The sequence below is a fragment of the Pristiophorus japonicus genome, chromosome 9 (genome assembly GCF_044704955.1).
Source record: "Pristiophorus japonicus isolate sPriJap1 chromosome 9, sPriJap1.hap1, whole genome shotgun sequence".
Taxonomy (NCBI): domain Eukaryota; kingdom Metazoa; phylum Chordata; class Chondrichthyes; family Pristiophoridae; genus Pristiophorus; species Pristiophorus japonicus.
The window spans coordinates 98,952,984-99,025,072 of NC_091985.1; positions in this window are offsets into that span (position 1 = coordinate 98,952,984).

Sequence of the window (72,089 nt, forward strand, 5' to 3'; positions counted from 1 at the left end):
CATCGCTGCATTAGACAGGTCACGGAGGTTCTGTACGCGCGTAGGATGGACTTTATCAGCTTCCCCATGACCACGGAGGCTCAGACTGACAGGGCTGGAGCATTCTACTGCATTGCTATGTTCCCCAAGATACAGGGAGCAATACAGTGTACTCACATCGCCATGCAGGCAACTTCTCAGGACACAGAGCTTTTTTGTAACAGAAAAGGATTTCACTCCCTGAAGGTCCAACTAGTTGTTGACCACAACAAGATAATTACGGCAGTGAATGCCGAATGTCTGGGCAGCTTCGATGAGGCTCACATCCTGCGTGAGAGAGCGCTCTCTGACATGTTTAAGAGTCAGCCACAAGGACAATGCTGGATGCTTGGTGACAAACGATATGGCCTAGCCACCTGGCTGATGACCCCCCTGCATGACACCCACACCGAGACCGAGAAGTGATACAACCAGAGCCACAGAACCACACGCAATGTGGTCCAGAAAACAATAACTATGCTTCAGCAGCGCTTCAGATGCCTGAAACACTCAGGAGGGGAGTTACAATACAACCCTGAGCAAGTAGCTCAATTCGTGGTCGTGTGCTCCATGCTGCACAACCTGGCTATCAGGAGGGGACAAGAATTACCACAAGGGACTGATGGTACACCTCAGGAGAGAGAGAAATAGGAGGATGAGGGGCTGGACACTGACCTAGGGCTAGACAATCATCTTGCAACCATGCCCATGCCCCCCCCTCCAGACCGCAGGAAAGGGCCCGTGGTGGCTACATAGCTGCAAGACTCTTACATCAGGAGCTCATAAATGAGCGATTTGCCTGAAAGAACGTTGCTGTAATTGACAAAGCTGACACATTGCTGTGTGTGTGCAGCTCACACATCAATGGTGGGCATCATCTTGGTGCCAGTTAAAGTTTAAGTTGATTCAAATTAAGTTTTATTTAACCCTTTCAAGGAATCACCAGTGTATAACGGTCCAGCTACCTGAGACAATGCGCAACAAAGTTATGTTGAATAAAAAACATTTAATACGACTATTGGTCTGAAATCATAAGTAACACAGGGAAAAACACCCCACCCCCACCCCACATTTTTGACCATTGACATCAATCAAATGGTCAACATGTCCCAGCAACACCGACTACAAATGCAAAGCAGGAGGGTGGCCCCTCCCCACATACATTACAACAAATTGCATACACCAAGATGGAGATATAACAGAGCCATCATCTGTGGACATGCACCTCACTTTCCTTTCCCCCTACTCTTCTTCTCACCACCTCTACCCCTTCCCCTCCTCACTCCATGCCGCCTGGCCGAAGAGCTCCTCAGATGGTGCCTCATGAAGGCAGAACCAGTGGTTGCACAGATACGGGAGCGGGGGGTGCCGAGGTGGGAACATTCTCTGAGCCAGAAGCAGGATCTTGGGCCTGCCTCTCATGTGTCGTTGGCACTGGCGATGCGGAATTTAGGGGTGGAGTGCCATGCTCCGGGACCACTGGGAGGCCTGTGCCAGCAGTGTTCCTGGCTATCGCCTCCAGGGCCTCCGCCATCCGTGGAACATACCCAATCAAGGTGCTGAAGATGGTGGCCAGCTGTCGGGATATGCCCCCCAATGCATTGAGGATCTGGTCACCAATGTCTACAGTTCTCCTGGACAATTTAACCATCTCTCCAATATCATCTGGCGTCGTGGACCAGACCTGGTTCAGGAAACCTCTGCGGGGTCAGTGCTGGCCTGGGGACAAATTGGGTGCTCTGTAGCGAGGTGCTTGGGCCCGGTACCACAAAAGTGGAGACGGGAATGGCCAGAGGTGCACTAGATGGCCTTGGGGTGGAATGCCTTCTAGAGCCTGGCGATGCAGGTTCCTCGAAGTCTGCGCTCTCATCCATAGAGAACAGACCCAGCGGATTGACGGGCGAGAATCGGAGCTCCTCAGCACCAGATGTAGGATCGTCCACCGAGTTCGGCCCCGCGCCCCCACCTTCTGGCCTCTGTGGTCTTGCCTGGGGCCGCGCTACTGGCTGATCTGCAAAACACAAATGAGGTTCTGTAAGGGGTTTTCACAGGGTTGTTGTGCCTTGGGTGTCTCTCTCTGGGCTTCTGTCCTCACAGCTTATGCCTGGCGTGTGAGGTACCCTGAGTGCTGCAAGAGCACTCCTGGAGAGACTGTGTCCACAGCTTATGAAGGGGGTTTTGAGACTCGTGCGTCCCCACAGCTTATGCCTAGCCTGTGAGGCACCTGTGAGTGTCAAACACTCCTAACCCCTTCTTCCCTAGCCTGTGACACACAGTTGAGCGTTTTCGAGGCGCTCCTAGCTTCCCTTACACGGTTCTGACATAAGACTCACGATCAGGAGATGTAATACAATAGAACTGAGACAAGGTGATTCCAAGAGGAACTTTAGGCTTCCAATTTATTTGACAAGGTGTAACTCAACAAACAGCAATACACCAACAAAACAATCCCCCTAAATCCCACTAAAACGGACCCAACGAAAATCTTTACACCAGTTTAGCAGTACAATGCCCAACCTCCCACCTTTCCTGGCCTAACTGAGTTGGGAGTTCTGGGGACCAGAGGTTATACTCACTACTGTGCCTTCCACAGTCTGGTGGTTTGTTTCTTCTATCTTCGGTGTCTTCGGACACTGGTTTTCCTTCAGTGTCGAGAGGCTTGTGGTTGTGGTTGTTGAATCATGAGGGCAGGGAAAATCAACACTTCTTTCTTCACTACGTCAGAAACCCTTTTTTTATAGCAAGATTATCCAGTCCGCCTCTCCTGCTGAAGTCGATTCTTCTCATTGGTGGACTTTTTGATTTTGAAAAATGCAGCAGTTTTAGGTTTTTAGGTTTTTTTTCCACTGATCTTAACCTACTCAAGGTTTGAGTGGGTGTTGATTGCATTGGCCTCCTGTAGCCATTGTGCTAGTCTGGCCTGAGCCAGATATTTCTATGCCTGATGAAAAAGGTGTTGGAATATGTATGTGGCATTGTTTAAATGCTAATGTTTTCAAGGGGCAAGTTTCGAGGGTATACAGTTCCCAGACAATTTGATTAGTTCCAATGTCCAAACTGGCCCTTTTGATATTGACTCCACCCCTTTTCTTGCAGACCCAATATACATCTTTTAAAAAATCCCAAATTCGATTAAAGTTCGTAGTTTCTTCCATGTGCACTTTAGGATTTCAAACTTTCTGGTAGATAGTTCCAAATTAAATTCCCTTTCCTATGAGTCCAAACACTGGGGGGGGGGGGGTCTCCATGAATGCACCCCCTTTTATCCCCTGCAGGCCTTGTCTGCTCTTTTAAAATTCATTTGTGTCCCAAAGTTTTCCTTCCATCGGTTTCAATTCACAGCACAGACTGATCCCACAGCCCTTTTCCTTCTGGGTAAAATGAGGGGGTTTTCGTCCTCCCCTACATAATCCCCCATCTGACACAGTCAGACACCACTCAAGTGTGTCAAAGTTCAGGGTGGTGAGAAAACCCGAGGTCTCCCAAATTGCCCAACTTTCCCCAGTTTAACTCTAAACTGATCCCGTCGATATATATCGTAATTCCTAAACACAGAAATCCAACACGTTACAATACACGACAGCAACATACATATATGTACTTAAGGTTACATAAGTAATTGTACATTGAGTCTCATTTCAGTCTCAAACGTAAAACAAAGAAACCTGCCCTGCAAACTCCCCAGGAGCCATGTATGAAAAACGCAGTCATCTCTGGAAATAACAAAACCGCCTAAGTGTCACGGTCAAGCTTTGTTTACACACCTTGAGTGTTTAGCAACGGCTCTCCTGGCTGTGTAGTAGAATGAGGAACTGCGTTCTTTTTCTTTTTCTCCTGAGCTTACAGCTTGTAACTAGCAGATAAGCTACAATCAGGAGTTGGCCGATTACTAAGGCATGCGATCCCACCCGGATCCATGCAGCTATGTCTGCCCGTATTCCCAAATCCCACCATGCTGGGGGTTTAATCTGGGCAATCTCCCCTGCTAGAATTTCAGTTTTCTGCTCCATGGTGTAAAAATGTTTTTGTGACAAATCCACTGCCTGGAGGAGGGCTGTAAGTTTCTCAGGTAGTGGGGCAATGGGATAGCCAAACTGGGCAACATATTGTTGTAGATGGCTGAGGTTGTTTTGTACCATGAGGTGAATCGTGGAAGGTTCAGGGATGGGTGTGATTCTGGTGTGTGCCACTTGAACCTCTGCCCTGGGTTTAAAGCAAAAGCTGCTGTACAGTATTGGACACCACCTTCCCGGTCCGTGTTCATACCGTTGGGCACTTGTGGTGACACAATATGTCCCACCGCCTACATATGCTACCTGTGGAGGCATGTGGTTAGGGGCCATTACCTCCATTGTGCAATTGATAGGCTCTGCCCCAGCAGTGTTGAACCCGCAATGTGGCCTTGCAAAAGCTTTCAAGTGCTGGGGGCACAGGATTACCTGTGCTCCCCTGCTCCAACAACCCGAGAGGTCTGTACCTGTCACAGTGTGCTCCCACATTGTGACATAAGGTGGGACCTCTTGGAATCGAACATGCACCCCTCCACGAATGACTCCCACATTCTCCACTCGGTACAGGGGTGCTGGTCGTGGGGACGCCCCCATCACGGGCATCCTGACCACCACACCCATGATGGTATGGTTTGACTTTCCACAGTCCACCGGTACCGGGTAGGCTTCCGACGCTACACGAAGTTGGCAAGGACTCAAAACATTATCGTAAGGGTGCAGTGCTGCTAAGTGCTGGTTGCTGATCCAGGAGGGGACCTGTCCCTGTCTCAGATCCTCGCGGTTACTCCGTCCCTCTCCCAGCAACCAGGCCCCATAGAGCACGCACACCTCATTTTGGGCAGCTTGATCGGAGGAGTTTCTATCGTCCCGAATCAAGGCGTTTACAGTCCTGGCCTGCGCCTCCAATTGAGAGATAATCTCCTTTAAGTGAACTGTCATTGCCACCTCTTCGTGGAGCGCGGATCCCACGACGGTATTCTCGTCCCCCAGGACTTTGCGCAGTTGACTCTTTAACCCATTTATCTGGAGGGCCAGCTGCATGTTATCCAAACTGTTTATGGCGGACGCCCCGGTGTTAAACCCCATAAGAATGTCATTTAAAGTGCCACGCTTCTGCCTGCCCGGTTCGGCCCTATCCCAATGTTTATACAAGTCTGTCACTTTGACATCCCCGAAGTCCAGTTCATAGAACTTCTGGAACATCTCCCGCAGCAGAGCCTGGTATAACAGCTCGGTTTCCCGGGGACACCATGTCGGTAGGCGGATTTCTGTCAGATTTAGCACCACTGATGCCACTGCATAGTGTACCCCCTGATAAAATAGTTTCTCGGTAGGGACCAACACTAAACCATTCCCCGGCCCCCTGGTTGTTGTCGGGCACTCGTGTGAGATGGTGGGCTTGGCCGTGGGTGGGGGTTTTCTTTCCCGAACTACAAGTTCGGTGGCATTTACTGGTACCCGGGGATTGGGGATCACACACGCCTCCCCGCTGCGATCCCATACCACCCCATCCCCAACATCCTGCCACCATCTATAAAAAGCAATGGAGACCCCCTCTAAACACACGCGAGTGGATCCCCACATACACAAATAAATTCCTTGGTCGTACGCCCACCATTTCTCCCAGCACACCGTTACCCCGCCAGATGACCCCATGATGGTTCGGTAGGTATCATTATCCAGACGTTCCCAGTCCGAGTGTCGGTCTCCCATGTCCCTCTTGAGCTTTCTGAGCCACCACCACCGTCCCAGAGGTATGTCCCCTTGGCAAGTTAGGCATACCTTCCTGCCTTATGTCACTCTCACTCTGGAAGTGGCCACAGTGATCTCCGGGCAGGGGATGGAGGCCTCTCCGTAGGTAAAGTCCTTATGGTTGGAGTACTTGGTGGAGTTCGATCCCAACCACCCAGGCCATCTCCCCTCGGGGGAGTAGGTGACCCTGCCATCCGCCGCCGGAGTCCCTTCTCCTGTGGTCACTGTCGGCGCTCTGCCCCCGGAACATCCGAAAACTAGGGAGTCCTCGGTGTCCCCTCGGTGCCCGGTGCAGATCCTTAGCGATACCAGCATCACTAACGTCCAGTAGGGAGGTGTTGACATCTGAAAGGCAAGAAGAACATGGCCTTGCCTTGAGAGACCTCTCCAGGCTCGGCCCACTTAACATGTTCCAAACACACAAAATGCTGTACCCAACCGTCACTGCCTTACCTAAACACATATACACACAACACAAAGTAACAAAACAGGAAGGGAAAATATACACACCGCCACCCGTCCCCGGGTGGCCAGGCTATATCCTGTCACTGTACAGGTGTCGTCGACCACTCGGCTGACCGTATCCTGGGGACCAGGATGCCCTCCGCTGAGGGGCTCGTATGGTCCCCCTTAATGAGTCTTGTGCTGCCCTCCAAGGCCCTCTCGAGCCCCGGATAATCGGTGGAAGACCCTTGCTAGTGCAACAGAGCACCCTCCCTGTTGTCTTTCGCCGTGTCGGTCTGGGGCGGGAGGCTAAGTCAACAGGGGACCACGGCGCCCTGGGCTGTGGCACTCTGTTACTCCTCCTTACTGTCAGTGCAGAGTCCCACGTTATGGGCTGCAATGCCATCTCCTCCACCTCTTGGGCTAGCCCCAGCTGATCCACCATGGGAGGTTCAGCTTCCCCTTGAACCTTGCTAATGGTAGAGCCTTTCTCCCTACTTCTGTTAGTGGGCTGGGAACCTCTACCCAGTGGTGGGATAGCCTTACAGGAGCAATGAACCAGCCCCGGCTGTAGAGCTTCGGGGCCCGCTGCCTCCTCCGGAGTCTCCAAATCCACTGGGGCCTGTTCCTCCCCCAGTGCCTGATTCCCTTCCCTTGCTCGTCCCCTCTGTTTTTTACCTCTTTTGGGGTCAAACAATTTACACTGATTAATGTGATACCACTTCACCCGGCGAGGCAGTCGAACCGCATAGACCATAGGGCTAGCCTTGTCGACTATGCTGTATGGTCCCATATATAATGCTTCAAAAACCCCGACCCGAGCATAGTTCCTCACCATGACCTGGTCCCCTATCTCCCATTCATGGTGTTTGCTGGGTTCTAGCAGCAATCGGTTACTCTGATGCTGTCTGCCCATGTTACTAGCAGCCTGCCAGTGAATCTGTTTGAGGTGTTCAAACAGGTTCCTGACAAACCGGTCCCGGTTCACCTCTCGGAGCTGCTCTTCGGTGAGAACCGGCGCCAACACATGCACTGGGGTTCTCATGATCCGGCCCGTCATCAGCTCATGGGGTGAGTACCCTGTGCTCTTTGACTGACTGGCCCGGATTCCCATGAGGACCAACGGTAAGACCTCCACCCACTTGTTTGGTGAGTCTCCCGTCTCCTTGCGCAGCCTTTCCTTTAGGGTCCGGTTCAGGCATTCTACGGGGCCTGAGGACTGAGGATTGTAGGCGACATGCCATTTGGCTCTTATCCCCAGCACCTTTAGGGTGGCCTGCATCACCTGGCCGGTGAAGTGGCTTCCCCGGTCGGACTCCACGATTTGAGGTAGACCCCACCGAGAGAACACCTCCCTCACCAGGATTTTTGCAGTCCCCACCATGGTAGCTGTTCGGCAAGGGAAGGCTTCCACCCACTTGGAAAACACATCCACCAGGACGAGGCAGTATTTATAACCTCCCTGGGCAGCCGGTAGGGGTCCGATGTAGTCGATCTGGATCGACTGCCATGGTCTCTCTACCCGCCTGATGTGTCCCATAGACGCCTTCCTTTTCTGAGGGTCTGGGTTGTTTGCAGCGCAAGCCAGACAGAAGTTGCGGACGTCTTCCCGGAGGTCTGGCAACCACCCTGCCTTTTCTACCCGTTGCCAGGTAGATTCTGGCCCAGGGTGTCCCGCACCTGGACCCTCATGGGCCAGCTGAAGGAATTCCCTCCGGTGTTGTGGCGGCACTACCCATTTGTCCCCTTTAAACAACATACCTTCCCGCACAGCAATATCTACAGCACTGTATGGGCCCTCCGCCTTTTCCCCCCTTTTGATAGCAGCCAAAGCAGCCTTCAGGATCGGATCCTGCATCTGGACTACTTTAAGGTCCGGGGCCGCAGCCGCCCCTACGCTCCCTTGTGTCCCTGGCTTGCTTCTTGCTGCTGCTATCCTGCCTGCCTCGTATGGGTCCCATGGGTGACCTGTGCGAGCACCTTCCCTTGCCAGCAGGTCTGCCTGCTGGTTACCTTCCCCCCGTGGCTCAGTTTTGGAGTGGGCCTTTACCTTATGGATATATACATCCCCGGTTTCTCCCACTGCAGCCATGATCTTTTCTAGCAGGATTTTGGTCACAAGGGGCTTCCCATCCGCAGAGGTGTACCCCCGGTGTGACCAAATCGCCAGATACTCTGTACATGAATTGCAAGTGAACATGCTGTCTGAGCAAATCGTGTATGGGGTAGGGAATTCCTCGGGGTGTGTGACCACATACATCACCGCCGAGAGTTCCGCCTGCTGGGCGCTCAGGGTGCATGGGAGTTTAAGAGCCAAGGCAATCCCTGCCTTGGGATCCCAAACTCCGCAGCACGTGAGTCTTGTACCCGTGGACACCGAACTGGAGCCATCAATGTAGATCTCGCGGCCTGTGGGGTGTATCCCTGCCCGAAATCCAAAGTTAATGTCCCATACTCCCTCCACAGAGCATCGATGCGGCTGCCCTGGATAGATTAAATTTGCTGCGAGCCTGGGCTCGCAGAGGCCCTTGACCTTTAAAGTCATTTTGGAGAGGAGGAGGGTCCAGCGAGTAATTCTAGCACTGCTCATTGTCCCGTCCTTAATCCTCCCGTCCAACAGCATCTGCGTCGGGGTATGATGGGTGAGGAGTGTAATGGGGGATATTCCGGTAAAGATCTGAGCTCTCTTTACTGCCCAGTGGGTGGCAAGCAAGTGCCTCTCACAATTGAAGTATCCCTTTTCTACCTCCGTGAGGACCCTGGAGGAGTACACCACTGGTCTCAGCTGACCGTTTCGCCCCTGGAGCAACACTGCACTTAAGCTGGCTGCCACCTCCAGGAAGAATTCCTCCCCCCCATCAATTGCCCCTAGGGCTGGTGCTACCTGCAGGTCTCTCTTAAGACGGACAAATGCTGCCTCACAGCCATTGTCCCATTCCCACTCGACCACCTTATGTAGGAGTCTGAGCAGAGGGGCGGCAGTGGCTGCATAGTCCTCGATGAAGTCCCTACAGTAGCTAGTGATTCCCAGGAAAGACCTTACCCCCGGCACATCCCTAGGGACAGGGAGTTCCTGCACTGCCTTTCTTCTAGCCTCATCAATGGCCCTTTCTCCTGCCCTTATCGTCAGGCCCAGGAATTTTACCTCTCCTAGACCTATCTGGGCTTTCTTGGGGTTAACTTTAAAACCCCCTTCCTTCAGTAAGGCCAGCAGTTCGGCCAGCAGTGGACCGTGTTCCTCACTGCTGTCTGTGAACAACAACAGGTCGTCCACATACTGGACCAGCTGGTGTGGTTGGCTGAAGCCTTTTAAGCAGTTTGCCATGCATTGGTGAAAGATGCTGGGACTATTATGAAAGCCCTGTGGGAGGCAGCTCCATGTATACTGCTGTTCCCGGAAGGTGAAGGCAAACTTGTACTGGTCTTCCCTCAGTACAGGGATAGATCAGAACCCGTTGGATATGTCCAACACTGTGAACGTGGTTGCGGATGCAGGGATTTCCCCTATCAGATCCGCAACCGCCGCTACTGTGGGGGCACAAGCTGGGATGTTTTTATTGAGCACCCTATAATCCACCATAGCCCTCCAAGAATTATCCGGTTTCCTAACCGGCCAAAGCGGTGAGTTGACATGGGTGGCTATGGGTCTCAAAACACCCTGCTCGACAAGCGAGCTTAAAGCTGTCTCCAAGTCTGCTTCTGCCTCTCGGGGAAAGCCATACTGCTTTTGCGGGCGGGACATGGGATCCCCATCTATTCTAACCTCCACTCCTGTGACTCTCCCACAGTCGTGTTTATGGGTGGCAAATGCTGCAAGATTTGCTTGCACATAGGCCCGGTACTTGGCCGGGGTGTTACCGACCAGAACCTCCAGGTCGTAACCCCCTTTTGGCTTCATTGTACACAGAGTCCCTTTTCCCTGTTTCTTATCAATAACCATGACTTCTCCCTCTGCTCCCGTGCCCACTGTGCCCCATAGACAGTGATTCCTCAAGTCTACTAGGATCTGGCGAGCGATGATGAAATCAGCCCCCAAAATCCCTTTTCCCACCTGCTCCCAGTTCATCAGGATGCACTTCCATTGTGTTTGGAGTGCTCCTAAACGAACTGCGAGCGGGATTGAGAAAAACCCAGCCTTCTCATTTCCTGTGAACCCAACTAGTTGATACGGCACTCCGTTTGATAGAGGTGAGGTTGCGGGGTTCTCCGAATGGACTATCGTGCTGGAAGCACCAGTGTCCAAAAGGTAGGTACCCAATACACCCTCAACCTCCATCTTGACCCAGGGTCGTCCCCAGGGGTCGTATTCTAGTGGGCACAGGTATGCAGGCTGGGTCTGGGCTAGTCACGGCCTCTGTACTGGCAGGGTTGCTGGTGCTTCCCTGCCTGTTGCGGTGGCTACCTTCCCAGTCCCCTCCAGCGCTGTCCTCACTGCAGCTACTATCTGGTCAAGGGATGGTGAGGAGCTCCCTCCACTTCCCCCACTCTGGGCGGCTCCTAAAGAACTTCTCCCCCCATATCTCTTTACTGGGCTCCTGCAATCCCTTTTAAAATGCCCAGCTTTCCCAAACCCTTAGCACACTCCCTCCTTATCAGATGAGCAGCCACCCTCCTTTTGGGAATCGGGTTGGGTTTTACTTCATTTACCCGACCTTTGGAGGTTTTCTCCTCCTCCCCTCCTCCATTCCGTTGGACCAGTGCAAGTTGCCTGACCACTGCTTCCTCGGTGAGGTTGGGTTCCGGGAATCGAACCACAGTTCTGCCCTGGCCTTGAGCCGGGGCAAGCAGTTTGCCACCAGCATCCTCAGCCAGTGGCCAGTCTGTACCGCGGAAAGATTCGCCCGGTCGAGGAGCTCCCCACAAGCTGCGTGGTGTACCACCCACAGCCTGTCCGCAAACGCCTGCGGGGTTTCCCCTGCGAGCTGCCTTGTCCTTTCGACCCGTTCGAAAGGACTGCCGTCATCGAAGCCCATAGCCTCAAGGACGGCCCTCTGGACCTCAGTAAATGTACGCTGTCCCCTCCGGCATTCTGCCGGTAGGGCCTGGTACAATTTGCTGTCCAGAGAGAAGAGCAGCAGCTTGGCTGTCTCTTCCTCGTCGCACCCATTAATTTCCCCTGCCTGCATCACCTCCATGAAGTGGATCGACGGGTCCCCACTGCGAGTGAGTTTGGCCAAATGGGCCACCATGGCCCTGAGTGATTGAACTCCATGGGGAATAATAAAGTCACTCTCCAGCACTCCCCGACCTTGGCCACCTCCCTGTGGAGGACCGTACTTGCGCTGCCTGACCGGGCACATCTGCCCTGGTTCAGGATCTTTCTGCGCTGGTCGCTCTACCTCCGGCTGTCCCACCATACCCGGTGCAGCAGGTAGTGCCTGGTCACCTGATCCAGCCCTTAACTGACCCTCGGCTGGAGCCTCACATCCCTGCTGCCGAGCGGGACAAATTGGTCCTGCCCCCAGCCCTGGGTATGCTACTACCTGCATGCCCCGCCCCTCCTGGTACCCCACCGGACAAACCACCGGTGCCTCAGGAGGTGGTCGGGCGTCTCTTGCCTTTGGATTCTCCTCTACCCCCCAATACTCTCCTTTGTCCCCTGTGGACCCTACGGGTCCTATCAGGGCGACCATCCCCTTTGCCTGGGATAGAGCATGGGTGAGAGTTTTAATCCTCTCCTGGCAGGGACCGTGATCTGCAAACTCACTGCTACTGGCCACTTTATAGGCTGCCTATACGTCTTTTAATTTATTCTCCAGTTCCCAAATTTTCTGGGTGTACCGAGAGTTCTGTTCCCGGAGGGACCCCTCACTACCCTTGGCCTCAGTGACCTGACACTGAAGATAGTCCCGGCTATTTCGGAAGGTCTCCTCCAACTGCCGGTTCCTTTGTTGCTCCTCAGCTAATTCGGCCAGCAGGTTGTCCCCAACCACAGCCCGGATAGCAGAGAGCTCCTCTGATTTCTGAAGACTTTGTTCCAAATCCTTCACCCGCTGGTCGAGCTTTCGGACTTGGCGGGTGAGGCAGATAAGCCAGATGGTCTTTTCCACCTTGTGGTTGTGGTCCTTCCCTGCTGTCCATTGAGCAGCAGCATCCACTGGGCGCTCTGCCCAAGTGAGGGCTTGTACCCAAGGTTTGGTGAGGTTCACCTTGCCAAAAATGTATGAGGAAATTCTCTCCTCCATTTTAGTTTCCTCTCTTATCACCTCATCTGTTATATTAACATCTCCTGTTTGCTTAAGTCCCTTCGTGGTCGCCATGTTCTGTAAGGGGTTTTCACAGGGTTGTTGTGCCTTGGGTGTCTCTCTCTGGGCTTCTGCCCTCACAACTTATGTCTGGCGTGTGAGGTACCCTGAGTGCTGCAAGAGCACCCCTGGAGAGACTGTGTCCACAGCTTATGAAGGGGGTTTTGAGACTCGCGCATCCCCACAGCTTATGCCTAGCCTGTGAGGCACCTGTGAGTGTCAAACACTCCTAACCCCTTCTTCCCTAGCCTGTGACACACAGTTGAGTGTTTTCGAGGCGCTCCTAGCTTCCCTTACACGGTTCTGACATAAGACTCACGATCAGGAGATGTAATACAATAGAACTGAGACAAGGTGATTCCAAGAGGAACTTTAGGCTTCCAATTTATTTGACAAGGTGTTACTCAACAAACAGCAATACACCAACAAAACAATCCCCCTAAATCCCACTAAAACGGACCCAACGAAAATCTTTACACCAGTTTAGCAGTACAATGCCCAACCTCCCACCTTTCCTGGCCTAACTGAGTTGGGAGTTCTGGGGACCAGAGGTTATACTCACTACTGTGCCGTCCACAGTCTGGTGGTTTGTTTCTTCTATCTTCGGTGTCTTCGGACACTGGTTTTCCTTCAGTGTCGAGAGGCTTGTGGTTGTGGTTGTTGAATCATGAGGGCAGGGAAAATCATCACTTCTTTCTTCACTACGTCAGAAACCCTTTTTTTATAGCAAGATTATCCAGTCCTCCTCTCCTGCTGAAGTCGATTCTTCTCATTGGTGGACTTTTTGATTTTGAAAAATGCAGCAGTTTTAGGTTTTTAGGTTTTTTTTCCACTGATCTTAACCTACTCAAGGTTTGAGTGGGTGTTGATTGCATTGGCCTCCTGTAGCCATTGTGCTAGTCTGGCCTGAGCCAGATATTTCTATGCCTGATGAAAAAGGTGTTGGAATATGTATGTGGCATTGTTTAAATGCTAATGTTTTCAAGGGGCAAGTTTCGAGGGTATACAGTTCCCAGACAATTTGATTAGTTCCAATGTCCAAACTGGCCCTTTTGATATTGACTCCACCCCTTTTCTTGCAGACCCAATATACATCTTTTAAAAAATCCCAAATTCGATTAAAGTTCGTAGTTTCTTCCATGTGCACTTTAGGATTTCAAACTTTCTGGTAGATAGTTCCAAATTAAATTCCCTTTCCTATGAGTCCAAACACTGGGGGGGGTCTCCATGAATGCACCCACTTTTATCCCCTGCAGGCCTTGTCTGCTCTTTTAAAATTCATTTGTGTCCCAAAGTTTTCCTTCCATCGGTTTCAATTCACAGCCCAGACTGATCCCACAGCCCTTTTCCTTCTGGGTAAAATAAGGGGGTTTTCGTCCTCCGCTACAGTTATCAGAGGAGAAGGGGGTGCTAGGATCACAAGGTGAGTCCAGCGCTACACACAGCATATGCACGACAAAAGCACCACTGCTATCAAAATCATCACAGACATCACATTTCATGACCATCAACATATTGTGCATTGCAACGATTTTCATTAGGCCAGCATTATTTATAGGACAATTTTAGAACCCATCTATCATATATTACTGTTCGGATATGAGTGGGGGTGGCATCAATTGACCTTACATCACGCAATGGTGTATACTTTACTCACATGGCATCACTTCAGGGTCTGCAGCTGCTTGTGTGACCATCCGGGTGTGCTTCCCCACGAGTGTGTGCACCCACTCCTCGATGTCAGTGATGTCGCTGGGGACTGGTGGCACCCCACCCATTTGCCTCTGCACGGACCTAATCATCAATAGATTCTTCTGTAAAAGGTAACAGGACGACATGGCATGAGATCATTGCGTGATATAATTGCTAGGGACTGTCACAGAGACTGACACAACACACAATCGACAGATGTAATCATGATTATTATGATAATTATCATTCTTTACCTAAAGATGTACACCATGAACTTTGAGTACAACATTCCCGGTAAAAGTGAAAGACCTCACATCTGATGATAGTCACTCATGACTCTTACAAATCAAATTATATAAGTATATAAGTACATGTAAATAAATGTAATACTTACTCTTGCGGATCGCATAAGGTTGTTCCTTCGTTTGCGGCATTGGTTGCCCTCAAGCACTGTTAAGCGAATGGGCTAAGGTTTGGCAGATGGAATACAATGTCGGAAAATGTGAGGTCATCCACCTTGGAAAAAAACACAGTAAAAGGGAATATTATTTGAATGGGGAGAAATTACAACATGCTGCGGTGCAGAGGGACCTGGGGGTCCTTGTGCATGAATCCCAAAAAGTTAGTTTGCAGGTGCAGCAGGTAATCAGGAAGGCGAATGGAATGTTGGCCTTCATTGCGAGAGGGATGGAGTACAAAAGCAGGGAGGTCCTGCTGCAAGTGCATAGGGTATTAGTGAGGCCGCACCTGGAGTACTGCGTGCAGTTTTCGTCACCTTACTTAAGGAAGGATATACTAGCTTTGGAGGGGGTACAGAAACGATTCACTAGGCTGATTCCAGAGATGAGAGGGTTACCTTATGATGATAGATTGAGTAGACTGGGTCTTTACTCATTGGAGTTCAGAAAGATGAGGGGGTGATCTTATAGAAACATTTAAAATAAAGAAAGGGATAGACAATATCGAGGCAGAGAGGTTGTTTCCACTGGTCGGGGAGACTAGAACTAGGGGGCACAGCCTCAAAATACGGGGGAGCCAATTTAAAACCGAATTGAGAAGGAATTTCTTCTCCCAGAGGGTTGTGAATCTGTGGAATTCTCTGCCCAAGGAAGCAGTTGAGGCTAGCTCATTGAATGTATTCAAATCACAGATTGATAGATTTTTAACCAATAAGGGAATTAAGGGTTACGGGGAGCGGGCGGGTAAGTGGAGCTGAGTCCACGGCCAGATCAGCCATGATTTTGTTGAATTGCGGAGCAGGCTCGAGGGGCTAGATGGCCTACTCCTGTTCCTAATTCTTATGTTCTTATGTTCTTATGTGTTGGACGCCAACGAGACCACCTCTGCTATCTCAGCCCATATCTTCTGGTTGGCCTTTGGGGTGGGCTTCCCACGCCCTCCCTGGGTCAAATCACTCCAGCGTAACTCGACCTCCTGCAGGAGGAAGGCATTTGCCTTGACCAAGAACCTCCCCGCTCTTTTGCACCCTCCAATGTGCTCCTCTCCCAGCTCATTGCTCTCGCCAGCATCATTGCCCTTTTATGATCCCACAAATGCTTTGCGAAATCACAGCCTCACTTTCAGAGGTTATTCGAAGCTGCAATCCTGCTTGTGGATGCCACATTGGGGCCTGATGCCGGGACAAACATCACCAGGATGTCATTACACAGCTCTGGGCTAAACATTAGACCGCAGCACCAATTTCTCAGTCCTACCGGCGCCACCATTTTCAGTGGCTGTTAACCCGCCACCGCGATGGCACCGGCAGCTTTCGTGTCACACTCAAATATTTAGGCCAGTGCATTTACCCACTCATCATCATCATCATTGGCAGTCCCTCAGAATCGAGGAAGACTTGCTTCCACTTAGAATGAGTCCTTAGGTAGCTGAACAGTCCAATACGAGTGCCACAGTCCCTGTCACAGGTGGGACAGATAGTCGTTGAGAGTAAGGGAGGGTGGGACAGATTTGCCGCACGTTCCTTGCGCTTGATTTCTGCATGCTCTCGGCGATGAGGCTCAAGGTGCTCAGCGCCCTCCCGAATGCACTTCCTCCACTTAGGGCGGTGTTTAGCCAGGGACTCTCAGGTGTTGGTAGGGATGTTGCACTTTATCAGGGAGGCTTTGAGGGTGTCCTTGTAACGTTTCCTCTGCCTACCTTTGGCTCGTTTGCCGTGAAGGAGTTCCGAGTAGAGCGCTTGTTTTGGGAGTCTCGTGTCTGACATGCGAACAATGTACCCACTGAATCATCAGTGAAGCACTGATAGTAATAATGCAGGTACTTATTCAGTATTTACTTAATTCAGGAAACAATGCATCGTGCACCTGAAGAGCATTTATATTTTGTAGTGGAGTAAGGAACTTATATGAATATTGAATTCTCTTCCAATATCTGTCCAAAAGTAACACTACATTTTCTGCAGTAACACAATGCACAGTCTGTGCAAGGCTGCTTGTGGGAACCATCCCATCAGTGTTTTAGCAAGAAGCCTGTTATACAGAAGCAGCCAAGATTACAGTACCGCTAAATTTGTTAGTGCCACAATATGTGGTGCAAATCTATTCAGCATTTTCCCAAACATGCTTATATTATAATCTCCATGTGAGCAACTGCGCAGGACTTCTGCTCTTTGCTGTTACAGAGAGAAGGAGAAAAAGTAAAATTGCAATCCGTATACAAGTTGTGACATCATGTTGTTACTGCACTGCCAATTTTCTTGTTCTACAGTTCTTGACTTACAAAATCTGTGCCCAGCTCTCAAACCACTTGCAGTTTGAGTTGCTGTCGTCTGTCTTCCATTCCATCCATAGCACCGATTCCTCTCTAATCAACATCAATAACAATATCATAAGAACATAAGAAATAGGAGCAGGAGTAGGCCATATGGCCCCTCGAACCTGCTCCGCCATTTAATAAGATCCTGGCTGATCTGATCATGGACTCAGGTCCACTTCTCCGCCCGCTCCCCATAACCCCTTAATCCCTTATCGGTTAAGAAACTGTCTATTTCTGTCTTAAATTTATTCAATGTCCCAGCTTCCACAGCTGTCTGAGGCAGCGAATTCCACAGATTTACAACTCTCTGAGGGAAGACATTTCTCCTCATCTCTGTTTTAAATGGGCGGCCACTTATTCTAAGATCATGCCCTCTAGTTCTAGTCTCCCCCATCAATGGAAACATACTCTCTGCATCAACCTTGTCAAGCCCTCTCATAATGTTATACGTTTCGATAAGATCACCTCTCATTATTCTGAATTTCAATGAGTAGGGGCCCAACATACTCAACCTTGCCTCATGTCAAACCCTCATCTCTGGAATCAACCTAGTGAACCTTCTCTGAACTGCCTCCAAAGCAAGTATATCCTTTCGTAAATATGGAAACCAAAACTGCACGCAGTATTCCAGGTGTGGCCTCACCAATACCCTGTATAGCTGTAGCAAGACTTCCCTGATTTTATATTCCATCCCCTTTGCAATAAAGGCCAAGATTCCATTGGCCTTCCTGATCAATTGCTGTACCTGCATGCTATCCTTTTGTGTTTCATGCACAAGTACCCCCAGGTCCCGCTGTACTGCAGCACTTTGCAATCTTTCTCCATTTAAATGCTCTTTGATTTTTTCTGCCAAAGTGCATGACCTCACACTTTCCAACATTATACTCCATCTGCCAAATTTTTGCCCACTCACTTAGCCTGTCTATGTCCTTTTGCAGATTTTTTGTGTCCTCCTCACACATTGCTTTTCCTCCCATCTTTGTATCGTAAGCAAACTTGACTACGTTACACTCAGTCCCTTCTTCCAAGTCGTTAATATAGATTGTAAATAGTTGGGTTCCCAGCACTGATCCCTGCGGCACCGCACTAGTTACTGATTGCCAACCAGAGAATGAACCATTTATCCCGACTCTCTGTTTTCTGTTAGTTAGCCAATCCTCTATCTATGCTAATATATTACCCCCAACCCCGTGAACTTTTATCTTGTGCAGTAACCTTTTATGTGGCACCTTGTCAAATGCCTTCTTGAAGTCCAAATACACCACATCCACTGGTTCCCCTTTATCCACCCTGTTCGTTACATCCTCAAAGAATTCCAGCAATTTTGTCAAACATGATTTCCCCTTCATAAATCCATGCTGACTCTGCCTGACCGAATTTTGCTTTTCCAAATGTCCTGCTACTGCTTCTTCAATAATGGACTCCAACATTTTCCCAACCATAGATGTTAGGCTAACTGGTCTATAGTTTCCTTCTTTTTGTCTGCCTCCTTTTTTAAATAGGGGCGTAACATTTGCAGTTTTTCAATCTGCTGGGACCTCCCCAGAATCCAGGGAATTTTGGTAAACTACAACCAATGCATCCACAATCCCTGCCGCTACTTCTCTTGACCCTAGGATGCAAGCCATCAGGTCCAGGGGATTTATCTGCCTTTAGTCCCATTATCTTACTGAGTACCACCTCCTTAGTGATTGTGATTGTGTTAAGTTCCTCCCCCTCTATAGCCCCTTGACTATCCACTGTTGGAATATTGTAAGTGTCCTCTACCCTAAAGACTGATAGAAAATATTTGTTCAGAGTTTCTGCCATCTCCATGATCCCCATTACTAATTCCCCGGTCTCGTCCGCTAAGGGACCAACATTTACTATCTTGCCAATGGATTTGCAGGATCTTGCGGAGGCAACGTTGGTGGTACTTTTCCAATGTTTTGAGCTGCCTGCTGTACATAGTCCATATCTCTGAACATAAGAACATAAGAAATAGGAGCAGGAGTAGGCCATACGGCCCCTTGAGCCTGTGCCGCCATTTAATATGATCATGGCTGAACCGATCATGGACTCAGGTCCACTTTCCTGCCTGCTCCCCATAACCCCTTAATCCCTTATAATTTAAGAAGCTGCCTATCTCTGTCTTAAATTTATTCAATTTTCCGGCTTCCACAGCTCTCTGAGGCAGCAAATTCCACAGATTTACAACCCTCTGAGAGAAGAAATTCTTCCTCATCTCAGTTTTAAATGGGCGGCCCCTTATTCTAAGATTATGCCCCTTAGTTCTAGTCTCCCTTATCAGTGGAAACATCCTCTCTGTATCCACCTTGTCAAGCCCCCTCTTAATTGTCTATAACATTCTAGTAATGACTCCACGAGGCAAGGTATTGTACTTGAACTGTGATGACCTTAGTCCATTTATTACAGTTCCTGAGTGAGGGTACAGCATGGTGAGTTCCCTTTTATACCTGGTTACCTGTCGTGTACAGGTGACCCCTAGGTCTCCACCAGTTGCACCCTCTGGTGGTACAAGCATAGTGTATACAGTGTGAAGGTACGTCCAGTAGTCTTATGTAACTGTACATTGAGTGTACAGGGAGTATACTTATGTTAAACATACACAACAATAATCTTATACGTTTCAATAAGATCACCTCTCATTTTTTTGAACTCCAATGAGTAGAGGACCAACCTCCTCCCGTCATATAGGAGGGCGCGTATCACTACTGCTCTGTAAACCATGAGCTTGGTGCTGGGTGTGAGGTCCTGGTTTTCAAACACTTTCTTCCTCAGGTGACCGAAGGCTCCACTGGCACTCTGAAGGCGGTGTTGGACCTCGTCGTCGATGTCTGCTCTTGTTCACAGTATGGAAAATGGTTCACGTTGTCCAAGGCCTCATCGTGGTTTTTGATAACTGGGGTGCAGTGCTGTGTGGTGGCGGCAGTTTGGTAGACTTTTGTCTTATAGATGTTTAGATGCTCTCGTACACCTCAGTGAAGGTGTTGGTGATTATTTAGAGTTCGGCCTCCGAGTGTGTGCAGACGCAGGAGTCGTCTGCATACTGTAATTTAATGATGGAGAATGGAATGAATGTGGATCTGGCCTGGAGGCGGTGGAGGTTGAACAGATTCTCGTTTGTCCTATAATTTAGCTCCACTCCAGCGGGGAGCTTGCTGAGGGTGAGATGGAGCATCGCAGCAAGGAAGATCAAGAAGAGTGTTGGTGCGATGACACAGTCTTACTTAATCCCGGTCCAAACGTGGAATGAGTCTGTGGTGGATCCATTGGTCAGGATCACAGCTTGCATGTCATCGTGGAGCTGGTAGAGATGGTGACAAACTTTTGAGGGTAGCCGAATCTGAGGAGGATGCTCCATAATCCCTCACGCTTGACAGTGTCGAAGGCTTTTGTGAGGTCAAAGAAGGCCGTGCATAGGGGTTGGTGCTGTTCCCTGCATTTCTCTTGTATCTGCCTCACGGTGAAGATCATGTCCATTGTTCCCCTTAGTGGGTGGAATCCGCATTGCGACTGTGGGAGGAACTCTTCAGCAACAGAAAGAAGGTGATTAAGGAGGATTCTAACGATGGCTTTCCCAGTGGCCGACAGCAGGGAGATTCCTCCCTAGTTACCGCAGTTGGACTTGTCAATTTTCTTGAAGATGGTCATGATTACAGCACTCTCTGAGATCTCCTGGCATGATTTCCTCCTTCCAGATAAGAGAGATGAGGTCATGGATCCGCGGCAGTAATGCTTCCCTGCCATATTTTAGTGCCTCGGTGGGGATTCCATCTGCTCCTAATGACTTGTTGATCTTCAGTTGTCGGATGGCCTTTTTAAACTCGTGCCAGGCTGGGGTTGTGCTGAGATGGTGACGGGTGGCATGCTGTGGGATGGAGTTAAGGACACTCACGTCGAAGACAGTCTTGGTTAAGGAGATCCTCGAAGTGCTCCTACCAACGTGCACTGACTGCCTCTCTCTCCTTGATGAGCACCTCTCCATTCTTGGCCAGCAGTGGGGTAGGGCCTTGGGTGCTTGGGCCGTAGGTCGTCTTGACTGCGCTAAAGAATCCTCGCACGTCGTGGTTGTCGGCTAGCTGCTGGATTTCTTGTGCTTTCTCCACCCACCATCTGTTCTTTAGGTTGCAGATTTTGTTATGTATGTAAACTTTATAATAGTATTAGACTTGCCATCAGGGGGAGCACCTGTTGGAGACCCAAGGGTCACCTGCACACCTCATGCAAGCAAGTATAAAAGATTGTCTGCCATGCTGATTCTTCACTCTGGAGTTTGATTAAAGAGACTAAGGTCACTTAAGTTTGAGCTTACAGCACACAGTCTTGTAGAGTTATTCTGGACATAACAGATTTTCTGTTGGACTTCGGCCTTCAGACGTCAGTAGAGATGCTTTCTTGCCCTTGAGTTGTGTTGCTGTTTCCAGTCCAAGAATGCTTTGCGCTTGCAGCATATTAGTTCTTGGATCTCCTGGTCATTCTCATTGATCCAGTCTTGGTGTTTCCTGATCGAGTGACCAAGCGTCTCTTCGCAGGTGCTAATTATGGTGGTCTTGAGGGCAGTCTAGGCACTGTGGACACTCTGCGTCTCTGGGTCACTGGGAGTCATCAGTGTCATGTATGTAACCACAAGGTAACACCACTGTAGTACTGTATACACTCAACCTAGATGCACACCTTGACCACAAAGGGTGAAGTTGTGGGAGACACTCCTTACCTGATCACACTGGTATAAAAAGGGAGGTCCCATGCAGGGTCATCGTCTTTGGAGTCCTGTGAATAAAGTAAGGACTTTACATTGGCGACGAGAAACGGGAATTCACGACCCACGAGAATGGCCACCAGTAGCACAGAGGAACGGTACTGTGTTGGGGAAGACTGGGACGATTTTGTTGAGAGGCTTCAGCAAAGCTTCGTTACGAAAGAATGGCTGGGGGATGCAGCGGCCGACAAGCGAAGGGCTCATCTTTTGAGCAGCTGCGGACCAAAGACTTACGCGCACATCAAGGACTTACTAGCACCCGAAAAGCCAACGGACAAAACCTTTGAAGAACTTAGCAAATTGATCGGGGAGCACCTTACACCGGTGAGTAGCATACGTATGATCCGACAGAGATTCTACACGCACCGACGTCGTGAAGGACAGAGCACACCAGACTTCGTAGCGGATCTCTGGCATTTGGCCAGCCTTTGTAAGTTCACTGATGCCTGCAGGGGGGAGATGCTAAGGGACTTCTTTATCGAGGGCATCGGTCATGTGGGAATATTCCGCAAATTAATTGAGACCAAGGATTTGACCTTGGAAGCGGCGGCGTTGTTAGCCCAAACTTTCATGGCGGGGGAGGAAGAGACGAAAATAATATACGCGCGCAATTCTGCCTCTAACGCGGCGATGGATCTGGGAGTCAACATCATCAATGCAACTCAGAGCCCCGCAGGCAGGCAGGGGCAGTCCGACACTCCCCAGGCAGCAATAAACCCCAGAGTAGGATGTCAACAGAGACAATGGCAAGTTGAACGGACATTCACGCCATCACAGTGGACAATGTGGCCCGGGATGGGGCCATTGACACCCACTAATAGGGTAATTAAGAGCAGTCAAAGGGACAGTCAACGTGGAATGCCTGGCCATAGTCCCTTTGTTCCCAACAATGGAAACTTTAACTCATGCTAGAGATGTGGGGAAAACACTCAGCTAGATCTTGCAGATTTAAACAGTTTGTCTGCAGGAATTGCAATCTCAGTGGCCACTTAGCGCGAATGTGCAGGAAGTCTGCAACCAGACTAATATATGAGGCGGATGGACCAGAAGAGGGTTCTTTGAGGCAGGATGACTTTTGGGGCAAATCGATGGATGCCGAGGTTCAGCGGGTCCATGTGGCGAATATTCACAGTTCATACACCAAAACGCCACCAATGATGATGGGGGTTTTATTAAATGGTATCCCAGTACGCATGGAGCTGGACACTGGGGCCAGCCAGTCACTCATGGGCGTTCAGCAATTTGAGAAGCTATGGCCACTTAAAGCCAGTAGACCCAAATTAGCACGTATTGAGACACAATTACGGATTTACACTAAAGAAATCATTCCGGTGCTAGGCAGTGCAAAGTTGGCTGTCACACACAATGGGTTAGTGAATCGGCTGTCGCTCTAGATTGTCCTGGGCAATGGTCCCGCACTGTTAGGGAGAAGCTAGTTAGCAGAGATGAACTGGAAATGGGGGGCTGTTCATCTGTGGAGTGAAGTTCATGCTCACAAGTCCTACAACAATTCGATTCACTATTCCAACCTGGCGTCGGGACTTTCAAAGGCACTAAAATAGTGATACACATCACCCCAGACGCCAGGCCAGTGCACCACAAAGCCAGAGTGGTGCCGTATGTGATGCGGGAAAAGATCGAGAGTGAATTGGACCGGCTGCTGAGAGAGAGCAAAATCTCACCTGTTGAATTCAGCGACTGGGCGAGCCCCATCGTTCCCGTACTAAAGGTGGATGGCTCTGTCAGGATCTGTGGCGACTACAAGGCCACCATCAATCGGGTGTCCCTACAAGATCAATACCCGCTCCCGAGAGTGGAGGATCTCTTCACCATGCTGGCAGATGGCAAACTGTTCACCAAGTTGGACCTCACTTCAGCCTATATGACCCAGGAACTGGCCGACGAATCTAAACTACTGACCACCATCACCACGCACAAGGGACTGTTCGTTTATAACAGGTGCCCGTTTGGCATTCGATCAGAAGCCACGATTTTTCAAAGAAACATGGTAAGCCTGCTTAAATCCATTCCTGGAACGATTGTATTCCAGGACGACATCGTCATCACGGGTCGAGACACCGAGGAACACCTCCACAACCTGGAGGAGGTGCTACGCCGACTGGACCGGGTAGGCCTGCGACTCAAGAAGTCTAAATGTGTGTTCTTAGCTCCTGAGGTTGAGTTTCTGGGCAGGAGGGTTGCTGCAGATGGGATTCGGCACACCGAATCCAAAACAGAGGCAATTCGACGAGCACCCAGGCCCAGCAACATATCGGAGTTGCGTTCATTCCTGGGACTGTTGAGCTCCGGCGTTGATTTTGCTGCGGCATTGTTTCTGTTGCCGTTGCTGTTTTGGGGCAATGTTGATGGTGATGACAGAACGAATTAGGCGGCGATCTGTCCAGCAGTCGTCAGCTCCAGTCATGGTGCGGGTGATGCGCACGTCTTTGCGGTCCCTCGCTCGGATGATGACGTAGTCTAGCAGATGCCAGTGCTTGGAGCGAGGGTGCTGCCATGAAGCTTTATATTTGTCCTTCTGATGGAACAGGGTATTGGTTATGATGAGGCCATGTTCTTAGCATTTTGTCAAGAGGAGGGTGCCATTAGAGTTGGCTTTCCCTACCCCCTCTCTGCCGATCACGCCTCCCCAGAGATCAGTGTCCTTTCCAACTCTGGCGTTGAAGTCGCCAGGGAGGATCAGCTTGTCACCCATTTTGACTCGGGACAGGGATTGTTCAAGGCTGGAGTAGAATGCTCCTTTGGTCTCGTCTGTAGCTTCCAGTGTTGCAGTGTATGCGCTGAAGACCATAGCGGACTGGTTCCGGGCTACAGTGAACCGAAGAGTCATGAGGCGTTCGTTTATCCCGCAGCGGGAGTCTCTGAGACGGCCCACTAGCTTGTTTTTTACAGCAAAGCCAACCCCATGGAAGCGGCGTTCTGCTTCTGGTTTGCCTTTCCAGAAGAAGGTGTCGCCACCACCTTGTTCTTTGAGCTGAACTTCCCCTGCCCGTCGGCTCCCGTTTAGAGTGGCGATGTCAATGTCGAAGCACCCGAGTTTCCGGGCAACGATAGCGGTGCGGCATTCCGGTCTGTTGCTGTTAGGGTTTTCCATGAGAGTCCTGACGTTCCAGGTCCCGAACTTCACCTTAAAGTGTGGAAGATGCCTGTGTGTGAATTCTTTCTTATGTGGGGTGGCCGTTGCACACCAACTACCACACGGGCTTGACAGAGCAAGGTATTGGTCCAGTGGCAAGAGGATCCAAGACGACTGGAGATCAAGCTCCGCTGTTTGGGCCTAGTACATACAAACACACATACTCCTACTGCTCTCCTTTCTCCTTCCCGCGGGACCTCTCTCCCTGGGTTTCATAGGACGCAATGGCGACCTCACGAACTCGCTGTTGGCCCGTGCTGCGCTGTTCCTGGGCCACGACCCGCTGCTGGTCCTTGCCGTTTCCGACCACCAGGCCTCGCCAATTGCGAAACCTCCCGCTGTCCTCCGATCTCCGGACCTCCCGCTCTCCTCCGACCTCCGGGCCTCCCGCTGACCTCCGACCTCTGGGCCTCCCGCTGCCCTCCGACCTCCGGGCCTCCCACTGCCTTCCAATCTCCGGGCCTCCTGCTGCTCGCCGACTTCATCTGGGCCCCAACCCCGCCGCTGGGTTCGACCTCACACCAAGAGACATAGAAAACATAGAAACATAGAAAATAGGTGCAGGAGCAGGCCATTCAGCCCTTCTAGCCTGCACCGCCATTCAATGAGTTCATGGCTGAACATGAAACTTCAGTACCCCATTCCTGCTTTCTCGCCATACCCCTTGATTCCCCTAGTAGTAAGGACTTCATCTAACTCCCTTTTGAATATATTTAGTGAATTGGCCTCAACAACTTTCTGTGGTAGAGAATTCCACAGGTTCACCACTCTCTGGGTGAAGAAGTTTCTCCTCATCTCGGTCCTAAATGGCTTACCCCTTATCCTTAGACTGTGACCCCTGGTTCTGGACTTCCCCAACATAGGGAACATTCTTCCTGCATCTAACCTGTCTAAACCCATCAGAATTTTAAACGTTTCTGTGAGATCCCCTCTCATTCTTCTGAACTCCAGTGAATACAAGCCCAGTTGATCCAGTCTTTCTTGATAGGTCAGTCCCACCATCCCGGGAATCAGTCTGGTGAATCTTCGCTGCACTCCCTCAATAGCAAGAACGTCCTTCCTCAAGTTAGGAGACCAGAACTGTACACAATACTCCAGGTGTAGCCTCACCAAGGCCCTATACAACTGTAGCAACAACTCCCTGCCCCTGTACTCAAATCCCCTCGCAATGAAGGCCAACATGCCATTTGCTTTCTTAACCGCCTGCTGTACCTGCATGCCAACCTTCAATGACTGATGTACCATGACACCCAGGTCTCGCTGCACCTTCCTCCTTCCTAATCTGTCACCATTCAGATAATAGTCTGTCTCTCTGTTTTTACCACCAAAGTGGATAATCTCACATTTATCCACATTATACTTCATCTGCCATGCATTTGCCCACTTACCTAACCTATCCAAGTCACTCTGCAGCCTCATAGCATTCTCCTCGCAGCTCACACTGCCACCCAACTTAGTGTCATCCGCAAATTTGGAGATACTACATTTAATCCCCTCATCTAAATCATTAATGTACAATGTAAACAGCTGGGGCCCCAGCACAGAACCTTGCGGTACCCCACTAGTCACTGCCTGCCATTCTGAAAAGTACCCATTTACTCCGACTCTTTGCTTCCTGTCTGACAACCAGTTCTCAATCCACGTCAGCACACTACCCCCAACCCCATGTGCTTTAACTTTGCACATTAATCTCCTGTGTGGGACCTTGTCGAAAGCCTTCTGAAAGTCCAAATATACCACATCAACTGGTTCTCCTTTGTCCACTTTACTGGAAACATCCTCAAAAAATTCCAGAAGATTTGTCAAGCATGATCTCCCTTTTACAAATCCATGCTGACTTGGACCTATCATGTCACCATTTTCCTAATGCGCTGCTATGACATCCTTAATAATTGATTCCATCATTTTACCCACTACTGAGGTCAGGCTGACCGGTCTATAATTCCCTGCTTTCTCTCTCCCTCCTTTTTTAAAAAGTGGGGTTACATTGGCTGCTCTCCACTCGATAGGAACTGATCCAGAGTCAATGGAATGTTGGAAAATGACTGTCAATGCATCCGCTATTTCCAAGGCCACCTCCTTAAGTACTCTGGGATGCAGTCCATCAGGCCCTGGGGATTTATCGGCCTTCAATCCCATCAATTTCCCCAACACAATTTCCCGACTAATAAAGATTTCCCTCAGTTCCTCCTCCTTACTAGACCCTCTGACCCCTTTTATATCCGGAAGGTTGTTTGTGTCCTCCTTAGTGAATACTGAACCAAAGTACTTGTTCAATTGGTCTGCCATTTCTTTGTTCCCCGTTATGACTTCCCCTGATTCTGACTGCAGGGGACCTACATTTGTCTTTACTAACCTTTTTCTCTTTACATACCTATAGAAACTTTTGCAATCCGCCTTAATGTTCCCTGCAAGCTTCTTCTCGTACTCCATTTTCCCTGCCCTAATCAAACCCTTTGTCCTCCTCTGCTGAGTTCTAAATTTCTCCCAGTCCCCAGGTTCGCTGCTATTTCTGGCCAATTTGTATGCCACTTCCTTGGCTTTAATACGATCCCTGATTTCCCTAGATAGCCACGGTTGAGCCACCTTCCCTTTTTTATTTTTATGCCAGACAGGAATGTACAATTGTTGTAATTCATCCATGCGGTCTCTAAATGTCTGCCATTGCCCATCCACAGTCAACCCCTTAAGTATCATTCGCCAATCTATTCTAGCCATATCACGCCTCATACCTTCAAAGTTACCCTTCTTTAAGTTCTGGACCATGGTCTCTGAATTAACTGTTTCATTCACCATCCTAATGCAGAATTACGCCATATAATCAGCTCCCTGGGATGCCATGACGCCCAATTTGTCATCCGCTTTGCCTTTGTCGCCTCTCAGGCTGGATCCTGCTCCTGCAGCGTCTGCCCAGGTCGAGTCTGTAGCTGCAGAAATGTCATGGTGGATGGAGGGCCAAAGGCTGGACAGTTGGGAGTTCATAAGTGCAGTTGTAAGAGAGTCGACAGAGAGTTTTATCCAGGGGCAGACACAAAAGGGGTAGGGTTGGGGGTGGGAAGGGAGTAGCAAGGCCACGAGAGATGGCAAGGTCGCGGGGCTGGCTGTAAATATGGGTTGGGGAGTTCACATGTAGGGAGAGATTAAGGGAGGATAGGAGGGTTGTAAACTCAGAGGAGAGAGAGCATGACGAATTGAGATGGAGGTTGAAATCACCGAGGATGAGAAGTCGTTCGGTGCAGAGGGTGAGGGAGGAGAGCAGTGAAGAAATATTAGTAATAGAATTTTTATGGTATTTGGATGGACGGTGGAGAACGACAATTTTAAAGGTGAGAGATGGAATAAGGTGAGATGCTCAAAGGAGGAGAAAGTGGGGGAGGGGTAGGGGGGCAGGAGTAGGGGGACAGACCAAGATGTGGTGTGCTGATGAGAACCACACTGCCACCACAGCAGTCTGAATGGGGCATGTGCTGGAAGGTATAGCCAGGTGGGGAGGCTTCATTAAAGGATAAGGTGTTATCGCCCCTCAACCAAGTTTCCATCAGGGTCATGATGTCAATGCCATCATCCATGGTAAGCTCATGGATGGCAAAGGTCTTGTTCGTAAGCGAACGGACGTTCTGGAGGGAGATGTGGAGAGGGTCGGTGATGGCTGCCACACTGCCAGTGTCCACTGGGTCAGCTCTGGGGGAATGAGTTGGATGGGGAGGAAATTGGCAAGATTAGCTCCCAGTGGGCGTGCTGGAAGGGAAGGTCAGCAAGAATGTAGGGTGGGACAGTTGGGGTTGCTGCTCGTAAGGAGGCAGCAACGAGTGCCTCAATGGGCCCTTCGGAGGATGCCAAGAGAGGCAAAGAGGGAAGCTGTAGGCTTATCTAGGAGGGAGTCAAGCCTGGGATGTTGGCAGGAGAGTAGGAAGGTCGAACAGTAATGAAGGATTGGAGCAGGGATTTGGAAGGGCTAGTATCCAAGAGAGGAAAGATGAAAGGAGGTTTGACGACAGGAGAGAACAGTCAGGGAGGGATAGATAGAAAAGGAAAGAGGCGAAAAAGTGGGAAAGTATTGAATGCATCGGGCAGCCAAAGTGCGCATGCAAATGGACATGGGAAAACTCAGGTTACATAGACCTGGTTAAATGTAATAGTTAATGGGACATCTCCACAGTGTGTAAAATAACCTCTCACACAAGTACTGTGAAAAAACTCTCCCACAATCAGGTAAGACAGCAGCTGTGAGTACTGAGTACTTACTGGCATTTTTCCTTGGCATGGCTTCAGTCTCCTCAATTGCCACTGTGCTCTCGCCTTGCTCACCCATGTCAATATCACTCGAATGTCCCGAGGGGATTGCTCGCATGCAGCCTGACGCGCTGCAGTGAAATGTGGAAGTCGGCTTCCCGATGCTCGATCGATTTTGCCAGTTTTAACCACCAACCTGCTCCCAAACCCACACGCTCCTGCACATTATAATCCAGCCCTCCATGTTTTATGATAACCTTCATAAAAACCATTTGATTAAAAGTCGTTCTCTATCCCAAACATAGAAACATAGAAAATAGGTGCAGGAGTAGGCCATTCGGCCCTTCGAGCCTGCACTGCCATTCAATAAGATCATGGCTGATCATTCCCTCAGTACCCCTTTCCTGCTTTCTCTCCATACCCCTTGATCCCCTTAACTGTAAGGGCCATATCTAACTCCCTCTTGAATATATCCAATGAACTGGCAACAACAACTCCCTGCAGCAGTGAATTCCACAGGTTAACAATTCTCTGAGTGAAGAAGTTTTTCCTCATCTCAGTCCTAAATGACCTACCCCTCGTCCTAAGACTGTGCCCCTGGTTCTGGACTTCCCCAACATCAGGAACATTCTACCCGCATCTAACCTGTCCAGTCTGGTCAGAATCTTAGATGTTTCTATGAGATCCCCTCTCATCCTTCCAAGCTCCAATGTATAAAGGCCCAGTTGATCCAGTCTCTCCTCATATGTCAGTCCAGCCATCCCGGGTATCAGTCTGGTGAACCTTCGCTGCACTCCCTCAATAGCAAGAACGTCCTTCCTCAGATTAGGAGACCAAAACTGAACACAATATTCCAGGTGAGGCCTCACCAAGGCCCTGGACAACTGCAGTAAGACCTTCCTGCTCCTGTATTCAAATCCCCTAGCTATGAAGGCCAACATACCATTTGCCTTCTTCACCGCCTGCTGCACCTGTATGCCAACTTTCAATGACAGATGAACCATGACACCCAGGTCTCGTTGCACCTCCCCTTTTCCAAATCTGTCGCCATTCAGATAATATTCTGTCTTCGCGTTTTTGCCCCCAAGGTGGATAACCTCACATTTATCCACATTATACTGCATCTGCCATGCATTTGCCCACTCAGCTAACCTGTCCAAGTCACCCTGCAGCCTCTTAGCATCCCCCTCACAGCTCACATCATCATCCAGTTTAGTGTCAGCTGCAAACTTGGAGATATTACACTCAATTCCTTCATCTAAATCATTGATGTACATTGTAAAGAGCTGGGATCCCAGCACTGAGCATTGTGGCACTCCACTAGTCACTGCCTGCCATTCTGAAAAGGACCCGTTTATCCAAACTCTGGGCTTCCTGTCTGCCAACCAGTTCTCTATCCACGTCAGTATATTACCCCCAATACCATGTGCTTTGATTTTACACACCAATCTCTTGTGTGGCACATTGTCAAAAGCCTTTTGAAAGTCCAAATACACCACATCCACTGGTTCTCTCTTGTCCACTCTACAAGTTACATCCTCAAAAAATTCCAGAAGATTTGTCAAGCATGATTTCCCCTTCATAAATCCATGCTGACTTGGACCGATCCTGTCACTGCTTTCCAAATGCGCTATTTCATCCTTAACAATTGATTCCAACATTTTCCCCACCACTGATGTCAGGCTAACCAGTCTATAATTACCCGCTTTCTCTCTCTCTCCCTTTTTAAAAAGTGATGTTACATTAGCTACCCTCCAGTCCATAGGAACTGATCCAGAGTTGATAGACTGTTGGAAAATGATCACCAATGCATCCACTATTTCTAGGGCCATTTCCTTAAGTACTCTGGGATGCAGAATATCAGGCCCCGGGGATTTATCGGCCTTCAATCCCATCAATTTCCCTAACACAATTTCCCGCCTAATAAGGACATCCTTCAGTTCCTCCTTCTCACTAGACCCTCGGTCCCCTAGTACTTCCGCAAGGTTATTTGTGACTTCCTTCGTGAAGACAGAACCAAAGTATTTGTTCAATTGATCTGCCATTTCTTTGTTCCCCATTATAAATTCACCTGAATCCCACTGCAAGGGACCTATGTTTGTCTTCACTAAACTTTTTCTCTTCACATAAGCTTCTTCTCATACTCTATTATCCGCCTCTTCATTAAACCCTTTGTCCTCCTCTGCTGAATTCTAAATTTCTCCCAGTCCTCAGGTTTGCTGCTTTTTCTGACGAATTTATATGCCTCTTCCTTGGATTTAACACCATCCTTAATTTCCCTTGTTAGCCACGGTTGAGCCACCTTCCCCGTTTTATTTTTACTCCAGGCAGGGATGTACAATTGTTGAAGTTCATCCATGTGATCTTTAAATGTTTGCCATTGCCTATCCACCATCAACCCTTTATAAGTATAATTTGCCAGTCTATTCTAGCCAATTCACACCTCAAACCATCGAAGTTACAGTTCCTTAAGTTCAGGACCCTAGCTTCTGAATTAACTGTGTCACTCTCCATCTTAATAAAGAATTCTATCATGTTATGGTCATTCTTCCCCAAGGGGCCTCGCACAACAAGATTGCTAATTAGTCCTTTCTCATTACACATCACCCGATCTAGGATGGCCAACTCCCTAGTTGGTTCCTCAACATATTGGTCGAGAAAACCATTCCTAATACACTCCAGGAAATCCTCCTCCACCGCATTGCTACCAGTTTGGTTAGCCCAATCAATATGTAGATTAATGTCACCCATGATAATTGCTGTACCTTTATTGCACACATCCCTAATTTCTTGTTTGATGTTGTCCCCAACCTTACTACCAATGTTTGGTGGTCTGTACACAACTCCCACTAGCGTTTTCTGCCCTTTGGTATTCCGTAGCTCCACCCATACCGATTCCACATCACGCAAGCTAATGTCCTTTCTTACTATTGCATTAATTTCCTCTTTAACCAGCAATGCCACCCCGCCTCCTTTTCCTTTCTGCCTATCCTTCCTGAATGTTGAATACACCTGGATGTTGAGTTCCCAGCCTTGGTCACCCTGGAGCCATGTCTCCGTGATGCCAATGACATCATAATCGTTAACTGCTATCTGCGCAGTTAATTCGTTCACCTTATTCCGAATACTCCTCGCATTGAGGCACAGAGCCTTCAGGCTTGTCTTTCGAACACACTTTGCGCCTTTAGAATTTTGCTGTAATGTGGCCCTTTTTGCTTTTGCCTTAGGTTTCTCTGCCCTCCACTTTTACTTTTCTTCTTTCTATCTTTTGCTTCTGCCCCCATTCTACTTCCCTCTGTCTCCCTGCATAGGATCCCATCCCTCTGCCATATTAGTTTAACTCCTCCCCAACAGCACTAGCAAACACTCCCCCTAGGACATTGGTTCCGGTCCTGCCCAGGTGCAGACCGTCTGGTTTGTACTGGTCCCACCTCCCCCAGAACTTGAATTCTTCCCTTCTGCACCACTCCTCAAGCCACATATTCATCTGAGCTATCCTGCGATTCTTATTCTGACTAGCATGTGGCACTGGTAGCAATTCTGAGATTACTACTTTTGAGGTCCTACTTTTTAATTTAGCTCCTAGCTCCCTAAATTCATCTTGTAGGACCTCATCCCGTTTTTTACCTATATCGTTGGTACCTATATGCCCCATGACAACTGGCTGTTCACCCTCCCTTTTCATAATGTCCTGTACCCGCTCTGAGGCATCCTTGACCCTTGCACCAGGGAGGCAACATACCATCCTGGAGTCTCGGTTGCGGCCGCAGAAATGTCTATCTATTCCCCTTACAATTGAATTCCCTATCACTATAGCTCTCCCACTCTTCTTCCTGCCCTGCTGTGCAGCAAAGCCACCCACGGTGCCATGAACCTGGCTGCTGCTGCCCTCCCCTGATGAGTCATCCCCTTCAACAGTACTCAAAGTGGTGTATCTGTTTTGCAGGGGGATGACCGCAGGGGACCCCTGCACTACCTTCCTTGCACTGCTCTTCCTGTTCGTCACCCATTCCCTATCTGGCTGTGTACCCTTTACCTGTGGTAAGACCAACTCACTAAACATGCTATTCACATCAACCTCAGCTTCATGGATGCTCCAGAGTGAATCCACCCACAGCTCCAGTGCTACCAGGCGGTCTGTCAGGAGCTGCAGATGGATGCACTTCCCATACATGTAGTCGTCAGGGACACCGGAAGCGTCCCTGACTTCCCACATAGTACAGGAGGAGCATAACACGTGTCCGAGCTCTCCTGCCATGACTTAACCCTTAGATTAACTTAATTTGGCAACAACAATGCTAAAAGGTTACTGACTGATAAAGAAAAGAAAAAGAAAAACTACTCACCAATCACCAGTCAATCACTTATCCCCTTGGCTGTGATGTCACCTTTCCATTTCTTTCTACTTCTTTTTTGCCTTTTCTCCCCGCTGCAGCTGCACCGGTAGGCCTCTCCTCCGAACTCCCACTCCCCGACTGACTGATGGGCCTTTTATAGGCCTCCTCTCCAAACTCCCACTCCCCGACTGACTGATGGGCCTTTTATAGGCCTCCTCTCCGAACTCCCGTGCCTCTCCTCCGAACTCCCACTCCCCGACTGACTGATGGGCCTTTTATAGGCCTCCTCTCTGAACTTCCACTCCCCGACTGACTGATGGGCCTTTTATAGGCCTCCTCTCCGAACTCCCATGCCTCTCCTCAATGCTGCCGCTCCCCGACTGACTGATGGGCCTTTTAAAGGCCTCTTCTCTGAACTCCCAAGTTTTGAACCAGTTGATAACTTGGAGCTCGAGAGAAATGCACTTGAAATGAATAGTATCTTTTTTGTTTGATGATTCACTTGCTTACCAGAAGAATCAAATTTATTCATCTCTTAAAATGGGGATGATTTTGCCCTCTTTATATTACAGAAGTGTTTCTATTGGGACCGGTGCTGTGGTATTCTGGAGCTCCTGATGTTGTGGAATCTGTCCCATTTACTTTTGGTGGATTTCACAGCATTGGTGGCAACAGAGGAATCATTGTGTGGGTACAATCTTGCAAAGAACAGTTTCTGGAAACTTCTGAACCATTACTTGTTATCGTGGACCTTCTCCAGTGTCTGAGTATATAAAATCACATTGCTGGCCTGAATGAATGGGCTGAGGGCATGCACAATAGATGGTGACCAGTGACACTGGTGGCAGTTTGTATATTTGATGCTACCAGTGCTCTGGAGGAGCCCAGGAAAACCACATATATTTTAAAGCCCTTTTCCTTATTCATTGCATCCCAAGGAGCCATGCGTAGACAACTTCTGTGAGTTGCTGCTCCAATTTATAGTGTGATCATTCCTTCAGTAGGGTCACTCTCTCTGTAGGCCTGTTGAAGGCCAATATGTCCGATGGAGACTTGATGTCCCGACACAATTGAGCTCTGAATAATAATATGTCAGGTTTGAGTGGACAGGCCTAGAATCAATGACTGCATCATGACACTATTTCATGCCATGGCACAAGTACCGAGACAGCAGAACATGATCCATGCACATAGGATGTTCCCAATTCAAGCCCAGATTGTAAAACCCACAGAAATGTGAATGCAATGGCATCAGAACTCCAGAGGTTGGATCCTTTATATATTTGCAAATATTGGCGATGGGAGAGGAGGACAAGGATTTTGAAATTGATGCACTAGTGGATGGTGATCCATGGAGATAGACAAGAGCAGGGATAATGAGTGAGCATTATAGGGCATGGGATGTTGAGTTCTAAGTGAATTTGTGTGTGTAAGGTGAACATGGGAAGGCTAGCAAGGGGAGCATTGAAGAAATCAAGCCTTGAGGTGAAGAAATGGATACAAAATCAATGGCAATAGGGATGGTGTGATGTCATAGGTAGACAATGTGACAGATGTGGAAAATGAGCAGTGTTGACAATAGACTAGATTTGTGATATGAAGTTTTGATTTGAACAAGAGACTGAGGTTTTGCCATTGCAGCTTCAGTCTGAGTGAGCATCCAGAAATGGAGGTGGAATCAGCAATTAATGAACAACGTTTTTCTGGGAATTGAAGAAGAGAGCATTTTGGCTCATCCAGGATTTGATGCCCAACAAATGGTCGGACAACATGACAACTGTTGTGGAATTAACGGTGCAGGTGGAAAGGTTAGACTTGGTGTCATCAGTGGATATGTAGAAGCTGACCTCACATTTACAGAAGATGTTGCCAAAGGGTAGCATATTGATAAGAAAGAGGAGGAGAAAGCAGATGGGGCCTTGGAGCACTTCAGAGATGACCATGTGGATATGGGAAGAGAAGCAAATGGAAGTGATGAACTAACTTAATTGAGAGACAATGAAGAATGGAACTAAGAGAGTGCAATGCAAAGTAGGTGGCTCATGGACAAGAGGCAGTGGAGAAGGATGGAATGGTCAACTACATTGAAGGCTGCAGAGAAAATAAGGAGGACAAAGAAGGATAGGACACATTAGTCTAAGTCACCCACTAAGGAGGTGGTACTCAGTAAGATAATGGGACTAAAGGCAGATAAATCTCCTGGATCTGATGGCTTGCATCCTAGGGTCTTAAGAGAAGTAGCGGCAGGGATTGTGGATGCATTGGTTGTAATTTACCAAAATTCTCTGGATTCTGGGGAGGTCCCAGCAGATTGGAAAACTGCAAATTTAACGCTCCTATTTAAAAAAGGAGGCAGACAAAAAGCAGGAAACTATAGACCAGTTAGCCTAACATCTGTGGTTGGGAAAATGTTGGCGTTCATTATTAAAGAAGCAGTAGCAGGACATTTGGAAAAGCAAAATTCGGTCAGGCAGAGTCAGCATGGATTTATAAAAGGGAAATCATGTTTGACAAATTTGCTGGAATTCTTTGAGAATGTGATGAACGGGGTGGATAAAGGGGAACCAGTGGATGTGGTGTATTTGGACTTCCAGAAGGCATTTGACAAGGTGCCACATAAAAGGTTACTGCACAAGATAAAAGTTCACAGGGTTGGGGGTAATATATTAGCATGGATAGAGGATTGGCTAACTAACAGAAAACAGAGAGTCAGGATAAATGGTTCATTCTCTGGTTGGCAATCAGTAACTAGTGGGGTGCCGCAGGGATCAGTGCTGGGACCCAAACTATTTACAATCTATATTAACGACTTGGAAGAAGGGACTGAGTGTAACATAGCCAAGTTTGCTTACGATACAAAGATGGGAGGAAAAGCAATGTGTGAGGAGGACACAAGAAATCTGCAAAAGGACATAGACAGGTTAATTGAGTGGGCAAAAATTTGGCAGATGTAGTATAATGTTAGAAAGTGTGAGGTCATGCACTTTGGCAGAAAAAACTCAAATAGCAAATTATTATTTAAATGGAGAAAGATTGCAAAGTGCTGTAGTACAGCGAGACCTGGGGGTACTTATGCATATAACGCAAAAAGTTAGTATGCAGGCACAGCAAGTGATCAGGAATTTGACAAGGTATCACATAAAAGGTTACTGCACAAGATAAAAGTTCACAGGGTTGGGGGTAATATATTAGCATGGATAGAGGGATTGGCTAACTAACAGAAAACAGAGAGTCAGGATAAATGTTTAATTCTCTGGTTGGCTCGTGCTGTTGGGGAGGAGTTAAACTAATATGGCAGGGGGATGGGAACCAATGCAGGGAGACAGAGCGAAACAAAAAGGAGGCAAAAGCAAAAGACAGAAAGGAGATGAGGAAAAGTGGAGAGCAGAGAAACCCAAGGCAAAGAACAAAAAGGGCCATTGTACAGCAAAATTCTAAAAGGACAAAGGGTGTTAAAAAAACAAGCCTGAAGGCTTTGTGTCTTAATGCAAGGAGTATCCGCAATAAGGTGGATGAATTAACTGTGCAAATAGATGTTAACAAATATGATGTGATTGGGATTACAGAGACGTGGCTCCAGGATGATCAGGGCTGGGAACTCAACATCCAGGGGTATTCAACATTCAGGAAAGATAGAATAAAAGGAAAAGGAGGTGGGGTAGCATTGCTGGTTAAGGAGGAAATTAAGGCAATAGTTCGGAAGGACATTAGCTTGGATGATGTGGAATCTATATTAATGTGCAAAGTTAAAGCACATGGGATTGGGGATAGTGTGCTGACATGGATTGAGAACTGGTTGTCAGACAGGAAGCAAAGAGTAGGAGTAAATGGGGACTTTTCAGAATGGCAGGCAGTGACTAGTGGGGTACCGCAAGGTTCTGTGCTGGGGCCCCAGCTGTTTACACTGTACATTAATGATTTAGACGAGGGGATTAAATGTAGTATCTCCAAATTTGCGGATGACACTAAGTTGGGTGGCAGTGTGAGCTACGAAGAGGATGCTATGAAGCTGCAGAGCAACTTGGATAGGTTAGGTGAGTGGGCAAATGCATGGCAGATGAAGTTAAATGTGGATAAATGTGAGGTTATCCACTTTGGTGGTAAAAACAGAGAGACAGACTATTATCTGAATGGTGACAGATTAGGAAAAGGGGAGGTGCAAAGAGACCTGGGTGTCATGGTACATCAGTCATTGAAGGTTGGCATGCAGGTACAGCAGGCGGTTAAGAAAGCAAATGGCATGTTGGCCTTCATAGCGAGGGGATTTGAGTACAGGAGCAGGGAGGTGTTGCTACAGTTGTACAGGGCCTTGGTGAGGCCACACCTGGAGTATTGTGTACAGTTTTGGTCTCCTAACCTGAGGAAGGACATTCTTGCTATTGAGGGAGTGCAGCCAAGGTTCACCAGACTGATTCCCGGGATGGCGGGACTGACCTATCAAGAAAGACTGATAGTTCACTGGAGTTCAGAAGAATGAGAGGTGACCTCATCGAAACGTTTAAAATTCTGACGGGGTTAGACAGGTTAGATGCAGGAAGAATGTTCCCAATGTTGGGGAAGTCCAGAACCAGGGGACACAGTCTAAGGATAAGGGGTAAGCCATTTAGGACCGAGATGAGGAGGAATTTCTTCACCCAGAGAGTGGTGAACCTGTGGAATTCTCTACCACAGAAAGCTGTTGAGGCCAATTCACTAAATATATTCAAAAAGGAGTTAGATGAAGTCCTTACTACTAGGGGGATCAAGGGGTATGGCGAGAAAGCAGGAATGGGGTACTGAAGTTGCATGTTCAGCCATGAACTCATTGAATGGCGGTGCAGGCTAGAAGGGCCGAATGGCCTACTCCTGCACCTATTTTCTATGTTTCTATGTTTCTATGGAAGGCCAATGGGATCTTGGCCTTTATTGCAAAGGGGATGGAATATAAAAGCAGGGAAGTCTTACTACAGTTGTACAGGGTATTGGTGAGGCCACACCTGGAATACTGCGTGCAGTTTTGGTTTCCATATTTACAAAAGGATATACTTGCTTCGGAGGCAGTTCAGAGAAGGTTCACTAGGTTGATACTGGAGATGAGGGGGTTGACTTATGAGGAAAGGTTGAGTAGGTTGGGCCTCTACTCATTAGAATTCAGAAAAATGAGAGGTGATCTTATCGAAATGTATAAGATTATGAGGGGGCTTGACAAGGTGGATGCAGAGAGGATGTTTCCACTGATGGGGGGAGACTCGAACTAGAGGGCATGATCTTAGAATAAGGGGTCATTTAAAACTGAGATGAGGAGAAATTTCTTCTCTCAGAGGTTTGTGGATGTGTGGAATTCGCTGTCTCAGAGAACTGTGGAAGCTGGGACATTGAATAAATTTAAGACAGAAATAGACAGTTTAAGAAACGATAAGGGAATAAGGGGTTATGGGGAGCGGGCAGGGAAGTGGACTCGAATCCATGATCGGATCAGCCATGATCGTATTAAATGGGGGGGCAGACTTGAGGACGGCCTACTCCTGCTCCTATTTCTTATGTTCTTATGTTCTTATAGGTGCACCAACATCAGTGTTCTCACTCAGGCCAATATCCCAGCATCGAAGCACTGACCACGCTCGATCAGCTCCGCTGGACGGGCCACATCATCTGCACGCCTGACACGAGACTCCCAAAACAAGCGCTCTACTTGGAGATTTGACACGGCAAGAGAGTCCCAGGTGGGCAGAGGAAATGCTTCAAAGACACCCTCAAAGCCTCCTTGAAAAAGTGCAACATCCCCATCGATACCTGGGAATCCCTGGCCCAAGACCGCCCAAAGTGGAGGAATAACATCCAGGAAGACGCTGAACACCGAGTATCTTCGCCGAGAGCAAGCTGAAGCCAAGCATTGACAGCGGAAGGAGCACGCGACAACCCAGGCTCCCCAACCTCCCATTCCTCTAACCATCGTCTACCCCACCTGTGACAGAGGGACCTGGAGGTCCCACATTAGACTCTTCAGTCACCCGAGAACTCATTTTTAGTGTGGAAGCAAGTCATCCTCGACTCCGAGGGACTGCTTAAGAGAAGAGATAGATCTGTTCAATCATATCCTCACCACAATCTTTGACACCTCAGTCCCTATTAAACCAATTACTCTCTCTCACCCTGGCCATTCCCCCTGTACAGCCCCGATCTTCGCTCGCTTAAGTCCAACGAGCTGGAAGAAGAAGGGAACGCTGCCAAACGAAGGGCGATCCTCCTCACCGTTTGCGGGACACCGACGTATGGCCTCATGAAAAATCTGCTTGCTCCAGCAAAATCAACAGACAAGTCATATGATGAGTTGTGCACACTGGTCCGGGAGCATCTAAACCCGAAGGAAAGCGTTCTGATGGCGAGGTATCGGTTCTACACGTACAAGAGGTCTGAGGGCCAGGAAGTGGGGAGCGATGTCGCCGAGCACATTGCAAAGTTGAAGGACACTTGAAGCATATGCTCAGGGACTTCTTTGTACTTGGCATTGGCCATGAAGTAATACTTCGCAAACGTTTGACTGTAGAGACCCCAACCTTGAGTAAAGCCATAGCGATAGCCCAGGCGTTTATCTCCACCAGTGACAATACCAAACAAATTTCCCAGCACACGAGTGCTGCTGCAAGTACTGTGAACAAAGTAACATTGTTTTCAAATCGAAATATACATGGCAGGTCTTACACGCCTGTAGCTGCACATCCGCAGATGACTCAGAGTCCGTCATCAAGGGTGGTGAATACAATGCAATTAACACCTTGTTGGCGCTGCGGGGGTGATCATCGATTCCATTCATGCCACTTCAAAGGATACATTTGCAAGGGCTGTGGATCAATGCGACACCTCCAACATATGTGCAGGCGAGCTGCAAACCCTGCTAATCCTACAAACCACCATGTTGCAGAGGAGGACAGATCCACGGTGGATCATGATGAACCAGAGCCTCAGACCGAGGAGGCAGAGATATATGGGGTGTACACATTTTCTACAAAGTGTCCCCCAATCATGCTAAGGTTGAATTAAATGGACTCCCGGTGTCCATGGAGCTGGACACGGGCACAAGCCAGCCCATAATGAGTAAAAAGACTTTTGATAAGTTATGGTGCAACAATGCTTCAAGGCCAGTCCTGACTCCCATTCGTACCAAACTTAGAACGTACACAAAGGAACTGATTCCCGTAATTGGCAGTGCTACCCTAAAGGTCTCCTACGATGGAGCAGTGCACGATTTACCACTCTGGGTGATACCAGGTTATGGTCCCACGCTGTTCAGCAGGAGCTGGCTGGGAAAGATACGCTGGAACTGGGACGACGCAGAGCGCTTTTGTCCATTGAAAACACTCATGTGCCCAGGTCCTAAGCAAGTTCCCCTCGCTGTTCGAACCAGGCATCGGGAAGTCCCAAGGAGCAAAAGTGCAGATCCATTTGATTCCGGGGGCACGACCCATCCATCACAAGGTGAGAGTGGTATCTTACATGATGAGAGAGAGGGTGGAGGTCGAGCTGGACAGGCTGCAACGAGAGGGCATCATTTCGCCGATCGAATTCAATAAGTGGGCCAGTCTGATTGTTCCAGTCCTCAAGGGAGACAGCACTGTCAGAATCTGTGGTGATTACAAAGTAACTATCAATCGTTTCTCACTGCAGAATCAATACCCACTACCAAAGATGCTGACAGGAAGGAAAACGGTCACAAAGCTGGACTTGACCTTGGCCTACATGATGCAGGTGCTGGAGGAATCTTTGAAAGGCCTCACCTGCATCAACACGCACAAAGGTCTTTTCGTTTACAACAGATGCCCGTTTGGGATTTGATCGGCTATGGCGATATTCAAGAGGAACATGGAAAGCTTGCTGAAGCCGGGCCTGCATACCGTGGTCTTCCAGGACGACATCTTGGTTACAGGTCGGGTCACCGTCGAGCACCTGCAGAACCTGGAGGAGGTTCTTAGTCGGCTTAATCGTGTAGGGCTCAGGCTAAAATACTCGAAGTGCGTTTTCCTGGCGCCTGAAGTGGAGTTCCTGGGGAGAAGAATCGCGGCGGACGATATCAGGCCCACCCATTCGAAGACGGAGGCAATCAAGAACGCGCAGAGACCACAGAACGTGACGGAGCTGCGGTCGTTTCTAGGACTCCTGAACTATTTTGGTAACTTCTTACCAAGTCTTAGCACATTGTTAAAACCCCTGTACTCTTTACTGCATAAATGAGATGAATGGGTATGGAATAAAAGCCAAGAAAATGCCTTTGAGAAATCTAGGAAGCTGTTATGTTGTGTTGTACAATCCATGTAAACGTTTGGTACTAGTATATGATGTGTCGTCGTACGGGGTCGGGTGTGTATTGCAACAAGTTAATGAATTTGGGAAATTGCAACCGGTTGCTTATGCATCCAGAAGTCTGTCTAAGGCCAAGAGGGCCTACAGTATGATTGAAAAAGAAGCATTAGCGTGTGTTTATGGGGTAAAGAAAATGCATCAATATCTGTTCGGGTTCAAATTTGAATTGGAAACCGACCATAAGCCGCTTATGTCCCTCTTCTCTGAAAATAAGGGGATAAATACAAATGCATCGGCCTGCATCCAGAGATGAGCGCTCATGTTGTCCGCATACAACTACGCGGCCCCGCCACAGGCCAGACACAGAAAACTGTGCCGATGCTCTCAGTAGGCTACCATTGCCCACCACCGGGTGGAGATGGCACAGCCTGCAGATTTAGTTATGGTAATGGAGGCATTCGAGAGTGAGCAATCACCTGTTACCGCCCGACAGATTAGAACCTGGACGAGCCAGGATCCCTTACTGTCCTTAGTAAAAAACGGTGTGCTCCATGGGAGTTGGTCTAGTGTCCCTGTAGAGATGCAGGAAGAAATAAAGCCGTACCAGCGGCGCAAAGATGAAATGTCTATACAGGCAGACTGCCTCCTATGGGGTAATCGGGTAGTTGTACCAAAAAAGGGCAGGGCCACTTTCATTAGTGATCTCCACAGTACCCACCCAGGCATTGTAATTATGAAAGCGATAGCCAGATTCCACGTGTGGTGGCCCAGTATCGATGCAGACTTGGAGTCCTGTGTGCGCAAATGTAACACACGTTCACAGTTAAACAATGCACCCAGGGAGGCGCCACTAAGTTTATGATCTTGGCCCTCCAAACCGTGGTCTAGGGTTCATGTCGACTATACAGGCCCATTCTTGCGAAAAATGTTTTTAGTGGTTGTAGATGCGTACTCCAAGTGGATTGAATGTGAGATAATGTCGGCAAGCACGTCCACTGCCACCATTGAAAGCCTACGGGCCATGTTTGCCACGCACGGCCTGCCTGATGTCCTCGTAAGTGACAATGGGCCATGCTTTACCAGTGCCGAATTCAAGGAGTTCATGGCCTGCAATGGGGTCAAACATGTCACGTCTGCCCCTTTTAAGCCAGTGTCCAACAGTCAGGCAGAACGAGCAGTTCAAACAATCAAGCAAAGCTTAAAAAGGGTAAGTGAAGGCTCACTGCAGACTCACTTATCCTGTGTCCTGCTTAGTTACCGCACAAGACCCCACTCACTCACCGGGGTCCCTCCCGCTGAACTGCTCATGAAAAGGGCACTTAAGACAGGCTCTCGTTAGTCCACCCGGATCTACACGAACACGTAGAGAGCAGGCGGCTTCAACAGAATACATATTACGATCGCGCAAATGTGTCATGCAAAATTAAAGTAAATGATCCTGTATTTGTGTGGAACTATGGACAAGGTCCCAAGTGGATTGCTGGCACTGTTTTGGCCAAAGAGGGGAGTAAGGTGTTTGTGGTCAAACTTGCAAATGGACTCACCTGCAGAAAACACTTCGACCAAACCAAACTCAGATTTACAGACTATCCAGAACAACCCACAATAGACTCTACCTTTTTCGACCCTCCAACACACACACATGTAGCAACCGACCCAGTGGTTGACCACAAAGCAGAACCCATCACCCTCAGCAGTCCAGCAAGGCCAGCTGCGCAGTAGTGCAGCGAAGGCCCAACAAACAACTCACCAACACTAGCATTTGCACCGAGACGATCAACCAGGGAAAGGAAGGCTCCCGATTGACTCACATTGTAAATAGTTACACTATTGACTTTGGGGGGGCGAGTGTTGTTATGTGTGTAATCCTGTAATTACCATGTCTAATCACCAGAGAGCCTATCCCCTGAAATCCCAAGGGATCCCACAATCCCTTGGGAGCATCTGTATATAAGGAGGCCTCACAGGCTGGAGTGGCACTCTGAGATCTGTAGTAAAGGACTGCGGTCACACAGTATCTAGTTTGACTCCTTATCCAAGACATAACAATAACGAAACAGGACACATTGGCTTCTTCTCACATTTCATCAATATGCTTACAACATAGTCTGAAGCTATCTTATGTGACTGTAGACCATTAATGGGTGATTAATAATATAAAGTTCAGTGCCAAAGTGCAAAAGGTCACATAGATCATTGGAATGCACTTCCTCTGAAAAGAACTTTGCTTGCGCTACAGCCTGCTGTTATCAGAAACGTAATCCCTTGGAAATAAGCAGAAGGAAATCCATATATGGATCATACTCACTGAAAGGGCCATTATTTTCATGATGAAGAAGGTGAGTTTTTCCACTACTTCCTGCTGAAAATAACCCCAGTTAACAACCAGGTACTTTGGGGCTGATTTTCATCAAGGCTTCTGCTCGCCCAAGTGCTGCCCAAAGTGCCGCCGATATACCGGACGGCACTTTGGGCGGGATATTCATGGCCGAGGTCCTTCGAAGGTTGGCCGGTGGAAAATGAACATTGTACGCTGCCAATCTGGGTGGCAGCAGGCCGGAGGTCTCATTCTCATTCACTGTCGGAGACAGACCACCCTGCAGCCAGCAGTCCGCCCCTGTTCTGCCGCTGACTCCCGCCGACTCCCGCCCACAGGAATCTTGGAGCTCGGCAGGCGGGAGCTCAATTGCGCCACTCGGCCATCCGCTGACGTCAGCAGATGGTTCCCGGCGGCTCTCCCCTCCCGCCCGCTCCAGGCCACTCTGAAAGTGGCACTTGGTGGATCTTCAGGAGGAATGTCGGCTGCAGTGGATGGCAGTCGGCGGCAGCGGGTGGTGGGCTGATGAATTTTGGCCCCTTGGTGTCGGCAGGAGACCTTCAGGCTGTGGGAGTTTACACTGCTCCCCATCAGCTTTCTGTTCCGAACGGGAGTGAAGTTGGCCGGCAGGATTTACATTTCTGGAATTGGGTGAATTTCTAACTCCCATGCAACCTGGCCACCTGGAGTTAAAATCGGAGTGTCTCCTTCAGAAGAATCAGGTTTATTTCAAAAGCCACTAGGTTGTCTTGATCTTCCTTCTATAAATATAATGCTGCCATCAGTGACAGACCCTGTTCTAGTGAGAGTACTGCACTGTTAGTGAGGCAGTGCTGCTACCAGTGTCAGAGTGAATAATCAACTCAAGGTGTGATGTTTAACTGCTCCTCTGTAGGAAGTGCCATCTTAAGGCATGATGCCATTCTTCTGGATGCTGGATAGACTGAGTGCTCAGCTCACCTGTACAGGTCACTGGTGTGCTTATTTGCACCATGGCCAGAAATGAAAGTCATGATCATAATGTTCAATCAGTTCATGCTGAGTAGGTTTGTGTAGCCAGCAGTGTTGCGGGATTCAAATCTACGCTGTAAATGATGACTGGGAGGATATTATAAGACAACAACATATTACCTGTGTTGGCATAATAATGAGAGCTACTCCCAGATCTGATAGAGTACTGCACAAAGCTGCTACTGAAGAATATTATTGTTATCAAGAATAGTAAAAGAGAATTATTCTGCAGTTTCAGAGCAGGAAATCACATTACAGTTTGGTGCTCATGACCTATTGGTGCTTGCACATCAAACCCAACCCTGCAGTTCTTATCTATTTCCTCTTACCTAAGATACTGATTACTGAACTTTAATTGATGTTATACAGCAGAAGCCTGATTCCTCAAAATCCTCTATTGATTTCTTGGATGTAAAGTATGTCTACAAGTACATAAAACCACATGCTGGAAGAACGTATACTATGCTCACAATAGCTTTCTGCCTAAACAATTGATGTGCAATTCTGCAGAGTCAGGCCCCAGGTGGCACTCTCACATGAGACAGACTTGCCCGATATAAATTTGTGTCAAAGCCACTAAAAATGGAATCTGTACATAGTCTGCATTACAGTCATTTTTCTGAAGATCCACACAGATGTGCACTAATTAAAATCCGAATACAGGGATCACTGTGTCAGTCAACAAATATAGCAGATAAGGTGACTTTTGAAAGTACCAGAAATATATACAGTTAGACACAGCAACTTATAAAGCTTAGAGGCACAGTTTTACATTTCTTTTTGTTTTGCTTTGTTTTTGGACAGATGACAATTACAGTAACTTTTGTATCATTTTACAGACAGGGATAAATCAAAACAAACTGAAATTTAAATCCAACTCAATCCAAAATGAGCTGATTTGGACTTGTTTGAAAAATCTGAGCTTTGGTCAGTGAAAAGATACTATGGTGAAGGATGAAGTAACCTATCTCAGGGTCTCTGTCAGTATGCTGCTTCACTCCCTCATCATAGTATGAGACCAGTACAAGCCACAAGACAGAATGTACTCTTACTAGAGGTCTCCTCAGTAACAAATTCTTTCTTCTATCACTGATTTTTCTGCAATTCAGATTGCAGAGTGAAACATCCTATTACTCGAGTCCATATATATATATATAATATATATATATAAAATGACTATATTAAACATAATGCATGCAGCAGTACAGCATTTGTGCCCATTTTGTTACCTATCGCTTTCCAAAAGCATTGCAATGAGATTGGATGGCACAGTGGGTTTGAAAACTATATTTTGACATCTGGGACCTGGGTTTCAATCCTGCTTAGCTAGAGCAGACCTTTGTAGAGAGGGATTCCTTTTTACTATATTTTTTTCTACAAAGTTAGAGCTGGGAAATGGAATATTTCAGCATCCAATGTCAGCATCAAGCACTGCCAAGTCAGACATAAAGGAATGAATTTGGAATATAGCTATTTTCAGAAGTGAGCTGAGGCTAACAAAACCACTGATTGGATGAGAGTTTCCTCACCCTGCTGGCCATAAGGGTTCTATATAAATCGAAACAAAATGGGTTAGCTCAATAATGTGCAGAATGGCTATGGAGAAAGACTTACCTAGAAGGAATGGAGCAAGACCTTTTAGAGGCGATTCCCCAATCAAGATCATAATAGCCACACTCCAGGACATACCTGTGCTGGTAAAGTGATACCCAGACCCCACTGCGCTCTACGGGGTTGGGTCATTTAAAAAAATCCATGCTGTTTGCATGTTTTTCCCTTAAACAGCGAGTGTTCTTATTTCTGGGGGAGGGTGAAGTCGGGAATTCTTTAACGGAGGCAGCTGATTTTGGAAGCTAACTAAAGAAAGCTGGAAGAGGTCCCAGAACTGCATCTTCACAGGAGAGAGCCTGGAGCTTTTGGAGACCTCAATGAATTGCAACAGGTTTACCTTTAGGCAGTATTGGGAACTGACAGCACTAGCATGCATCTCGCATAGTCTAAAATCGGCTTAGGGCTCTCATGTACCCAGAATTCTCCTGCACTTTGCAATTTAATGAATTTACTGCAGATCATAAAACAGATAATGTAGAAAGTAAACAGTTCTACATTTATACCATTCTAGGCAGCGATTGAAATAATGCACAAAACTGAGAGCAGTTTGAGGGGAGCAGTGAAAAATGTTCAAGGATGAGCCCATCACATATTATGGTCTATCTGACTGCCAACCATGCTCCATCATTTGAGCAGCTGGAGCTTATAAGTGAAACTGTGGCATGTCATTCATCACAAATTGAAAATTTCTAGTAGTCTGAAGCTTTGAAAATCACAGGCATTGTGCTAGAAATGAAAAATAAAGTGAAGAAAAAATATTTCCAAAGATTCTTCCAATAACTACTGCGCACTTGTGTGAATCAGCAATCCAGGAGTATCGAGCAAACCCAACAACTGAAAATCCACAGCCTTTGCCTTGAGAAGCCTCTAAAAATGGTGTGACAGAGCTGTAAATCATTGGAAACTTGAACAGCTAAATGGTGAATGTTTGACTGCAAGGAGACTGGGATGAAATAGAGAAATCTGCAATAATCGGCTGCTGCCATTGTTCACAAATGTTCGGTTTAACCTCTTCATCAAACTGGGGTGCATGGATTAGAATACTATCCTTTCAACAAGGGCATGAGTTTGAATCCAGCCCAGGAAGTAGTATGCCAATCACCTCCCTGTCTAATAATCTATTTAAAGTCCTAAATGCCACGTTTGGAATGTTTCAAGTCAGTTCCTACAAACCATTGCCCACAATACAAATATTTGACATTTTCCACTGACTTTCTATCAATTCAACAGATTTATGAAAAACGAAAGGTGGATAATATGGGTGGAGGAAATTCTTCTGATGCTGTGGTTAATGAACATTTTCAGCAGTGAGCAGAAAAACAAGGGCAAGAACATAACAGCTATATGTAACATCTGACTCATCCACGTTGACCTGAATTGCCTTTAGTGTGATGGAAACAGCTGATTTTTCACATCATTTCCATTCCTCATCTTATTGAATGTTTATCTGCACACTTAAAATGACTAAACACACAGAAGATACTTGAAGTAAAGTTGAGGTATACTGAAAAGTTGACGAAGGCTCATCGACTGAAACGTTAACTGTTTCTCTCCCAACAGGTGCTGCCTGACCTGCTGACTATTTCCAGCATTTCTGTTTTTATTTCAGATTTCCAGCATCCACAGTATTTTGCTTTTGTATTTGTGTCTGAAAAGAACATCTTTTTATTGCGAAATATAGGTTGATGGTGTTATGTATCTGGACTTGTATATACTCTGTACAGCCACCAGAGGGCTCATTCCCCAGAGTCCCAAGGTATCTCATAATCCCTTGGGAGCACAGGTATTGAAGAATGCTTCACAGGTTGGAGAGGCATTCTGGAGACCTGCAATAAAAGACTAAGGTCACACATTACTTTGAGCTCACAGTGTTCAGTCTGACTCTTTCTGTATACACAACAACTGGCGACAAGATACAGATAACAAACCCAAAGATGTAGAGAACAGTGGGCATCCTGGAGAAATTTTCAGAGGGAGATGATTGAGAAACTTTTGTGGAGCGACTTGACTAATACTTCGTGGCCAACGAGCTAGATGGGGAAGAGAGCACTGCCAAACGTAGAGCGATCCTCCTCACCGTCTGTGGGGCACCAACGTATGGCCTCATGAAGAATCTGCTCACTCCGGCGAAACCCACGGAGGAATCATACGACGATTTGTGCACACTGGTCCGAGAGCATTTGAACCCGAAGGAAAGCGTTCTGATGGCAAGGTACCGGTTCTACACCTACAAAATATCTGAAGGCCAGGAAGTGGCAAGTTACGTCACCGAGCTAAGACGCCTTGCAGGACATTGCGAATTTGAAGGACATTTGGAGCACATGCTCAGAGACTTTTTCGTACTTGGCATTGGCCACGAAACCATACTTCGCAAACTTTTGACTGTAGAGACCCCAACCTTGAGTAAGGCCATAATGATATCCCAGGCGTTCATTGCCACCAGTGACAATACTAAGCAAATCTCTCAGCACACAAGTGCTGCTACAAGTACTGTGAACAAAGGGATGTTGTTTTCGAATCGTAACGGACAGGGCAGGTCACACATACCTGCAGCTACAAGTCCGCAGATGTCTCAGAGTCCACCATCAAGGGTGATGAATGTAAGGCCATTAACACCTTGTTGGCGCTACGGGGGTGATCATCGTTTCCATTCATGCAGATTCAAAAGATACATTTGCAAGGGCTGTGGAACAATGGGACACCTCCAACGAGTGTGCAGGCGAGCTGCTAGGCCTGCTAAACCTGCAAGCCACCACGTTGCAGTGGATGACAGATCCATGGAGGATCACGACGAAACAGAACCTCTGATAGAGGAGGCAGAGGTACATGGGGTGCACACATTCACCACGAATTGACCACGATAATGCTGAAGGTTGAATTAAATGGATTCCCGGTGTCAATGGAGCTGGACATGGGCGTGAGCTAGTCCACCATGGGCAAAAAGACTTTCGAAAGGTTGTGGTGCAACACGGCCTCAAGGCCAGTCTTAACTCCAATTCGCACGAAACTAAGAACTTACATGAAATAACTAATTTCTGTAATCGGCAGTGCTACCATAAAGGTCTCCTACGATGGAGCGGTGCACAAGCTACCACTCTGGGTGGTACCGGGCGATGGTCCCACGCTGCTCGGCAGGAGCTGGCTGGGAAATATACGCTGGAACTGGGATGACATCCGAGCGCTATCGCCCGCTGACGACACTTCGTGTGCCCAGGTCTTAAACAAATTTCCTTCGCTGTTCGAACCAGGCATAGGGAAATTCCAAGGAGAAAAAGTGCAGATCCACCTAATTCTGGGGGCGCGACCCATCTATCACAAGGCGAGAGCAGTACCGTACATAATGAGAGAAAGGGTAGAAATCGAACTCGACTGGCTACAAAGAGAGGGCATCATCTCACCAATCGAGTTCAGGGAGTGGGCCAGTCCTATTATCCCAATCCTCAAGGGAGACGGCACCATCAGAATCTGTGGCGATTACAAAGTAACTATCAATCGTTTCTCCCTGCAGGACCAATACCCACTTCCAAAAGCCGCGACCTCTTTGCAACACTAGCGGGAGGAAAGGTGCTCATGGAGCTGGATCTGACTTCAGCCTACATGACGCAGGAACTGGAGGAATCATCGAAGGCCCTCACCTGCATCAACACGCAAAAACATATTTTTGTTTATAACAGATGCCCGTTTGGAATTTGATCAGCGGCGGCGATATTCCAGAGAAAGATGGAAAGTTTACTGAACTCGGTCCCGCACACCGTGGTCTTCCAGGACGACATCTTGGTCACAGGTCGGAACACAGTCGAGCATCTGCAGAACCTGGAGAAGGTTCTTAGTCGGCTCAACCGCATGGGGCTCAGGTTAAAACGCTCGAAGTGCATTTTCCTGGCACCTGAAATGGAGTTCTTGGGAAGGAGGATTGCGGCGGACGGCATCAGGCTTACCAATGCGAAGACGGAGGCAATCGAGAACGCACCGAGGCCACAGAACATGACGGAGCTGCGGTCGTTCCTGGGACTCTTGAACTACTTTGGTAACTTCTTACCGGGTCTCAGCACCCTGCTCGAACCACTACATGTCTTACTACGAAAAGGGGGTGAATGGTTTTGGGGCAAAAGCCAAGAAAATGCCTTTGTAAAAGTGAGAAAGTTCTTATGCTCAAACAAATTGCTTGAGTTGTATGATCCATGTAAGCGTTTGGTACTAGCATGTGATGCGTCGTCATATGGCGTCGGGTGTGTATTGCAACAAGCCAATGATTTCGGGAAACTGCAACCGGTTGCTTATGCATCCAGTAGTCTGTCTAAAGCCGAGAGAGCCTACAGCATGATTGAAAAAGAAGCGCTAGCGTGTGTCTATGGGGTAAAGAAAATGCATCAATACTAGTTTGGGCTAAAATTTGTATTGGAAACTGACCATAAGCCACTTATATCCCTGTTTTCCGAGAGCAAAGGGATAAGTACCAGCGCATCGGCCCGCATGCAGAGATGGGCGCTCATGTTGTCCGCATACAACTACGCCATCCTCCACAGACCAGGCACAGAAAACTGTGCCGATGCTGTCAGTAGGCTGCCATTGCCCACCATGGGGTTGGAAATGGCGCAGCCCGCAGATCTAGCCATGGTTATGGAAGTATTTGAGAGTGAGCAATCAGCCGTCACTGCCCGGCAGATCAAAACCTGGACAAGCCATGAGCCCTTATTATCTCTAGTCAAAAGCTGTGTGCTTCACCGGAGCTGGTCCAGTGTCCCAATGGAAATGCAGGAAGAGGTAAAGCCGTTACAACGGAGCAAAGATGAAATGTCTATACAGGCAGATTGCCTTCTGTGGGGCAATCGAGTAGTGGTCCCCAAGAAGGGCAGAGACACCTTCATCAATGACCTCCGCAGTACCCACCCAGGCATCGTAATGATGAAAGCGATAGCCAGATCCCATGTGTGGTAGCCCGGCATCGATGCGGACTCAGAGTCCTGCGTTCACAGATGTAATACATGCTCGCAGTTAAGCAATGTACCCAGGGAGGCGCCGCTCAGTTTATGGTCTTGGCCCTCCAAACCTTGATCTAGGGTACACGTCGACTATGCAGCCCCGTTCTTGGGTAAAATGTTCCTTGTGGTTGTAGATGCGTACTCCAAGTGGATTGAATGTGAGATAATGTCGGCCAGCACGTCCGCTGCCACCACTGAAAGCCTGCAGGCTATGTTTGCCACACATGGCTTACCCGATGTCCTGGTGAGCGACAACGGGTGATGTTTTACCAGTGCTGAGTTCAAAGAATTTATGACCCGTAACGGGATCAAACATGTCACATCTGCCCCATTTAAACCAGCGTCCAATGGTCAGGCCGAGAGAGCAGGGCAAACCATCAAGCAAGGTAACTGAAGGCTCACTGCAGACTCGCCTATCCCGAGTCCTACTTAGCTACCGCACGAGACTCCACTCACTCACTGGGATCCCACCTGCTGAACTGCTCATGAAAAGAGCACTTAAGACAAGGCTCTCGTTAGTTCACCCTGATCTACATGAACAGGTAGAGAGCAGTTGGCTTCAACAAAGTGCATACCATGATAGCACAAATGTGTCACGTGAGATTGAAGTCAATGATCCTGTTTTTGTATAAAATTATGGGCAAGGTCCCAAGTGGCTTCCCGGCACTGTCGTGGCCAAAGAGGGGAACAGGGTGTTTCGGGTCAAACTTTCAAATGGACTCATTCACCAGAAACACTTGGACCAAATCAAACTCAGATTCACGGACTATCCTGAGCAACCCACCTTGGACCCTACCTTTTTTAATCCTCCAACACACACACCAGTGGCAACCGACACGACGGTTGACCACGAAGCAGAATCCATCATCCACAGCAGCCCTGCAGGGCCCAACACACCAGGCAGCCCAACAAGGTCAGCTGCACAGCAGCCCAGCGAGGGCCCAACAAATGATTCAACAATACCAGCTTTCACACCGAGACGATCAACCAGGGCAAGGAGGGCCCCCGATCGACTCACATTGTAAATAGTTACACTATTGACTTTAGGAGGGAATGTTGTTATGTATCTGGACTTGTATATATTCTGTACAGCCACCAGAGGGCTCATTCCCCGGAGTGCAAGGGATCTCATAATCCCTTGCGAGCACAGGTATTTAAAAGTGCTTCACAGGTTGGAGAGGAACTTTGGAGACCTGCAATAAAAGACTAAGGTCCCACATTACTTTGAGCTCACAGTGTTCAGTCTGACTCTTTCTTCATATACTACAGATGGCCAAGGTCGAAAGTTCAGGAGGACACCCAGATTGAAGCGTGGAAGAGAAGATAAATCAAGAAGTAGTTGTGAGGTGATGGCAAGTTGGGGTTTTAAAGCCTAAATAAATGGGTAAATACTTCAGTTGAAATAGCAGGCAGAGGAATATAATCTGAAGGTGATAAGTGTTTGTCCATTATTACCACTGACAGAAATGTCTACACTTGTCGAGGAAGAAGGGGAAGAACAAAAGATCCAGTTTTGAGGCCTGGAAAATGAGTTAGCATAGGAAATAATGCAATGAAATTTCATGTCAATGTAAGGAAGATGATGGTGGTGTTGTATGAAATATTTGGAAGAAACAAAGGGAGAAAATTCATAGAAGCTGTGATCATAATAGTATTGATAAAATGAAGAAAGAATTAAGAAAGGTTGCGATGGAGAGAGCGCGGTGAGGGTAGGGTCGCCTATTAAAGGACAAACCTTTTTCTTTAAACTTGTATTTTCTTGTTAAAAATTGCACAGATTGGAAAAAACTAAAACTATGCCAGAGAACAAGCGCAGCCTATTTAAAGTATTGTGAATGTCCTGCACGCTCCTCAATCAAACATCTCAACATAGATTGCTAGAACATGTCTCTTCTCTTCACAAACCTCATGGAAGAATACACTTTAGTTCCTTGAGTTACAGAAGTTAGAGTGCTGGCAATACTGTCAATTTTATTTCTTGGGGTGTTGTGCTGCTCTTCGGGAAAATGGAGCCTTACAGAATTTTTCCCAATACAAGTTTTCTGAAATTGTGAAAAAAGAGGAACTGTGGCGGCAAATGTATGAATATCAGCCCCTGAAGAGATGAAATGAAGAAACATAACCTCTTAAATTTTAATTTGCAAAGGCATTTAATTGCAATCCCGTCTAATATTAATATTACATTCATATCATAGCAGAGACAGTGAATTACAAGGCTGTTACATAAGATATCTCTGAATATATATTACCCATCCTCTGTGTCAATATCTCCATCAGATATCAGAAAATCAACCTAATTATGGGCACTCGTAGCTTAACTGTGCATTGCTCTGAAGAGATTGTTGTTTCTCTCTTTTCCCAAATTATGTACAAAGCTGAAATAAAACAGGCATTGCTTATTACATCCCATTTGTATGAAACAATCAACAGCTTGATTCTGCCAGTAGAACTTGTTCCTCACAATTACTGTTACTTATACCATTTATAATTAAAATGAAGCAATTTTGTGTAGATCTTTACATTTTTTCTATATTCTATTTTGTTGTATTCCTTGTCAATAGAAACATTCAAGAATGATGGCCTGGTAACCAGAAAGGATATTTTAGATACTGAATATATTCTTTAAAGCAGTTCCAGTTCAAATTGTTTTCTATTATATCACATTTGGAAAAGGTGATGGGGGTCATTTTAACCCCCAGAAATAGGTGAATTTGGGTCGGGTGGAATGTTAAAATTTAACAAACCTCAAACGAGGCTGTACGGAGGTTGGACAACCAACCCACCCAGGAGGCGGGACACTCATTTAAATATTCTAATGAGGCTGCATGCCTCAGATTTGATCTCTCTCCAGCTTTAACGCTGGCCAGTCGGGTTATCGGGCTTTGGGAAACACGGCAGCTAAAGGGAGGAGAGGACTGCTGCGTGGAACAGATAAGTGCTTTTCCAGCACTGCTTGTGGGCCAGGAGGAGCAGAATGCTTCCCTCTGCTCTACAAGCTAACCTGCTTCCCTCCCGGCAATTGGACTACCCTGCAATCACCAATCTCCGCGCCCCCCGCCTCCTGCCCCACGATCATTGATCCTGCCCATTATCACCAACCCCCCAACCACGATCACCAATCCTCCCCCCAACGATCATGTAACCCCCACTCCCGCGACCACCAATCCCGCCCATGATCACTGCCCTCCTCAAAATCACTGACCCCCTACACGATCACCAATTCTACCCCCCGCGATCACCGATCGCCCCCACACAATCAACTACCCCCCCACACAATCACCTACCCCCCACACAATCAACTACCCCCCACACAAACACCTACCCCCCCCACACAATCAACTACCCCCACAAACAATCACCTACCCCCCACACAATCAACTACCCCCCACACAATCACCTACCCCCCCCACACAATCAACTACCCCCCCACACAATCACCTACCCCCCACACAATCAACTACCCCCCCACACAATCACCTACCCCCCCCACACAATCAACTACCCCCCCAAACAATCAACTACCCCCCACACAATCAACTACCCCCCCACACAATCAACTACCCTCCACACAATCACCTACCCCCCCCACACAATCAACTACCCCCCACACAATCAACTACCCCCCCAAACAATCAACTACCCCCCACACAATCAACTACCCCCCCACACAATCAACTACCCTCCACACAATCACCTACCCCCCCCACACAATCAACTACCCCCCCAAACAATCAACTACCCCCCCACACAATCAACTACCCCCCCACACAATCACCTACCCCCCACACAATCACCTACCCCCCCCACACAATCAACTACCCCCCAAACAATCAACTACCCCCCCACACAATCACGTACCCCCTACACAATCAACTACTCCCCACAAAATCACCTACCCCCCCACACAATCAACTACCCCCCACACAATCACCTACCCCCCCACACAATCAACTACCCCCCCACACAATCACCTACCCCCCACACAATCACCTACCCCCCCACACAATCAACTACCCCCCCACACAATCACCTACCCCCCACACAATCACCTACCCCCCCACACAATCAACTACCCCCCCACACAATCACCTACCCCCCCACACAATCACCTACCCCCCCACACAATCACCTACCCCCCCACACAATCAACTACCCCCCCACACAATCACCTACCCCCCCACACAATCACCTACCCCGCCACACAATCAACTACCCCCCCACACAATCACCTACGCCCCCACACAATCAACTACCCCCCCACACAATCACCTACCCCCCACACAATCACCTACCCCCCCACACAATCAACTACCCCCCCACACAATCACCTACCCCCCCACACAATCAACTACCCCCCACAAAATCACCTACCCCCCCACACAATCACCTACCCCCCCACACAATCAACTAACCCCCCCACACAACCAACTACCCCCCCACACAATCAACTACCCCCCCACACAATCAACTAACCCCCCCACACAATCACCTACCCACCACACAATCACGTACCCCCTTACACAATCAACTACCTCCCACAAAATCACCTACCCCCCCACACAATCAACTACCCCCCCACACAATCAACTACCCCCCCACACAATCAACTACCCCCCCACACAATCAACTACCCCACCACACAATCACCTACCCCCCACAGAATCACGTACCCCCTTACACAATCAACTACCCCCCACACAATCACCTACCCCCCAAACAATCACCTAGCCCCCACACAATCAACTACCCCTCCACACAATCACCTACCCCCCTACACAATCAACTACCCCCCCACACAATCACGTACCCCCTACACAATCACCGACCCCCCAAACAATCAATCAACTACCCCCCCACACAATCAACTACCCCCCCACACAATCAACTACCCCCCCACACAATCAACTACCCCCCCACACAATCACCTACCCCCCACACAATCAACTACCCCCCACACAATCACCTACCCCCACACAATCAACTACCCCCCCACACAATCAACTACCCCCCACACAATCACCTACGCCCCCCACACAATCAACTACCCCCCCACACAATCACGTACCCCCTACACAATCAACTACCCCCCACACAATCACCGACCCCCCTACACAATCAACTACCCCCCCACACAATCACCTACCCCCCTACACAATCAACTACCCCCCACACAATCACCTACCCCCCCACACAATCACCTACCCCCCTACACAATCAACTACCCCCCCACACAATCACGTACCCCCCCACACAATCACGTACCCCCTACACAATCACCGACCCCCCCAAACAATCAACTACCCCCCCACACAATCAACTACCCCCCTACACAATCACCTACCCCTGACACAATCACCGACCCCCCAAACAATCAACTACCCCCCCACACAATCAACTACCCCCCTACACAATCACCTACCCCCTACACAATCACCGACCCCCCCAAACAATCAACTACCCCCCCACACAATCAACTACCCCTCCACACAATCACCTACCCCCCACACAATCACGTACCCCCTTACACAATCAACTACCCCCCCACACAATCACCTACCCCCCACACAATCACCGACCCCCCAAAACAATCAATCAACTACCCCCCCACACAATCACGTATCCCCTACACAATCACCTACCCCCCACACAATCACCGACCCCCCAAAACAATCAATCAACTACCCCCCCACACAATCACGTACCCCCCCGCACAATCATGAACACCCTACACAATCACCTACGCCCACACAATCACCTACCCCCCTACACAATCAACTACCCCCCCACACAATCACGTACCCCCTACACAATCACCTACCCCCTACACAATCACCGATCCCCCCAAACAATCAACTACCCCCCCACACAATCAACTAACCCCCCACACAATCACGTACCCCCCCACACAATCACGTACCCCCTTACACAATCAACTACCCCCCACACAATCAACTACCCCCCCACACAATCACATACCCCCCCACACAATCACATACCCCCTACACAATCATTCAACTACCCCCCCACACAATCACATACCCCCCCACACAATCACATACCCCCTACACAATCATTCAACTACCCCCCCACACAATCACCTACCCCCCCACACAATCACCTACCCCCCACACAATCACCTACCCCTCCACACAATCACCTACCCTCCCACACAATCACGTACCCCCCTACACAATCAATCAACTACCCCCCCACACAATCACCTACCCCCGACACAATCACCTACCCCCGACACAATCACCTACCCCCCACACAATCAACTACCCCCCCACACAATCACCTACCCCCCGACACAATCACCTACCCCCCACACAATCACCTACCCTCCCACACAATCACGTACCCCCCTACACAATCACCTACCCCCTACACAATCACCGACCCCCCCAAACAATCAACTACCCCCCCACACAATCAACTAACCCCCCACACAATCACGTACCCCCCCACACAATCACGTACCCCCTTACACAATCAACTACCTCCCACAAAATCACCTACCCCCCCACACAATCAACTACCCCCCCACACAATCAACTACCCCCCCACACAATCAACTACCCCCCCACACAATCAACTACCCCACCACACAATCACCTACCCCCCACAGAATCACGTACCCCCTTACACAATCAACTACCCCCCACACAATCACCTACCCCCCAAACAATCACCTAGCCCCCACACAATCAACTACCCCTCCACACAATCACCTACCCCCCTACACAATCAACTACCCCCCCACACAATCACGTACCCCCTACACAATCACCGACCCCCCAAACAATCAATCAACTACCCCCCCACACAATCAACTACCCCCCCACACAATCAACTACCCCCCCACACAATCAACTACCCCCCCACACAATCACCTACCCCCCACACAATCAACTACCCCCCACACAATCACCTACCCCCACACAATCAACTACCCCCCCACACAATCAACTACCCCCCACACAATCACCTACCCCCCCCACACAATCAACTACCCCCCCACACAATCACGTACCCCCTACACAATCAACTACCCCCCACACAATCACCGACCCCCCTACACAATCAACTACCCCCCCACACAATCACCTACCCCCCTACACAATCAACTACCCCCCACACAATCACCTACCCCCCCACACAATCACCTACCCCCCTACACAATCAACTACCCCCCCACACAATCACGTACCCCCTACACAATCACCGACCCCCCCAAACAATCAACTACCCCCCCACACAATCAACTACCCCCCTACACAATCACCTACCCCTGACACAATCACCGACCCCCCAAACAATCAACTACCCCCCCACACAATCAACTACCCCCCTACACAATCACCTACCCCCTACACAATCACCGACCCCCCCAAACAATCAACTACCCCCCCACACAATCAACTACCCCCCCACACAATCACCTACCCCCCACACAATCACGTACCCCCTTACACAATCAACTACCCCCCCACACAATCACCTACCCCCCACACAATCACCTACCCCCCTACACAATCACCTACCCCCCACACAATCACCGACCCCCCAAAACAATCAATCAACTACCCCCCCACACAATCACGTACCCCCCCGCACAATCATGAACACCCTACACAATCACCTACCCCCACACAATCACCTACCCCCCTACACAATCAACTACCCCCCCACACAATCACGTACCCCCTACACAATCACCTACCCCCTACACAATCACCGACCCCCCCAAACAATCAACTACCCCCCCACACAATCAACTAACCCCCCACACAATCACGTACCCCCCCACACAATCACGTACCCCCTTACACAATCAACTACCCCCCACACAATCAACTACCCCCCCACACAATCACATACCCCCCCACACAATCACATACCCCCTACACAATCATTCAACTACCCCCCCACACAATCACATACCCCCCCACACAATCACATACCCCCTACACAATCATTCAACTACCCCCCCACACAATCACCTACCCCCCCACACAATCACCTACCCCCCACACAATCACCTACCCCTCCACACAATCACCTACCCTCCCACACAATCACGTACCCCCCTACACAATCAATCAACTACCCCCCCACACAATCACCTACCCCCGACACAATCACCTACCCCCGACACAATCACCTACCCCCCACACAATCACCTACCCCCCCACACAATCACCTACCCCCCTACACAATCAACTACCCCCCCACACAATCACGTACCCCCTACACAATCACCGACCCCCCCAAACAATCAACTACCCCCCCACACAATCAACTACCCCCCTACACAATCACCTACCCCTGACACAATCACCGACCCCCCAAACAATCAACTACCCCCCCACACAATCAACTACCCCCCTACACAATCACCTACCCCCTACACAATCACCGACCCCCCCAAACAATCAACTACCCCCCCACACAATCAACTACCCCCCCACACAATCACCTACCCCCCACACAATCACGTACCCCCTTACACAATCAACTACCCCCCCACACAATCACCTACCCCCCACACAATCACCTACCCCCCTACACAATCACCTACCCCCCACACAATCACCGACCCCCCAAAACAATCAATCAACTACCCCCCCACACAATCACGTACCCCCCCGCACAATCATGAACACCCTACACAATCACCTACCCCCACACAATCACCTACCCCCCTACACAATCAACTACCCCCCCACACAATCACGTACCCCCTACACAATCACCTACCCCCTACACAATCACCGACCCCCCCAAACAATCAACTACCCCCCCACACAATCAACTAACCCCCCACACAATCACGTACCCCCCCACACAATCACGTACCCCCTTACACAATCAACTACCCCCCACACAATCAACTACCCCCCCACACAATCACATACCCCCCCACACAATCACATACCCCCTACACAATCATTCAACTACCCCCCCACACAATCACATACCCCCCCACACAATCACATACCCCCTACACAATCATTCAACTACCCCCCCACACAATCACCTACCCCCCCACACAATCACCTACCCCCCACACAATCACCTACCCCTCCACACAATCACCTACCCTCCCACACAATCACGTACCCCCCTACACAATCAATCAACTACCCCCCCACACAATCACCTACCCCCGACACAATCACCTACCCCCGACACAATCACCTACCCCCCACACAATCAACTACCCCCCCACACAATCAACTACCCCCCCACACAATCACCTACCCCCCACACAATCACGTACCCCCTTACACAATCAACTACCCCCCCACACAATCACCTACCCCCCACACAATCACCTACCCCCCTACACAATCACCTACCCCCCACACAATCACCGACCCCCCAAAACAATCAATCAACTACCCCCCCACACAATCACGTACCCCCCCGCACAATCATGAACACCCTACACAATCACCTACCCCCACACAATCACCTACCCCCCTACACAATCAACTACCCCCCCACACAATCACGTACCCCCTACACAATCACCTACCCCCTACACAATCACCGACCCCCCCAAACAATCAACTACCCCCCCACACAATCAACTAACCCCCCACACAATCACGTACCCCCCCACACAATCACGTACCCCCTTACACAATCAACTACCCCCCACACAATCAACTACCCCCCCACACAATCACATACCCCCCCACACAATCACATACCCCCTACACAATCATTCAACTACCCCCCCACACAATCACATACCCCCCCACACAATCACATACCCCCTACACAATCATTCAACTACCCCCCCACACAATCACCTACCCCCCCACACAATCACCTACCCCCCACACAATCACCTACCCCTCCACACAATCACCTACCCTCCCACACAATCACGTACCCCCCTACACAATCAATCAACTACCCCCCCACACAATCACCTACCCCCGACACAATCACCTACCCCCGACACAATCACCTACCCCCCACACAATCAACTACCCCCCCACACAATCACCTACCCCCCGACACAATCACCTACCCCCCACACAATCACCTACCCTCCCACACAATCACGTACCCCCCTACACAATCACCTACCCCCTACACAATCACCGACCCCCCCAAACAATCAACTACCCCCCCACACAATCAACTAACCCCCCACACAATCACGTACCCCCCCACACAATCACGTACCCCCTTACACAATCAACTACCCCCCACACAATCAACTACCCCCCCACACAATCACATACCCCCCCACACAATCACATACCCCCTACACAATCATTCAACTACCCCCCCACACAATCACATACCCCCCCACACAATCACATACCCCCTACACAATCATTCAACTACCCCCCCACACAATCACCTACCCCCCCACACAATCACCTACCCCCCACACAATCACCTACCCCTCCACACAATCACCTACCCTCCCACACAATCACGTACCCCCCTACACAATCAATCAACTACCCCCCCACACAATCACCTACCCCCGACACAATCACCTACCCCCGACACAATCACCTACCCCCCACACAATCAACTACCCCCCCACACAATCACCTACCCCCCGACACAATCACCTACCCCCCACACAATCACCTACCCTCCCACACAATCACGTACCCCCCTACACAATCACCTACCCCCCACACAATCACCTACCCCCCCAAAAATCACCGACCCCCTCCCACACGATCACCTACCCCTCACCCCCCTGTACCCAGCCACCCACCTCCCCCCTACCACCCACCCTCGAGATCTCTACCCCAGCAGCAGCAAACCTACCTGCTCCAGGGTTGTGGCCTCTTCTGCAGCGCTCCCTGCCCCACAGGGTGCCAGGCCTGTCAATCCGGCTGCTGTCTGGGCAGGAATCCTATTGAAAAAAACACATACATTGTGGAGTTAAAACTACACAGCATTTGAGGAAACCTGGACTTCTGGGTTTCCCGACCAAGGCCCCTCCCTCCGGCTTGGAAATCCCGTCCCAGTAATGATCAGGGCCGATGTTTCTGCAATTTTTACAAGCTTCAAATTTCCTGCCTTTTTGGACACTTTTATATGGCCCACCATTCCCCATCTGTGGGAGTGCAGAAACAGCCTCCTCCTCAGTCTTTGCCAAAACTGCTGTTAAGCTGGTCACTCTGAAAGCAGTCTCCAGGAGGTGTATAAGAGCTGTGTGTATTGACTCACTCCCAGATTTCCTTTCTGTCCTCCAGACAGCGTGACTTGAGACTGGAAACTTGTAATTAAAGGAATTGTCTGTGGCATGAAAGGTTACTGTACAGTTCACTGTCACGTCCATTTCAGGGAGGAACTTTTACTTTGGAAAACTTTAGAAATATAGGGCACAAATTTGGCCCTCCGTTTTTTTCGGCGTACCTCCGAGCTCCCCGCCGACATTTTACCTCAGAAACAGTGGCAAAAAAAATCTGTCCGATCGTGGCCGATTCTCGAGCAGTCTGTGGAGCTGGCATGACGCAGAAGAAAGATAGGGGGTCGGAGCTAGGTCCCGGCGCTGAAAACAGTGCCGGGACCTCAGCACAAGTGCGCTAGAGTCTGCGCGCATGTGCAGTTGCTCCTGGCAGGCCGTTTCGGCAAATGCGCGCTACAGGCTGTGTGGGAGGAGCCGAAGCAATCCGTCCCTATCCCGGGCCGAGTGGCCTGCCGCACACTTTGATATCGAAGGATCGCAGACCGATGCGAGTATTGACTCGGTGCAGAGCCAGGATGGCAAGGAGAATTCACAGGGCACCAAAGAGGAGAGCATTGACAGCCAAAAGTGCTCAGTGTGTGAAGTCGTCTTCCCGCTCAACCTGGAGGACTTTGATTTTGAGCAGCATTGTGAAGCACTTTGTTGACGAGTATTAAGTGTGCCAAAGGACCTTTCCAGAGAACAGACAAGCTGCCTATGAAGGCCATGTGCAGTCCCATTTTATGGAGGCCAACTGAGGGGCAAACAACAAACCAGTTTGAGTTCTACTTTATAAAGATGCCGCCTAGCCCAGCCTTTCCTCTCCCTCCCCCCCTCCCGACCCGTTTCATCTTTTCCTGCATCTGTGTGTACTTTTAGTCCCAATATCATCAAACTCTTTCTCCACACCTTTATCGCTCCTAGACTTAATTTCCCTAGCCCTGGCTGAATGGGCTCCCTCATCAGCGGCCCGCTGCGTTCCCTAAGGTCGGAGTTCTATTTTTCATTTGTTATTTATTGATTTATTTTGGTGCTTTAGGTGCAGGGTTCCTTCTATTTTATTTGTTAATTAATTAATCTTATTACTTTTTGTGCTTTGTTTGGTGCTTGGTGGTGCTTTAAATGTAGTCACTTGTGTTGATTCCTTAACTGTAAGTAAGGTCTTTCTGTGCAAACACAAATGGACACATATGCTGCCCTAAGTTAGTTTAGTACAACTTTTTTCTGGCCAAATTGGCATAAATGTTGTAAGCGGCTGGGTACGCTCCCTTTTGGAAAAAAAACTGACCTAACAAAAAACCTAACTAACTCACTTACACTGGCGCAAATTAAATGGCCACATTTGCAACTAAAAAGATGCATCAGAAAAATCAAGTTACACCAAAAAAACAGTGCAACTCATGGGGAATTTGGGCCCATACAGTGTTAGACGAAAAACACATGAAAAATGGCAAAGCATTACTGAAGGATTTTGAGTAGAATCATTCTGTTTGTGTTCATGTTTTACCACTGTTGTAAATGTGTTGTTTGATATTTAAGTCATTTCTATCACTATTAATTGAACACATTAGTAATCAATCAATTAAACCAATTGCTAAGAGGCAAAGATAAAAATGATGCTAAATAAAACTACTAACACCTTGCACCATTTTTAACACACTATGCAGTATAAACTATAATTAAATTAAGGTTAAGTACTTCCATTCTCTAAGAAAAAAATGGTTAGAATTTATAAAACGACTGTAATTTTACATTCAGTGTGATGGAACCACAGTGGAGTTTTAGGATTTGTAAACAGTGTCTGTTTTTTACACCCTTGCTCTAATGATTAAATTATATCTTCTAGTACTTAAAGGGATAGTAACAGATGTGTCCAACTATTTTAATAGATTACTTGGCACAAGGCATTGGATATTGCCAATGTGGTTCTCAGCAACTCTACTGATAACTTGCAGTGATGTCTGAAGCCGAAGGCCTGTTTATGATGAGTATATTTGACTGTTTGGAGTTGATTTTGACTTTGTGCGATAGTGTGAAATGGGTGATAGTGAATCGACATCCCATTTTACATCTCTACTGATTCGGGAGTGATGTAAAATGGGATGCCGATTCACAATCACTATCGTTCAAAGTCAAAATTACCCCATTTGAGTGCACAATATATAAAAATACAGACAAGCTTAGGCTGTTGCTCTTCACCTTGAAAGGATTGTTTTTGACCTTTCTGGACTAGAAGAGGTTTAATAAACATATCCATTCCATGCCTGGAGTGAATACAAGTATTGAATGAGCAGCAAATGTCCAGTGTTCCACATTCAGCCTCAATTCTGCACAGACCAAAGGTTGGCAATAAAACAACATACTTGAGCAGAACAGAATCAGTTAAATGACATGGCATGCAGAAATCTTCATTAAGTGTACTTTTTTATTAAAAAGACACAAAAAAATTCATTAATGACCATTTTTTTGTTAATTTATTCAATGCCTGCAGTGTCATTTGCCTGATATTAATCCTCGGGCACTGTCAACAGATATAAGAGTGTGACCCATTGAATAACCTATAAATACATTTGAATATCTCATGCTTAATGTTAATCATTTTCCGACTAAGGCTTAAAATCTTCTCAACTGAATAGCTACATTGAACAAGTGTGCTTTCTGTCACTGTACTCCTGACAACATGCATATATTTATACTGTTAATGCACATCATCCCCTGCTTCCTTTACACTCTCACTCAAATGATTTTCTTCTGAATTTCTTCTGCTGAGGTACAATGATTGCTGTGATTATTAATGCAAAAAATGCTGTCATTAGGTCCCAAATGAGAATAATAAAGCTTTCAGATAATTCACCATAAAACATTTGATGAGATTAAACAGTAGATGGGGTTGATCTTTTTACCTCGTTTGGCAATAAAGAAATAGATTTTTGTTGGATCGTTTTTGATGAAGCCGGCTTTTACAATGACTGTAAATTTTTAAGTAAAATGGCTGAGTAATTAACTGTTAAATTCTACAATAAATTCTGAATCAGATATAATGGTTTTAGTTTGTTTAGTAACAGAATGGATATTTAAATTAAAACCTAGGCCTTTGGTGAACTGAATATAATTTATTTTTTGCAGCTTCTGTAAAATATAAATCATTATAAATTCATAATACTAAATGTGATTGCGTATAATTGGAGAAATAAACCACATCAGATTTTTGATATTGTCCTCTAAATAGATATTTTTAAAAGCATTTACTGAAGTTTACGTCACTTAGGATTTTCTTTCCAGATTTATTTTTGTAAACATCAATTTATTTTTGTATATTTTTAAAAATTCAAATTGGAAACTTAAATACTGGTAGATCCAATGTATACACACGAGAGAGTTATCCAAGATAAAAGAAAAATCTAGTCCGCCAAATTTGGCTGCGTAGTGCCCGATTTATCGGTGTTACGGGAGTGGGCTGCGCCAGAAGCCATTTTGGTGAGGGCATTAGCGTCAGCACATGGAGCATGTGCAAGAAGTATGCAGAGTAGGCAGATTGTGATTTGATGCCGTGCTGCCATTTTCGACCTAAACACTCCAGCTAGCTCCCTCTCTTCACCTCGAACAGCTGAACATGCATTCAGCAGCAGGACATCATCAGCGTTCTTTCAAAGGACATCACCTACTTACAGGTTAGTTGCCAATTGATTTCTACTAGCTGTTGCTGAGTTTGCAGAAGTGTTTGGTGCTTTCTTGACTTCTTTAAAGTTGCCTAAGGTCTACAGGGTTAGGTGTGGCACGTGCTCAAGGACTTGGTACTGACTTGCAAAGCTTCTGTTTAGACCAGTTGCTCCCAGACATGGTGCAGTAGTTTGTTTGCTTAGGGAGTCACGTTTCTGGCATGCGAACTATGTGGCCTACCCAGCGAAGCTGATCGAGAGTGGTCAGTGCTTCAATACTGGGGATGTTCGCCTGGATGAGGACACTGATGTTGGTGTGCCTGTCCTCCCAGGGGATTTGCAGGATTTTGCGGAGACATCGTTGGTGATATATCTCCAGTGACTTGAGGTGCCTTCTATACATCGTCCATGCCTCAGATCCATACAGGAGGGCAGGTATTACTACAGCTTTTCATAGTAAACGAGCCAAAGGTGGGCAGCAGAAACGTTATAAGGACACCCTCAAAGCCGCCCTGGTAAAGTACAACATCACCACTGACACCTGGGAGACCCTGGCCGAAGACCGCTCAAGGTGGAGAAAGTGCATCCGGGAGGGCGTTGAGCTCTTCGAGTCTCAATGCAAAGAGCGTGAAGAGATCAAGCGCAGGCAGCGGAAGGAGCGTGTGGCAAACCAGTCCCACCCACCCCTTCCCTCGACGATTGTCTGTCCCACCTGTAACAGGGTCATGTGGCTCTCATATTGGACTGTTCAGCCATCAAAGAACTCACTGTGGGAGTGGACGCAAGTCTTCCTCGACTTCGAGGGACTGCCTATGATGATGAGTAGTTTGTATCCCCCTTGGCCTGCAGCATGATAGGGAGAATGAGCACAGGTAGCACAGAGCAGGACAAGCTGCTAGAAGAGGTGGGAGGAGGAAGGGGAGAAGGGATCTTAGTAGGAGGCCAAACCTGCCCAGGGTCTTCAAGGAGAATTCTGCAACCTCAACCTCAGCGAGGAACAGTGTGTGCGACGTCTCCGCTTCACTAAGGAGGTGCTCACTGAAATCTGCTACCTGTTTCAGGCAGACCTGCAGCCTCAGAGGAGGGCGAGGACCACATTGCCAGTGGTTGTCAAGGTGACCACGGCCATGAACTTTAATGCGTTGTGCTCCTTCGAGGCTGGAGCAGGTGATATTTGCAACATCTCTCAGTTTGGCATCCACTGTTGCATAAGGGAGGTAACTGAGGCTCTGCATTCCAAGAGAGCTGACCACATTTCATTCTCTCTTGCAGGCGGAACAAGCATTCAGCTTCGCCAGGATAGCAGGCTTCCCCATGGTGCAGGTGCCGCATGTCAATTCGCCGATGTACCACGACCAGAAGGGATTCCACTCCCTCAAAGTCCAGCTAGTGTGCGACCCTGCTCAGCGTATTATGCAGGTCAATACTCGGTATCCTAGCAGCAGTCACGATGCCTTCATTCTGCGGAGATCCACTGTACCATCTGCAGTTGAACCACCACGACAAAGCAGAGGATGGCTAATGGGCGACAAGGGCTATCCGCTAACCACCTGGTTCAAGACTCCGGTGCACAACCCAAGCACACGTGGACAGCAGGAATATAACAAAAGTCTTCCTGACACATGGAATGTGATCAAGCAAACCACTGGTGTCCTTAAACAATGTTTCCGCTGCAAGGACCGCTCTGGAGGAGCCCTGCAGGACTCGCCAGAACGTGTCTCAAGATTCGTCGTGATCTGCTGCATGCTCCTGAACCTCGGCGTCGTGAGGGTACAGACCTTCACACCATCATCATCATAGGCGGTCCTTCGTATCGAGGATGACTTGCTTCCACGGCAAAAAGTTCACAGGTGTTTCAATGAAGGACCTAATATTCCAAGTCCAGAACTACATGTCGAAGGGTGGAAGATGCCTGTGAGTGGATTTTTTTAATATGTGGTGGCTGATATGTCCTTACTATACAGTACAAATGCACACGAGGCCCATACTTGAGAGAAGGTCACTCTGTGACCAGTAACCTTTATTCCAGCACTGAAGTGATGAAGGTGGGTGGAGCTTCCCCTTTTATTCCTGAAAGTCCAGGTTAGGAGTGTCTCCCACAAGTTCACCACCTAGTGGTCAGCATTCTCACGGTGTACAACTTAGATCAGTTTATACATGGATTACAATGATAGTTGAATACATGACATCACCTCCCACCCCCCAAAGTCTTATTGAGATCACAGGTTAAGTCTCTCTGGTGGTTTACGCTCCCTTGTAGAGTGCCTGAGTTGGAGCTCTGGTTGTTGGGCGCTGGCCTGAGTGTCTGCTGCTTGCGGTGCTTCAGGCCTGTCCGGACTACCCATAGTGACTGGGCTCTCCTCCACTTGGTTCCGGTATTCAGTCACCTGTGGTGGAGTAAACTCTACATCGTGTTCTTCCTCTGCTTCTTCTATGGGGTTGCTGAACCTCCTTTTTGTTTGATCCACATGTTTGTGGCAGATTTGTCCATTGATAAGTTTAACCACCAGAATCCTATTCCCCTCTTAGGCAATCACAGTGCCTGCGAGCCATTTGGGCCCTGCAGCGTAGTTGAGGACAAAGACAGGGTCATTGACATCAATACATCGCGCCCTCGCATTCCCGTCATGGTAGTCACATTGTGACCGGTGCCTGCTGTCAACAATTTCTTTCATGGTGGGGTGTATAAGGGATAACCTGGTTTTGAGTGTCCTTTTCATTAGCAGCTCTGTAGGTGGAACCCCTGTGAGCGAGTGTGGTAGGGATCTATTGGCCAACAGGAGGTTTGATAAGTGGCTTTGTAGGAAACCCCCTTGGATTCTGAGCATCCCCTGTTTGATTATCTGCACTGCTTGTTCCGCCTGGCCGTTTGAGGCCGGCTTGAACGGTGCCGTTCTGACATGCTTGATTCCATTGCCTGCCATGAAGTCCTGGAATTCAGTGCTTGTGAAGCACGGGCCATTGTCGCTGACCAAGACATCCGGTAGACCATGGGCGGCGAACATTGCCCGTAGACTTTCTACTGTGGCAGAGGATGTGCTTGAATTTAAAATGGCACACTCAATCCATTTGGAGTAGGCGTCTCCTACAACCAAAAACATTTTTCCCATGAAAGGACCTGCGTAGTCCACATGGATGCGTGATAATGGCTTGGCGGGTCAGGACCAGGGGCTAAGGGGGGCTTCCCTGGGCGCAAAGTTCCAGGTCTGCATCTATCCCTGGCCACCAAACATGTGACCTGGCAATTGCCTTCATCATGACAATGCCCGGGTGCTCCTTGTGGAGTTCTCGGATGAACGCCTCTCTGCCCATCTCGGGCATGACAACTCAGTTTCCCCATAGTAGGCAATCGGCCTGAATCGAGAGTTCATCCTTGCATCAATGAAATGGTTTAAATTCCTCAGAGCATGCCCCATACGTGGCTGCCCAGTCCCTATTCAGGACACATTTCTTGACTACAGACAGTAGCGGGTCTCTATTAGTCCAGACTTTGATCTGATGGGCTGTCACGGGTGAGCCTTCGCTTTCAAAAGCTTCAACAGCCATGACCATCTCCGCAGCATGCTCGGTTGCCCCCTCGGTGGTGGCTAGTGGGAGACTGCTGAGTGCATCGGCGCAGTTTTCAGTGCCCGGTCTGTGCCGAATTGTATAGTCATAGGCGGCTAACGTGAGTGCCCACCTCTGTATGCGGGCCGATGCATTTGCATTTATGGCCTTGTTGTCGGCCAAAAGGGACGTAAGGGGTTTGTGATCTGTCTCCAGCTCAAATTTCCTGCCAAACAGGTACTGGTGCATTTTTTTTACTGCATATACACATGCAAGCGCTTCCTTTTCTACCATCCCGCAGCCCCTTTCTGCCTGGGACAAACTTCTGAGGCATAAGCTACGGGCTGTAACTGACCCTTGGCATTAACATGCTGCAACACACACCCGACACCATAGGACGACGCATCGCACGTTAACACAAGTTTCTTACATGGGTCATATAGCGTTAACAGATTGTTGGAGCATAACAAATTGCATGCTCTATCAAAAGCCCTTTCCTGGCACATGAGGCCCATACTTGAGAGAAGGTCACTCTGTGACCAGTAACCTTTATTCCAGCACTGAAGTGATGAAGGTGGGTGGAGCTTCCCCTTTTATACCTGAAAGTCCAGGTTAGGAGTGTCTCCCACCACCTGTGTTCTCACGATATACAACTTAGGTCAGTTTATACATGGATTACAATGACAGTTGAATGCATGACAGTGGCCATTGTACACCAGCCAGCACATGGACTTGACAGAGCTAGGTCTTGGTCCAGTGGCAAGGGTTATCCAAGACAACTGGAGACCTGCTCTGCTGCACGGACCTAGTGCACACACATATCGCAGTGTGGGCTGGCCCGTGCTGCCCCTGGGCCCATGCCTCTCCTGGGCCCCGATCACATCGCTTCATGGTCACTCGCCGCACCTGCGCCCCGACCTCACCGCTCCTGCTGTACCCTTCCACGCTCCAATCAGCGACCTGGATCTTGGTGATGTCCAATCCAGTCACCCTCTTTGCTGCCGTCGCTCTCCTGCTCCAGCATGTGCTGCTCCCTTCACACCAGGCATATGGCTGAGGAGGATGAGGAAGAAGATCTCACTCAAAATCACAGCATCCTCTTGGCCACAATGCTTCAATAAAAGCCACCACAAAACAAACATTCCAAACCAAATTTAGAAATCAAACCATTCCAATATTTCATTCAAAAGTCAATTAATCACACGTGTGCATCCCCTTAGTGTCTATCTTCCGTGTGTCTTTGCCTGCCCTCGTGCTCCCAGGCAAAGCTGCCCCAATGGCTGCAGCATGGCTGGTGGAAGGCTGCTGACTTTTAGTGGGAGACACTGCAGACGGCCCAGCTTCAGATTGCACGATCTCGGCATGGGCAGCAGCAGTCTGGGCTGGCTGGCTGACAGGGAACAGTAAGGGCACTGGGGGAGTGGCAGTGGTGGGAGGATGAATGTTGTCATCCAGAGAGATGACAGCAGGTTCGTCCTCCACGGAGCCACTGCTACTCCCTGGGCAGTGTCTCAGCAATCCTAGTAATCTGCTGGACAACAGATTGCTCGACTGCTGTGACACTGTGCAAGCCCCTTTCAACACTGGTAACCCAGCCATGGTGGCAGCAGTCTGTGCTTGCGTAGCAACAAGCTGAACTTGCACGACTTCCACTGCAGTGCTCAGACATTTGGTGGCTTCTGCAATGGGAGCTGAGACATCGACCATCAGACACTGCGCGATGGTTGGGAAATGATCTGTTGTTCAATGAATGAGTAGGGGACAAACCAAGTAATTAGAATCATAGAAATTTACAGCACAGAAGGAGGCCATTTCAGCCCATCGTGTCCGCACCGGCCGGCAAAGAGCTATCCAGCCTAATCCCACTTTCCAGCTTGTGACCCATAGACTTGTAGGTTACCCACCTGACCCGTTGATTTATATCATCCTGCAGTCTACAGCTTTCTTCTTCATTATCAGCCACACAGCCAATTTTTGTATCATCTGCAAACTTCTTAATTATGCCCCGTATATTCAAGTCTAAATCGTTGACAACAAAAAGCAAGGGAC